General features: G+C 35.7%; 2 protein-coding genes, 1 long non-coding RNA gene and 1 pseudogene across 3 annotated transcripts; 3 read left to right on the forward strand and 1 right to left on the reverse strand.

The window, feature by feature from the left end:
* Positions 1–10,018: 10,018 nt before the first annotated feature.
* LOC148941790 (uncharacterized) lies at positions 10,019–13,731 on the reverse strand. The gene is made up of 3 exons (XM_089103614.1): positions 12,746–13,731; positions 11,785–12,610; positions 10,019–10,126 (listed from the first exon to the last, which is right to left on the reverse strand). Exons 1-3 carry the CDS (start codon positions 13,729–13,731, stop codon positions 10,019–10,021), a joined length of 1,920 nt encoding a protein of 639 aa, XP_088959740.1.
* Positions 13,732–22,793: 9,062 nt separating this feature from the next.
* Positions 22,794–23,312, forward strand: LOC148941791 (uncharacterized). The gene has a single exon (XM_089103615.1). It carries the CDS (start codon positions 22,794–22,796, stop codon positions 23,310–23,312), a length of 519 nt encoding a protein of 172 aa, XP_088959741.1.
* Positions 23,313–26,667: 3,355 nt separating this feature from the next.
* LOC148941792 (uncharacterized) lies at positions 26,668–39,040 on the forward strand. The gene is made up of 4 exons (XR_016143206.1): positions 26,668–26,868; positions 31,169–31,350; positions 34,891–35,061; positions 38,979–39,040. It is a non-coding gene; the product is annotated as an uncharacterized LOC148941792 (long non-coding RNA).
* A 6,016-nt stretch (positions 39,041–45,056) lies between these two features.
* On the forward strand, positions 45,057–46,491 carry LOC148941793 (uncharacterized; annotated as a pseudogene).
* Positions 46,492–72,089: the final 25,598 nt, after the last annotated feature.

Here is a 72,089-nt window from a genome sequence, read left to right on the forward strand (position 1 = left end):
TAACACGGCTTCTTAAAAAGCAACCAAATAAACTCAATTTTATTTACTTTTTGGTCGAGATTTTAGAATCCCGTATGATGAGATTATTGAATCTCGGAAGTATTATAACGACTCAGAAGATTATAAACAAGAATTCATAAATAGAATGAGGAAAACTTATAAAATAGTTAGGCAAGAGTTGGAAAAATGTAAAATAAACCAAGAACTAAGAAACCAACCCAAAGTTAAGGGGAATATAGATTTCAAAGTAGGAGACTTCGTTTACCTAAAGAACAAGGCAAAAACGGAAGGAAAAAACTTTCCAACAAATATTCCAGACAGTACAGAATAGTCAAAAAGTAAGATAATGAATATACCTTTAAAATGGAAAACTCCGATAGCGGAAGAACTTACAAGGCGCATGTTAGCCGAATAAAAAGAGCAAAATTTCCAGAGAGATGGATGTCACACCCCTCTTCTACTGATTCATCAGATTTAGAAAATGAGCCCCCTAGGTCAAGATTGGCAGAGCTAAAACCTTTCAATTTTAAACAAGATTATTTTGAAAATGACAGTGATGAACAAAACTTTGAAGAATTTTTAGCAATGAAAAATCTAGTTGTTCCTGAGAAAAAATCCCTAATACCAGTAAGAATAAAAACGCCAAAAAATCCAAAAAGTTATTCGTCGGCGAACGCAGGAGATTTAGATTATACAATAACTCCAAAAACCCAAGTCTTCTCCGATAGAATTTCTACACCATGTCCCCCCAAAAGATTTCCTGACGATATAGTTCCCCCTGCAACACCGATAGAAAGGCCCCTGCTAATGCAGGAAGAACTAAAGAGAGCTGTAGAAACCCCCGGTATTACTATAAAGAAAACTCCTCTCAATGATTTAACTAAAACAAACCTGCGAGAGGCTACGGATTTAATAAATTTTCCCATTAAACCAAGTCAAAGTACATTACCCGGGAATAAAACTCCCAAGGATGACCAGCAAGGTCAATATCATGATATAACTGAGTCCAAAGTCAAACCTGAAAAGTGGACTTCATGGAAGGAAGCCTTCGTGCAAAGAATGTCCCACCCCCGTAAGGAAATGACCTTCAAACAATTGATGAACCTCAAAAAAACTATTAATTTCTCCAAAAGCTCTGAAGAATCTTTCAAATTCCCCGGGTTGAGGACTCAAAAAGTAGACTTTGGGAATTAACCTTCCACGTCCAGAGGAGCAGAAATTTACGAGACACTGGCATACGATACCATAAACAGTGCCATCTCTAAATTCTCTAATCCAGATTCATCGGAAACTAGGTCCGCAGAGTCTGACGGTGAATCAGACCTTATAGTAGCTAAGGAAATAGGGAAATCAAGGCCAATCTCAGCAGCCGAACACGGTAAAAAAACTAAATTAAACGGCAAATAATTTTTTAAAAAAAAAAAAAAAAATTTTTACATTATTTTGATAGGAAACCCGAAAAAGAAAAAACCGAAAGAAACCTCGGAAAAAATAACGACACAGTCAGGTAGAACGGTTAAAAAACCTGACAGATGGAAATATCCCTAACTAATGTAAAGACAAATTTCAAAGATAACAAATTTAACACCATAATAAATTTAACATTGTGAAAGTAAAGTTAACCAAGTCAATATTAATGAAAAAAAAAATACAAGTGATGTCAAAACATTTGTGATCAGAGAGTAAGGCCCAAAGTAGGAAGCTCGTGGTCAACTGAGAACGACAAATGGTGTTGGGCCACGTCTTGTGGGAAGCCCGGGGAGGAACTCACGCCCATTTTTTGTTTTTTTTTTTTTCTTTTTATAAACAGCCGTAGGAAGGGATATTTCTCAGTCCTTTAAGTATAAGAAATTATTATTTTTATGCCAATCAGGGCCAGTCAAAACAATACTTAAAGGTTGAATAGAAACTTCTGTTAGCTAAGTTTTCGTTTTTGGATCTGAATGCTTTGAAAGAGAAACAGAGATTTTACTTTCTTATAGCTCCGAAAAAAAAAGAAGAGAAAAGCTTTTTAATTTCATTATATTATATCAATGACGTATGTTATCCTACAGCTCTGTGTTAAACATTAATTCCAAAGAGAAGCAGAGACATTAATGTATTTAGCTCCTTGGCGAAAAAAACTTAATTTCATTAGTTTATATCTATGACGTATACAATAACAGAGAGATCACCGTTCTATAGTTTTGTGACAAAAATGTTCTTTAGTTTCATTGGTTTATCCATGACATATATTGTGCTCTAATTTTTTTGACATATTTTCGCAAGTCATTCACTTTATATATTACCTATACTGATTCAGGTATCCCTGGGATTTTCCATTAAAAATCGACCCATGTCCTAACCAAGATGGATATTATCAAAAAAAAAAAAGAAATTATCATTACAGAAGCGTCTAATTATAAGAAATATTTTATATTAGTGCCTAGTATAAGTCTTTTAGGACTAACAGTGTAATTAAGTGCTGCACGCTCGATTATTCGCGTATTTCTTACTCGAGGAATATAATGTTTCTTACTCGATCATTTTAAGTACCTGGAGCAAAAATTGTTTAACTATAACCAAACAAAAGATTGGTCCGTGTTTTGATAGAATTTCTAGGTAAATGAGGTATTACATCTCTAATATAGTACGGAGAATAAGTATAAACTTTGATCATTTAAGATACACTGATTGAAACACTGTGAATGACCAAAGGCGACTAAGTAAAAACCACAAGGAATTCCCTATTAATGTGAAGGTATTTCTCGCTTAACGGATTCTAATAAGACTTTAATATATCATATTTATTCATTTAGTTCTGAAGGATTTGCTCAAACAATAGCCTTCTAAAAAGATATTGATGTCAGTTGTTCATTATACTTATATTCTTTGCCAAGCATTAACTGGAATCTACGAAGGCAAGCATTGAAATCCTGCATCTAATGATCATATTCAAAAAGCGAATATGAGGCACCAATGTTGACTTGTAACTACGAAAAATCCAAGAAAAGAACACGGGGAAGCCAAGAAGAACACCTTGAAATTTCAGCCGTTAAACCTGGAATAACATGATAGCGTCTAAGCATAGCAATAGTTTAAACATTAAAAGACTAGCGGGTATAGAGGTGCTCACTCGTTCTTATTATCTCCTGTTCCCCCAGTGCAGTACTGTTTGCATAAAACCATGTGATTATGACGCTGAAACAAGCGTTTCTTAAACAGCATGAACGTGCGTGAACAATGCAGGCATGAAAAATATCGTAAAAGTAGACCTCAAACTTAATAATGTAGGGTAAATTATGCTTATTTAATATCGATATTTTCGTTATCAAAACAAATTTGAAGACATTTCTGTTTTAGATTTTCATTGTGAGTACTAATATTAGTGTATTTATTTAATTCTGTCTCATAGCCTAGAAATTAATATACCCAATTAATACGTGACTTATTTGTACTATGAGTGTTTACTTCAAAGAACATGTGATTCTGCCGCGTGGTTTTTATTGCAGGAAAGTAAATGGACACTTTGGTCATTGAGTATTACAATAAGCTCCCCAGTACAGATACGACCCAGTAGCACCTAGTATTAGCATATCTCAACGAACGAAGAGTACTCACCATAACTCCAGGCACATTCATCCCAGCTTCGTCTACGAAAACAACAGTTACCTTCGATCATAGTTCCTTAGACTGTGAACCATATTGCATATAAGTTAACGCTAAATTTGAATCTTAATATCAAGTGCTTTAACGAACTATGTAATCGCATAAATGCTGAGAAACCCATTGGTCAGTACAAGATACAATTACACAGATATTGCTGTTGATTCCCACTATAGACCCCAGAATAATTTTACAGTAGATTGATGATATTTGAATCTAAAAGGTATCAGACAATATTTAAATTTAAATTATACTTACAGAAATCTGAAGATATTTTAAGAAGACAACAAATACAATTTGAAGTTTAATTCTGATAACTCAGTCGATAAGCACACGATATTAGAGTATATTTAAAGTTAAAATCCACTTGAAGACATTCGAAGATATTTGAAGAAGAAATTAAAGACAATTTGAACTTTAACTGTGATAAAACCATCGAGCATCACAAGACAAACGATACTTAACGATATTAGAAGTCAAACCATAGTTGAAGATATTTGAAGCTGAATTCAAAGACAATATATTAAGAGAGTCACTATAGTATTACGACAACCCATTTCAAAAGTCACAAATGAACAATTTTACGCGAGAACACTTTCTCTAAGTGCCTCAAAAATCATAAAAATAACATGCTGAGAAGAAAAACACCAACACCTGTAGTGGGAAGAATCATTTCCCAGTTGACTATTAGAACGATATTCAACGGTCATTTCTCAGTTAACTATTAGGGAAAACTTACCGTGTGAAGACAACTAGACTCAAACTGTTCCATGAAGAAAACATAACGTAAGTGCTTCGAAATTTTTGCCAGGACAAAAGGAGTGAAAGACAGTAAGTTACAACAGAAGGGTGTAGTACACTAAGGACACGAAAGGTGATGAATAGATGTGAAGCTACATGTATTACTTCCTAATAACTTTGACAATGCAAAAATCTCAATAGTGAACGTGTTTTAATGTCATCAGTGAATGTGATGAACCAAATATTGTATGTTATAAATCATTCATACATGTACCACAAGTATAATTAGATGTAATATCATGTTATTCATTTAACGTTGTTTATATAGTATGTAGTACGTCATATAGACAGCAAAATAAAAAAAAACTAATGTAAAAGTAGAATAGCCCCAACCTTATTGGAAATGTAAAAGTAATCAGTGTTAGATATAGAAAAAAATCTTTAATATAGTAGCTAACCTAGAACCAAAATTAATCTTAGTCCGGTAGACGAATTTTAGATAGGGATGTAAAATAAAATAAGAAAAATAATTGAAAAATTTTAGGCACTTCTAATGAGCAGTTACTAATGACGGGACGTCATTATTTGATGAGTAGGGTGATGTGTACCAGCAGTAGAATACCATATATTTAAAATATAAGATTCTTTCCTTCTAAAGATGATTCGGGCAGAAATTAAACGTCCCCTAATTGAGTTCAAATACCGCTTCCAAGAGTCTAAATTCATAATCAGCAAAAAGAGAAATTGCATTTCTTCAGTCAGACAACGGCGCTAGTCGTTCGAATTTCGCTAAGATAATTAGTAGCAAAAACAAAATGCTAAGCACGATATTTCTAAGGAAGTTTAAATGGCAAAAAAACTGTGTGAACTCCTGAATCATCTGAAAAATCTTAAAGAGATTATTGGACGAAGATTTGCGTCCTTGGGTCACTTGGTCCAATGGCAGGCAGTCCCTACAGCGCAGGACGAAAGAACTGCGTTTGGGAGTGGGGTAAATGTGTTTTTTCATTTGAATATGAAGTCAGATTTAAAACTATTAGTACCGCAAATAATCTCGGTCACCATTATTGTCATCGAAGTGACCCGTTGCTGTACAACTAAGCATGTAAGTTCAATAACTCTATTGTCTTTTTATATGTGTTTATTTCATTTATAAGTCTGCGTCTAGTCCAATAATAGGTAATTAGTTCGCAAGTCTCCAAGGTAAATGCTCCCAAAGGAATCTGATCTCCAGATAGCTCAAGAAGGAAGAAGCCACATTTGTATGTCCACATGTTCAATTTTCTCTCATTAATTGAGAGCGGCGCTAGCCTAGTTGACATAATCTCCAGCGCTATAAGCGGCGCTATCGGAGAAATTTCTATCGCCACAAGTAGCAAACCTTTTACCACTACATTTGGGCTTTCGACTGAAGAAGACCTAAAAATCCTAAGGGAAAACGTAGGAAAACTAAATAACGCCATGAACGTGACCTTACATGTCCAAAAGATACAAGCCAGTATAGCCAATTATCAAAGAGATAAAATTGAGGCAATCTCAAAGAAGATATCTAAGACTGTAAACATAATGAATTATTTGAAAAATGAAGCAGATCGCGTGATTACCGATTTGAGCCTCACCATGGTATCACTAGACATAGTGACAATGTCATTACTTAACCTGACAACTGACGTTAGCAAATTTGAATTTGCATTATTTGCCCATACCGGAGGAACCTTGTCATATGACCTAGTGGATCTTTCGAACCTAAAAAGTATCTTGGATGAAATAAAAACGCATTTAACGTTCGGACAACATCTACCAACAGAACCGGAAGTAGCAAACTTATTCCACTATTACACCAAGCTGAAGGTTCACATCACAGAGATAAACGAACAATTATTTGCAGTAGTAACAATCCCGTTAATAAATCAACAATCAATATATGACTTGTATAAGATTTCTACGTTCTCTGCCAATATAGGTAGAAGTAATTTATTCATGACTATCAACCCCGAAGCAGAATACTTAATAGTCGATCAAGAAAGAGGAAATGAGCCTTAGCAAATCCACAAGACCTTAAGGAATGTTTAGCATTCAAAAACCTAGTATCCCAACTCATGTAAAGCACTAGTAGGCAGTACTAATCGAGAAATATTTATTCACCTTAGAAATGATCTGTGGCTATTTTCTGTTCCAAAAGAAGCAGTTGGGACTATCTCTTGTTATAATAACACAGAAAGAATCGATCCAAGCTACAGAACTGAACTACTATTACAAGACGTGGGAACAATAACAATTAAACAAGGATGCCGACTGGTAACCAAGGAAGCCACGGTACAAACACCACTGATAACAACAAGCACGAATATAATAAGTCCCAAAGTGTACAATTTCAAACCAGTCAATCTATCGTATACAATTCCCAATATTGAAAATGAAGAAGTAAAGGCCACAATATGGTCAAAGATAGAGAATATCAAGGGAGCCTTAACACTAACAAAAATAAGAGAAGCCTTAGACTCTCAAATTCCCCTATTCACTAATGAAGATCAAAGATTGACGTATGTAGAAAGTAGATACGGACTATTTTCAACAAATTTTTGGTGGAATATCCTCCTGACGGTAGGATTCGTGTTCATGATCTCTCTGGCTATAAGAATGCTATTAACCCTAAATTACGGAAGAGTGTTGAGAATAACACGTAGAAAAAGAGCAAAGACAGATCATATCGGGTCAAGTGAGATGCAAAACCTAAACCCAGAACGCCCTAATAACCCTTAAGGAAAAAAGTAAGGGAGGTCATGATCGAGCGAATGGGAGTAGAGGTCCTCATTCGTGCCATGTCCAGTCCCAAATTTATACTTATTGTTTGTGTAAACCCATGCAGCTGCAGGAATGTATTTCTTAAGCGGCATGGACGCGCATAAACAGTAAAGATTTGAAAATTTATAGTAAATCGAGACCTCTCATAAAAACCACGTAACCTACCTCGCATATAGTCCTATAATAGAAAATTAAATGAGTGTCGAATAACATTTAAAAGCGTGTTGAATATTAATATGTGCCAAATACACAAATATACATGTATATATATATATATAATCACCAAATTTTGGAAATCTTAAAAGTGTTATATTATCGCAGACATAATAATTTTTTTTTAGTTTTACCTAGTTTATCTCGTAGTAATTTTGTGATTGCTGCAATATGCATGTAAAAACATGAAAATTGCTCCCATTTGTTTTATCTTTGATTTAACCGTAACTGTATTGAAATTGATATTATTCATATGACTAATCACGACTATTATTTCAAACAATAGTCCCCACATGGTATCATATAAATTGTATATTATTGCTGTATGTGTCGTAACTTGTGTAATTATAAAGAGCATATGATTCTGCCCAGACATTTATATTCTAGGAAACAGAGTAACCAGTGCAAATTAATTATTGGTGTACCTGCAGGCAACACGGATACAACCCAGTAGCATCTACTTTTATCATTCGTCAACCACCGATAAGTACTCACCTAGGAAATCCCTGAAGATAATATTCTGATGACAATACAAGTCACCCAAGCCTAGTACAAGGTAACACGATTCCAAATAATATCGACAAACCAAGAATAACCCTAGAGTCAATCCCTCAAAGATTATATATCTTAAGCCCCAAATCAGAGACAATATACTGAACCAACATAAAAAGCTAAAGTTTTGACTCTATCCAATCATTATTAGATGTCACAAAACCAATCCATCCACCATGAGAAGAACCAAACATGATCAATTTAATGGGAAATATAAACTATACGTGCTAAAATTCTTTTTCCCAAAATGAAGTGCTCAGAGAAGAAAAACAAACCAGTTATTAATGTTTTAATCTCCATAATCAAGCCCTCAATGATTGTACATCATTTAACGGGGAATCAAAGAAAATGCGTCGAGTCAAGGCTCTAAGATCCAGTTTTGATCCTGCCATAGTTAACGTTAAATGTAGTAACACAGCCCATAGTCCAAATAAAATAAGAACTGAGCATGAACAATTTACGGAAAAAACAGACTGTGCGAGTATTAGATTTTCCCAAAAACAAGTGTCCAAGAAGAGATACCCAGCCCAGCGATAAAGGTACCCATTTCATGCAACCCTATCCCCAAGAGTTATATACCTAGTAAACAATAAAAGAAGAACAAAACGTGAACAATTTACGGAAAACACAGACTGTACGAGTATTAGATTTTCCAAGGATAAAAGTGTCCAAGAAGAACTACCCAGCCAACGATCAAGGTACCAATTTCTTTTAATCATTTCCCCAAGGGTTATGTACCTAATAGACATTTCAACATCCCTGTGACATCAACCCCAGGTATTTCACATGAAAAACCAAGCATGGACGATTTTATGCAATAGTCGTAATTATGGACAGCTTACTATAACTTTCATGTGATCTAGAAACTGTCTTATCGAACATTATTTGTATTGCTACAGTTAACAATTCATTTTGCTGCCTTTACGGCAAGTGTATTGATATAACCTAAGCTCTGTGACAATTATGTGAGTAATAATAAATACATTACTTTCTTATTTTATTCTCTCTATGTTAACATTTCTTGAGACAGTCAGTCCTTGTGGCTCCACTTGCTCTTAAGGGAACCTGAACTTTTTAATCTGATTTCGATCTAGTATGACCATTATTGCAAGCTCCCCATTGGAACCGCTAATTTAAGCTCCCCGCACGCGAAGTTCCGCCTCCACTCAGGTATACCATTCGCAAACCGCCAACTAAGAGTTTAACCGTAGATCACCCATAGAAACAGTCAACTGAAAAATTCATTTACAAAGTGACAATTCAGAGTATAAAAAGAACAGGAAAAAATTCTTTTATTGAGAACCAAATTCTTTTATTAAACCCCCCCCCCATCAGAATGCTTTATTGAAAACCCAAACTAGAATTCTTTTAAACAAAACCCCCCCCCCCCATTAGAGTATCATTAATGTCAACAGCAAACATATGTCTTCAGTGGATCCCAGCCCACGTTAAAATTTTGGGGAATGAGAGTGCCGACACAGCTGCTAAAATGGCATGCCAAACAATAAATGTATTTACTAGTGGTTCAACTCCTAGATCTGCAATGCAATTAGATCAATTGATACAGTCAGTAAGAACGTATGATTTTGAGGACAGCAGAAATCAATCCGGAAATTGGTTCGTTACCCGAAAAGTAGCAAGAAAGTTTGAGAGACATGTGTACCAAGGATTAAGTAGGAAAGAGGGAAGATTTGCATTTCGTCTTAGATCAGGCCATGCAGATACAAAATTATACAGGGCAAAGTTTTATGGAGAGTCAAGTAACTGTGAGTTTTGTGACAAAGAAGAAAGTCTGGTACATCTTCTTATGGATTGTGATAAGTACACTCTCCAAAGACAGCATATCAAGGCCTTTTTCATGAAAGAAGAAAACAGTTGAGTGTAAATTTGATTTTGGGAGGATTTGCAAATGATACTGACAATATACAAATCCTAAAGCTGGTTGTACAGTTTATAACTGCCATTGGGAGAGATAGGATGATGTGATGGGAAGAATAATTATGATTAATTAATGTGACATAGCAGATTATTGATGATTGACTAACTAAAGTGGGATCCAGATTTATTGAAAGAAGACCCAAGTGACCGAGCAGTCAAGAGGGGTCTTTAATTCGTTCATCATAATCATTTTTAGAGAGCAGACTGACTTGCTTGATTCTTTTATATCTAACTAGAATTCAGACATTTGGGTTTATTTTTAGGTGTAGGCATTAAAAGTAAGTTTCGTTAGGCATTCGTAAAGACCATACATAGGCCTAGGCTACTTCTTAGAAAGAAGCACTGAATAGCCTAATTAGAGTGGCTGGCCTACAATTGAATCCTCTGTTTGGTACTTAAAAACTGTTTGTTCCTAACCTTTACAGGTTAATATATACCACATCCTATTATTGAGTTAGGACTAAAGTGAATACACCATTCGATGCCTTTTTTTATGCTGATTACAAATATAATAAGCATTTATAACATAATTTAGTTACCGCCCCCCCCCTATCTAGACAAAGTCAGGGTTAGGTTAGGGGGGTTTGGGAGAGGTTTAGCCTATAGAGGGGGGGGGGGGCTGAAATTAAGTTATAAAAGAAAATCTTATCAAATTCGTAATAAGAATAAAAAAAGGTAAAGAATGGTTAATTAACTTTATTTGAAACTCAATAATATGATTTGGTATATATTGACCCCTTTACAGTTATGCCCTCTCCCCTAATTTATCTAGCCTAGGTGTAGCCCATTAGGGACATCCACCTTAGGCTATGGCTAATTACCTTAAAATTACCTTAAATCTCACTAGCCAGCGATAAGGACGAATCCTGTAGACGCCGGTCAGTGATGATGGTGGCTCAGCTCATCGGGCGCATCCCAAACTGTGCGCCATGGCTTGCTGCACCAATCTCTGTCAACAGCTGACTTGAAGGCTTCAGTATTAGGGGACATGACTGCATTCTGGCTAAGGGAATTCCATAGGCCAACCACACGGTTGGAGAAAAATTTGTTTCGCAGCCTGGTATTAGCGCATGTCCGGTAGAGCTTTAGGGGGTGCCCTCTTGTTCTTGACGAACTATCTAACTGGAATAAGTCAGGGATGATATCGTGGTTGCAGATCAATTTGAATGTCATCAATACATCTCCTCGCTTACGTCGGTATGTGAGAGATGGTATTTTGAGCCTCTGAAGTCTGGTAGAATATGGCAAATTTTGAAAACTCCTTATGCATTTCGTTGCTCGCCGCTGCACCGATTCCATAATCAATTGGTCAAGCTTGTTAACTGGCGTGGCAATGGACATCCCAAATTCTAATTTTGGTCGGATCAGGCCCATTAGGAGCTTAGTAATCACTGCTGGAGATCTACTGCAGAACGTTCTCTTTATTATACCGAGAGTTTGGTTGGCTTTGGCTACTGCAGACTGCGTGTGCAAGTTGAATTTGAGCTTGTTATCAACCAAGACTCCCAGATCTTTTTCGCAGTGACTGGTTGTAAGTGGCTGTTTAAAACCACAATTGGATTCCATAAAATACTGGCTGAGAGGGTTGTTTGCTCCAAAGTGTTTGACCTTGCATTTCTCGATATTAAATTCTAGTCGCCAGGTTTTTGCCCACGTTGAGAGTGCGTCGAGATCTGCTTGGATGTCTTTGGTACTTTGGGGGTCATAAATCGGACCGATTATTTTGGAATCATCAGCATATAAGCAAATCTTATTCTTTATGATTGAAGATGCATCATTAATATAGATGTTGAATAGAGTTGGGCCCAAAACCGTGCCTTGGGGTACTCCGCTTTCTACATCTGCTGATTCTGAGAAGAAAATTGATCCACCATCCCCAAATACTCTTACCATCTGCTTCCTGTTGGTAAGAAATTGCATCGTCCAATTTATGACTTCATCGTGGAGGCCTATTGCGTGGAGTTTAGAATTTAGCCTCCTATGACATACTTTATCAAATGCTTTCGCTAAGTCTAATAATATCATATCAACTGGGGATCCCGCGTCCATAAGTTCTGTGACATGCTCGTAAGCATCAATGAGGTTAGTATCAACTGATCGACTGGGGCGGAAGCCATGCTGGCTAGGAGATAGTAGCTTGTTCGCATTTAGGTGTTCAATAATGGCTGAATTAACTATGCCTTCATGAAGTTTTCCCACTCCCGAGGTGAGACTAATTGGTCGATAGTTGCTGGCTTCATCTCTGCTGCTTCCTTTATGAACAGGTGTAATGTAAGCTTCCTTCCAGTCTTGTGGAATAGATTTAGTATTTAGGGACTTTTGGAATAGTAGGGTGAGAGGATGTGATAGTACTGCATACGTCTCCTTTAAGAGCCGAGGGGGCACTCCGTCAGGTCCTGTTGATTTATTTGGGTTAATCTTCTTTAGTCGAGTCTCTACATCTACCTTAGTAATATTAATGGGCGGCATACTTTTTTGAATTTCGTACTGCGGGGGGTCTGGAAGTGGGGCATTATCTGCAACTGTAAATACTGAAATAAACTGCTTATTTAATGCATTAGCTATCTTCCTTGGGTCGCAGATTTTAGATCCATCTTGTACAAGCTGAGTGACAGAATGCCTTCCAGGCTTACCCGATGACACATACCTCCAAAATTTCTTAGGGTTAGTTTTTGTTGCAGCTGCCACTGATTCCTCATACTTCTCGGTGATATTTCTGGAGAGACTTCTAGGCTTGTTACGCGCCTGCTTATATTTTGTGTAATAGTCAGCCTAGTTTTGATTCTTTGTGTACAGCTTCCAGTATTTCTTTTTTCTGTTCCTAGCCATTTTTATTTCTTTTGTAATATACGGGAGGGTTATTGGTTTCCTTTTCCATTTCGTAGAAGAGTGATTTTCAATAGCCTTCAGTAATATTCTTTTTGTAGTTGTCCATGACTCTTCCACATCTGTATTCTCAATGAAAGACCAATCACATTGAGTCAGTTCCTGACAAATTAGACTGTAATCAGTGTACACGTGTTTTGTAAATTCTAGTCTTTGGGGATACAGTCTAAAACTGCAACTTATGACAATGTGGTCACTAGCTCCAAATGGTGGTAGGGGCTTGATGCTTATTATAGACTCTTGGTCTTTTGCTAGTAGCAGATCAAGTAGCGAAGGGTTCTGGCTATTTCTATATCTTGTCGGGAAGTTAACTGCCTGGTACAAAGAATGATTAAATAGGCACTCCAGGAATGGTCTTATTAAACTATTTTCAGAAAAACCAAATCCGTTGACCCATTGAATATTTGGGAGATTGAAATCACCAACAATAATTATGTTTCCTCGTAGCTTCATTTTAATATCAATTGAAGTACTCATAGCAAGTAAAGAGGATTCAAGGCTAGGGGAACTGGGGCTTCTATACATGCAACCAATGTAAAATGGCCCAGAAGGCAGGAGGACAGATATCCACACTTGTTCAATATATGGTTCATAATCTGAATTAATATCTATGCTTCCTACCTTCAGAGAGCTTCGGATGTACACGGCTATTCCTCTTCCTCCTTCTCTAGATAAGTTGGTGACCAAGGAATAGTCGGGTATCTGGATCTGGGTATCTCCAAGAGGAGTGTTAGTCCATTTAGGTTTAATCTCGCAGAAAGCGTAAACGTCTGCTTTTTCCGTCGAAACGGCATATTTTATCTCATGGAGCTTTGACGTTAAACAATCTACGTTACTGAAGACAACTTTCAGACCATTGTTCATCCAATGCGTGCAACTTTTATTCGGGCTATTATCTAGATCATTACATTCCCCAGACTCTATGCTGCTGTGGTTTGAAACGTCACTCATGAAAACAGTCTGCTCGGAAAGGATACAGCTTACTGATCTCGCACTGTAAAAAGATTCACTTGATTCATCAATAGCACTTATTTCAACATTAGAAGACACAGGGCTATTTACACTACTATCTATATTTCTTTGAGAATTATCTAGATCGTGTCCATTGCAGCTGGTGCTGCAATGGAGGTGGGCACGTTTTTTGGAACAATTCTGTTGCCTTGAATGACTAGGTTTTCTTCACCATTAGCTTGTCGCGCATGAAGTACTTCATACAGCTTTGTCCTCTTTATACGGTCGGCTTTTGAAACATCATTTCTAAACTGAATTTGGCTTGTTCCTTTTCTCTCATATGACTTTTGCAGGATCACTTTCTTAATTTTTAATTCATCAACCGAAAAAATAATGGGGCTCGCCTTACGCGAATCATTTTCATTCCTGGAGTTATTGGGACTGACGAGGCGCCGAACATTTTTTTACAGCTATCCGTTGTAGTCCGTATTCGTTACATAAGAAGTCACGAATGAATGTCTCATCATTGGGTTGCGGCAATACTCCGAATGCTAGGATATTTAATTTGCGTCTTTGTTTGTCTCTATCTTCAGCGATCAATTTTTTCACGTGGCTCTCGAGTTGCTGGTTCATTTCATCTTTAAGAGATTCTACTTGAGATTTGATTAGCTTTTGTAACAGATCAGGATTACTAGCAGCCCCCGGGGCTTCTTCAAGCAAAGTAATACGAGTCTCCACATCCTTGAACTTGGCATCAATGTCTTTCTTGAACTCTTCTTTAAATTCACTAAATGACTGTTTAACTGCATTCTTGATTTTAATATCTAGGTCCTGTACAGCAGTTATTACAGGTTCAAGTGGTTCAAGCGTTTTGTTAACTATGGCTTGTATTTCGGCTGCACTAGCGCCACTATGGGCGTTACCTTTACAAACAGGACACTTCCATTCGCAGCCTAATATCCTTGTCATTTTTGTCAGAAGATTATACTCGGGTTTGCTAATTTCAAGGCAATCGATGCAAAGCCATTGTTTACAAATGTCGCAGTTCATTGCACTAGATTCTTCATCCAGACTCTCATCACAAGCAGCGCAAATGTCTTTCCCTTTTCTTGGCCTTTCTCGAAGCCTTTTTGGTGGCATTCTGCAACTTTGCAACTTTCAGGCACTGATATCAAGGCGACACCAAATAAAACGCAACTCAGGTAACAGGTAATAGAACGCAACTTGGATAACAGAATGCAACCAGGAACACGAGAATTCAGCGCCGCTAGGTAGCGTTAGTGTAAAGTCCAAACTTTAGGATAAATTATTGACAAAAATCGAAATAAACTTGACACAATTTGCTGCAAATGATTTGCTCTTGGACAAATAACTCTCGGCAGATACCACTAGAGCACTTGCCACAGTTACTTTCAACTCTTCTGCTAGCTTTTCCTCTTCTGGCGCTCAAATGAAAGTATTATATCTCGTCGATGCTCAGAACGCTAAATTTATTGCCTTGACAATTTTCGAGGTAGACAGAATGTGGGAAGTGCAATACTCAAATCAACTATTCCCAGCAGTTTAAGGATTAAAATCCCGCTGGTACCAATTCGGCCTCTTGTTTGTTTGCTATTGCTCCCTTCTGCACAAATTATCCACTAAAAATACGCGAACGGACGAGCCAACGTAATCAATGGTGGTTTTAGTATTTAGCGTTTGGCAACTGCGCTTTATTGCTGGCTGCAAATTCGGAAGAAGGAGAAGAACACTGAATTCAGCCTGGACTTATTTGACAACTGGAAGCCGAAGAAGAAGAAATTCTTCTAGAAAATAAATAAGAAAGAAGAAAGGAAGAAACGAAACCTAAGAAGAAAGGAAGAAGAATATTAAAAATAATTGTGTTAGAGAATTCGAAAATTTTGTGAAAACAGGACTATCAAGTGAAGTTTTCTTGATTATTTTTATTTATATAAAGTGGGGAATTTATCTCAACCATGATCCCAATGAAATTACACCCTGAGAAGTGAGATACTAATAACCAAATGCTAGGCACCATCTCCCCATTACCAAGTGACCTTTCTGAGGACTCAGACTCCAATGAAACCATGGTCACTGTCCACTCTGAGGACTCAATTCTCCATTATGATGGCTTCAAAACAGTCACTCCTAAAAGATCCAAGAGAAAACGGTACACCAGTTTCTCCCCATTAAAGACAGTTTCTACTACACCCCCATCTTTTTTGGAAGAAGAGCACCTCATCCACATTCTGCCTACCTCTCCTGAAACCATGTTCCAAATAAAAAACATCCAAACAATTTGACTTGAGCTCTTCAAAATCCTGAAAATTAATTTCAACTTCAACATCAACAGAGATGGTTTAATCTTAATATCTATTCAAGCAGGCTTTGAAAATGCAAAAATAACTCTTTTGTCACTTAACTCCCTTGGAGGCATTAAGGTCCATTCAAAGCAATGGATTCGCCCTCCCCCTGCCCAAACAAAAATTTTTATATACAATATCCCTAATGGTATTCCTGAAACTGACTTAAAGGATGGCCTTATGAACTGCAAAGGCCAAAAAATATCAGTATCAAAAGTCACCAGACTTGGAAAACCCAACAATGATGGCATATACACGTCTAAATCCTAACTTTTCGCCCTGGACTCCACCCTAGAGAACTTCAGTGAACCTATATCCCTATTTGGCCAGATAAAACCCTACAAAGAGTACAAGGCTAAGCCAATACAGTGTGAAATTTGTCTGACAATGGGTCACACAAAACAACACTGCAAAACAAACCTGAAGAGGTGCAACCTATGCCAAAACATCCATCCTCCAAACACAGCAAACTGTGCAAACAAGAAATTATCATGCATTAATTGCAAAGGTCCCCATTCTTCTGACAACTGATCTGTATGCACAAAATACAAGGCAAGATCAATGGCTCTCAGGTTGTCCGAAAAAGAAAATATCCCATTTCAGTTTGCAAAAATTAAACTCATGGTGCACAATGCAGATACACCTGAATTCTCTGAACCAAACACACAATCTCATCAAAAAACTACCGCAAACAGCTACACGGACAAAACCACAAAAAAAATTTCATGGAATTAAGACCTGAGAATTTCCCCCCCGTCCAGCTAAAGACCAAAACCCTGATTCTTCTATAAGTAAACCTGCAAAATGAACCTCATCAAAATTGCCAAAGGAAATATCAGAAGAAAATCCAAATCTACTTCCAAACTTATGCCTTTACATATTCAACTACAACTCACTCTCCAGAACATCCCTCACAGAAGATCAAAAATCCTCAATTCTAGAAGAGATGGCTAATACATACTTCCCAAAAAATCTTAAGGACACAGCCAACACAAATTTCAGCACTATACTCAATAAACTAAATCTATCTATCAATGGCTAACCCTCAGTTACCTCTATCCTCCTCAATTTTGCAATGGAATGTGAGATCGTTAAATGACTATAAAATCACTGACCTTCTTAAGTATACTTCTTCACACAACATAGACATACTATGCCTCCAAGAAACCCATTTAAACTCATCAGTTAATCTAAAAATTCCTGGTTATGATGTCCTAAGAAAAGACAGATCTTCCAATAGAATTGGTGGTGGAGTTGCCATCCTTGTACGATCTCACCTCAAATTCTGTGGTATAAGCCTGCCTGATTTCGGTCATGACATTGATGCAATTGGTGTAAAGTTGTGGCTGGCAAACATGGAGGTCACTGTTATTAATTTATATAATCCAAATGGTAATAACAATGGACATGATTTTTTCAATTTTATTTCTAATAATTTCTCAAATTCAAATCTAGTGGTTGTTGGGGACTTCAATGCCCATAGTTATATCTGGGGTTATTCACCTCAAAATAATGCTGGAAAATAAATAGAGGAATTCCTCACAAATTTTACCAATATATTACTAGTGACTCCTAGACACCTAAATACCTACTTCAGCAAAAGAAGTGGGAGTTATTCAACTATTGATCTTCAATTAGTTTCATCAAGTTTAACAAATAAAACTACTGTCAACAGAATAGACAACCTCCTAAGTGACCATTTCGCCATATGCACAAAAATTGGTGACCCAGCCATCATTGACCATTTCATTTCCCACTATGTGTGGCAAAAAGCAGACTGGTCAAACTTCTCCCACATTCTTTCAAACCACGACTGCTCTTCACTGTCCACTGGCCCAAACCAACTCTCCAATAATCTGACATCATTACTTCTCGATGCTTCAAACCTTACCATACCCTAGTCCCAACGCCCTAAAACTCTGAAGATTAACAAACCCCCTAAGCCATGGTGGACATCCTCTTGCCAAGAGGCTTGGCACAATAAAAGGAATGCCATCAGATCCTTCAAGAGAAATCCATCCACTGGAAAATATATTGCAAAGCTACAAGCAAAGGCAAAACTTAAGAGAACAATCAAACTTGCAAAAGAAGAGGCTTGCAAAAACTTTCTCTTATCAGTTTCCCACAAAACGCAAGAGTCAAAGATTCCTAGACAAGATGTGTGGCAAATTCTCCACACAGAACCCCTTCCATTACCAGCTAACTCTAAATGGTCAGCAGCTGGAAACCAACGAAGAAAAAGCTAAATTTTTAGCAGATTTTTATGAGAAGAAATTCAAAAACACCTCTCATAATCTACCTCAGATCAGCCTAACGCCCCATTTTGACTTGCCTGGGTCCCAGTATCTACTCCAAGATTTTACAATGATTGAACTGAATAAAGCAATCAATTCAATCAAACCCAAAACAACTTGCAGCCACAACCAGATCTATCCATCTTTACTCCAACACCTTCCAATAGAGTTTAAAAAAGTACTCTTATCTCTCTTCAACAATGCCTGGAGCAATTCCTCCTTCCCATCTGCTTGGAAAACATCACTCATCATCCCCATATTAAAACAAAATAAACCCAAAGAGGACCCCAACTCCTTCAGACCCATTATGATTACCCCAGTTCTGGGAAAATTATATGAGAAGATAATCCACTCCCGATTGTATTGGTCGGCTGAGTCTAACCACCTCATCCCACATACCCAAACAGCATTTAGGAAATATCATTCTTCCATTGATGCATTTGTTCGCCTAACCAATGCCATATCTGAGTGTCTGAAAGGCAACCAAATCCTGGTTGCAGCCTTCTTGGACTTCCAAAACGCATATGATAATATCCAACATCCAGTCCTACTCCAAAAATTATCAAAAATGGGTTTTCCAATACCTGTAGTGAATTTCTTTAAAAGTTACCTATCCGAACGCTCTTTTGTTCTCCAAGTAAATTCCTACATCACTTCTAAAAAGTCTGTCTCCAAAGGCCTTCCCCAAGGTGTTGTCCTCAGCTGTCTCCTGTTTTCACTATATTTATGGGATCTCAACCTACCCCAAACAAATATTCAGTTTGCAGATGATATAGTCCTATGGTCTACCTCAAATGATTTTGAACTAGCCCAATCCAAGTTACAAAAGTCGCTTTATGCCTTTGAATGTTTCTCCAACAATTCATGCATACCCACCGCCCCATCAAAATCAGCTATAGTACAGTTTCATAACAGGAAAAATCCCCAATCTGCCCTACTAACCCTAAATGGTGTTGTCATCCAAGAGCAACAACACATCAAATATCTTGGCCTCACTCTAGACCAAAAACTAACCTTCAGGCTCCACATGGAAAATGTGAGAATAAAATGCCTCAGAAAAATGCGTATCTTACAAAAGCTACTCAATACGCCTTTGGGTTGCCATGAAAAAAATCTAACAAATGTCTATAAGACTTATATCAGATCTCACATTGATTATTGACTAATTGTCTATTGATCTCGCTTAAAAGCGCTACTCTACAATCTGGAGACCGTTCATAATACTATGAACCGTGATGTTCGTGGCCTCAGGACTCACACCAAAACCAACTTCCTCCTCAGTGAAAGTGTTCTCACCTCTATTGCCATGCGTAGAAACACTCTACTTGCCCGCTACTTTACAAAAATTGAAGGTAACAGTTCCCATAGATTACATGACTGGCTAAGAAACCCTGGAGCTTTTAGGGGCCTTGCACGGGAATTTGCAACCACCCAAATGACCTACCCCATACCTTCATCTTCTTTATTTCAAATTTACCCCCCGGATACCTTCCTGGGCTAACCTCTACCCAGAAGTGAACCTTTTGTTTGCGCCAGCTATTAAAACAGACCTTTCCCTCGCCTATGTAAAATCATTATTTCATGAATTTGAGTCTCAGAGATATATCCACCACCTCCCAATCTTTGTGGATGGCTCAAAAACAGATTCCAGGACTGCTTGTGGAGTCCACTTCCCATCTTTAGGTATAGCAGCTGCTGAAAGGCTCCAAAATGATGTGAGGATCATGACAGCTGAAATAGCTGCCATCAACATTGCATTGGAAACCATTATAAAGATGCCAAACCCCCCAAGAAACACCCCGCTTATAATTTATTCAGACTCAAAATCAGCCCTTGCCTCAATATCACCAGAACATTCAGACTACCCAGACAATGATACCTCCACCACTCTTGTACTATTGAACCAACTACTTAAACAAGGTATATCCACAAAATTCCAGTACATCCCAAGTCACATGGGTATAAAAGGGAACCACAAGGCAGATGAAATAGCTAAATCTGCCCTTCAGCTTGAAATAATTTCTGGAAGACCTATCCCAGTAAGAGATGCAAACTATTGGCGCCTAAAAATTTATCTAGCAAACCAATGTCCACCAAACCTTTCTCCATTTACATCCCGGAAAGACTCAAAGATGTACCACAGAATACGATCAAATGCTACTGGCCTTAACAGCCAAACTTATCTCTATCAAAACCCAACCATTCCAACAGTAATCAGCCCTCTTTGCCGCCTATGTCAAACCTATGATGAGACCATCAACCATGTTCTTTTTGGTTGCCCTGTGGCAACTCTCAACCATAAAAAAGAATGGCTAACTTTATCTGCTATATTCAAGCGCCTCAAGCTAACCCCTTATATTGACCAACTAACACAAAGGAGACACTCTTCAACTGATGATACTGAATTGTTCAAAGCTGTCTTTAACTGCCTAAATATAGGTGGTTTCATCAATGATGTATAAAGTCTATTATTGAATAATAATAGTCTAATCTCTATATTTGATTTCCCAGGACACCCCTGACATAATCATACAATACGAAAAAGGTTAAATGGATTCATCCGAAGCCTATAATTGAAGAAGAAGAAGAAGAAGAAATAATACAAAAATTATCCTTTTTACTACAAGTTTGAAGAGGTTTACAATTATTATCCTTTTTTTGGTAAAGTTTCTTAGCTGATCTATTTATTGTATTGATTTACCTGTTATTAATATTTTTGCCATTTTCCTTGACTGAATGTCAAAACCAGATCCACCTGGTCCCCACTTGGAAGGGGGCCAGTCTTGGGGAGATGCAATACTCTCCCCTAATCAAGTCCCCAATCCTTCATTGGAAATTGAAACTGAAAGATCTGATGATAGCCAAATCAACACTATGATCACAGTTCAGGAAAGACCAGAAACCATCACAGTAGAAACTGAGTTCATCACTGTAAAGAGAAAATCAAAAAGGACGAAGCCATCTAATAGTCCTCTACAGGCTACAAACCATAGAGGCCATTACCAAACCACCCAACTATTCCTAATTCATAACCCAACCCAACAAACTACAGAGAAATACATCCATGATGGAACAGTTATAAGACTGATTCCAAAATCTCAGGAGACACTATTCTTACCTAAGAACATACAGCAGATAAGATTAATGCTCTTCAAGGCCCTAAGATGCAATTTCAGCATCAACATAGCTAGAGATGGCTCATTAGAAGTCCCGTTCCCAGAAGCTAACCATGCCAACACAGCTCAGCAGCTAACAACTGTTGGAAGCATCCAAGTGACAACTGAAAAGTGGAAACCTCAGCCAAAAGAAGAAACAACTGTAGTATACAACATACCACGTGAGATCCCTGAAGCTGAACTAAAAGAGGGTTTAATGACAGCCGATGGGGAAGACATTCCAGTTAAGGCTATCCACCGCCTAGGTAAACCAGGAATAAACACTCCACAAACATATAGGACTGTACTTTTCATATTGGATGGACACCCCCAGATCACCCAACAAATATTTCTATTTGGGCAGCCAAAGGCACATAAAGCATACAAGGACAAACCAATTCAGTGTAAAAAGTGCCATAGACTAGGCCATACCTACAAGCGTTGCAAAACCACAATAAACAAATGCATAGTGTGCCAAGAAGAACATGAAAGCAATGACTGTAAAGCCCAACCTAAATGCATATATTGCAATGGCCCCCATAATTCTAATAATAGAAGTCTATGTCCTAAATACAGAGAGCGTCTAAACATTATTAGAATGGCAGAAATAAAAAATATACCAATCCCATTTGCTGCCCAACAAGTAAGTAAATACAACAAGCCAGCTATCCCATCAGAAACAGTTCCCAACACACCCCTCTCCCCAACATGCAGCATGCTTGAGACACCATGGACACCAAGAACATCTAGCACACCACAAAAAACTCCAATACCTGCCAGATTCTCTTCCCTGTTCCCTGCCCCAGCAAGCACCAGCTCCAGCAACAGCAATAGGCAAGTAAGACCGACAGGCCTACCAGGTTTCAAGCAAAACCCCAAGCCATTAGCTCCAGTAGCATCAGCCACAAACCAGGCCACAAAATCAATGCTCACCAACACAGTCAAGGCAATCACCAACCTCATAGGCTACACCTTGGTAAGTACTATCCTTTCCCAAGCTAAAATGCCCCAAGGACTTAAGGCAGTCATCATGAGAGAACTAGCCACAAAAAACTTCTCTAAAAGCTTAGTACAGACTGCAGAGCTAGATCTAATCACCATCCAAAATAACCATCAAGCTTACCACTATATGGCCAATGCATAAAGACCAAATCAACAACCAACCATTACAAAACCAGAGCAAAACAACACTAAAGATCCTCCAATGGAACACACGCTCACTATCAAAAGAGAAGCTAGACCAGCTGCTCATGTATATTAAAGTAAAAGATACACATGTTATATGTCTCCAGCAAACCCACCTTAACCAAGAAAGTACACTATGGGTTGAAGAATATGAGCTCTACAGGAAAGAAAGATCCTCAGGCGGGAAAGGAGGGGGTGTAGCTATCCTTGTAAGGAAAGATGTTAAACACAACTTCATAATACCAAAGGAATACCCTAATGAGGTTGATGTAGTTGGAGTAAAAATAAGTCTTAAAGATAGAGAAACACTAACAATATACTCCTTATGCAATCTCAATGGTAACCGTGAAGCTAAGGAATTCCTAGCAGAAATTGCACCTAAGATGATTCATCAGAAAATAATAATAGCAGGAAACTTCATTGCTCATAGCCCTACTTGGGGAGGAAAGAAAACCAACAAGGCAGGCCAATTTTTAGAAAACCTACTAAATAAATTCCCAGAAATGTCAATAGCCACACCATATGGTATGAATACCTATTACAACAGCAAAACTAACTTTTCTCCACCATTGACCTACAACTAATGCCAAATAAACTATCTAAATACTCAAAAGTGAGTACATTCCATAACCTAATAACAGACCATTATGCCATACTGGTAGAAATTGGTAGAACTGTTTATGAAGAAGAAGAGTACACACCAAAATTTAACAATAACAGGGCAAACTGGACTAAATTTAAAGAAATTCTCAAAAATATTGATTACATGCCAATTCAAGAAAGCCAAGACACAGAATTCTGTACAAAAAAACTAACTACTCATCTCAAAGAAGCTGCAGTATCATCAATACCTAGAACTACCAACAAACAATGCATAAACAAATCATCAAGGAAGACTTCATAACCATGGTGGAATGACCAGTGTCAAGCCTCATTTACCGCAAAAAGAGATGCAGAAAAGAATTTTAGAAAAAACCCAAACCCCAAAACATACATCGAATTTAAACAAGCCTGCGCAGGACTCAGAAGAGACACAAGAAAGGCAAAAGCCCTGACATGGGCTTCCTACTTGGAAAAGATTGACAGATACACACCTGAATCAAAAATACACCAATTTTTAGACAGAATCATGAGAGCAGGAAAAAAGAAGAATAACATTAAGCATCCCTTATAGTATCTGGCATCTAATTTAAAGATGATATAAAAAAATCTGAAGCACGTGCTGGCATCTACAGACAGAAAATTGCAAATAAAGAATAGTTAAATAATAAAAGTAATAATGACAGATTAAATACAGCTTATTAGCTAACACAATCCTTTAGAACTAATGAAGTCCTGCAAGCAGTTAATAAAGTGAATAAAAAAGCAAGCCCAGGTGAAGATGTAACCCATATCTCTGGGATATCAAATGCCTCAAGAAACTTCCAGAAGCTCTTATACATACATTTAACCTCTGCTACACACAAGGAGTATTCCCTCAGCAATGAAAACAAGCAATTATAACAACAGTGACCAAACAAGGGAAACCCAAAGATGACCCACATTCATACAGACCAATTGTATGTTTACCAACCCTTGGTAAGTTGTTTGAGAGAATGCTGTACAACCGTGTCCAGTGGTATACAGAGACAAATAACATCCTCCCAAAATAGCAAGCTGGATTCAGAGCTTACCATTCAACTATAGACATCATTTTGAAACTTGTGACAGATGCACAGAAAACTATGAACGATGGATTAATACTGGGTTTTGTACTGATTGATTTAGAAGGAGCATATGATAATGCAGAAAAAGAAATACTAGGAGAAAGACTCCGTGCATTAGGCTTCCATCAACCAATCAGAAAACTGATTGATAGCTTTCTAGATAATAGAACTTTTAAAGTTAAAGTAAATGGGAAACTATCATCCTCAAGACCCATTGAAAAGGGACTCCCACAGGGAGCTGTACTCAGCTGCTTATTATTCATATTGTATATGACAGCATTAAAAATTGACTCACTAAATAAAATTTTTGCAGATGACATTGGAACATGGGCAAAAGGGAAAACGTTTGCTGAAGTTGCAAATAAACTCCAAACTATTTCTAATAACCTCCAGGACTTTTCTACCAGCATGAAACTACCCATATCAGTCCCCAAATCAGTGATCATATATTTCCATAATAGACGAAAACTAGAATTACAACCAGTTACCCTAGGAAATTCTACAATCCCAACTACCAGTGCAACTAAATACCTTGGAATAATTCTGGACTACAGGCTTACCTTCAAACCTCACATTGACCATATCATACAATCATGCATGAAAAAGATGAGAATTATTCAAAGACTATGTGGTACAACCTAGGGAAGCATGGATAGATCCCTCCTCAAACTCTCACACACAGTACATCAGACCAGTAATTGAGTATGGCCTGATTATCTATGAATGTTTCTCAAAACAGTTATTCAACAAATTAGAAGATGTGCAAAATACAGCACTTCGCATTGCCAAAGGATGTCGGAAAACAACAAAGATTCAATACATTCTCCAACAAGCAGGGCTTCCACAAACTGAAAATAGATACAAACTTTTAATCGTAAGTTACCTGACAAAATTGGAAACAACCCCTCATCATTTCTTATTTCCAGAAGCTAGAGCTAGCCAAGTAGAGCCAAAAAATCACCCACTGATGTCAGCAATTATGGCCAGGACACAATACCCCATCAAACTAGAGCATGTTAAAACTAAAATAGCAAAAGATCCACCATGGATATCAATCACCCCAGAGGTTAAACTAGAATTCCTCCCCCAAAAAAAGGAACAAATTGAATCCCAAACTGCAATCCAACATTTTGGACAGCTCCTAAAAAAAGGAATATGATGGATATAACCAACTATATGTTGATGGATCATTAAGTGAAGATGGATGTGGAAGTGGGTATTTTCTAAGTGAGCACAGCCTATGCATTATGGAAAAACATAAGGCAGGGACCAGCATACTAACAGCTGAAGTAGCTGCAATCAATTTGGGCTTAGAGACGCTAATTAAACTGAAACAGAGCAATAAACATATAGTAGTATTCTCTGACTCCAAATCTGCTCTCAATATCCTAAACAAACCCTAACTTTGATACACTGGACATAGACTTACATCAAACTAACGAAAACCTTACCAGCCTTGGAAGATTAGGCCGTGATATTAAATTTCAATGTATACCTAGTCATCTTGGTATGAAAGAAATGAAAAAGCAGACAATATAGCAAAGCAAGGAGCAAAAAGTCAAATGGAACCTGTGGAACCTCTAACTATAAGGGACATAACTAGATTGTGACTGAAAACACTACCCAAATTAAAGCCATCAAATCTATCCCCCTTTCCAAACCAGGATGCAATCAGTCTGGTTTCATCGCCTGAGTACAAATACAGCTAACCTCAACCACCATTCTTTCTCATATAAAATTAAGCAGCCAAATGGAGAAGTTGCCAGTAGCCCATTTTGCAGGTACTGTAAGATCAAAGAAGAAACCCCTGAGCACATACTACTGAAATGTATAATGCTTGAAAGAAAACAATTGAATCTCCTCAATTTGAAAGTTCAACTAGGACTGAATTCAAACCCTCTGACAGATGTAAAAACTTTGACCCAATCTTCAAAAAGAGATTTTTTCATACATGCTTTCAAACTGTTAAAGGATCTAAACCTACAACACCATATATATCAGTCAATTTATGCTGACTTGGGTAAACCCTACTATAATTATATCACATTTGTTTTTACCTAATTAGCAAATCTACATGTTTACATGTACATCCATATTTCGAATATTTATAAGCAGTGTTTACAATTATGCCATTTACTATAATAGTAACGTAATTTTTGCAACTAGGGAATTTACATTCTGTTCAGCCGCAAGTGAAATGTCCCAAGAAGAAGGATATGAATTTATCCTGAGAAAAGAAGAAATATTCAAAGATTGGGATACATTGTCAACCCAACCCAGAAAGAAGAGGGGCAAATGATCTGATATTCAGGACGCACGCCTCGATTCACTACAGTTCATTGATTATTTACAAACACAAACAGCTGTTTATTAGCAGACAAAGGACAAGTCCCTTGGGAATAGAAAATAAAAATTTTCTAACATCAAAAATCAGGTAAATAAAGTGAAACACCAGGGAAAACCTCTTAAAATGAAACTTAATATCAAATATAAGCAGGTATGGTAATATATGGGTAGAAATAAATGTTCTTTCTCACAGATTTGGTCAATAATCCTTTATTCACTTTCACACCTCCCAGTTGCTGTTGACTTGATTATTTGCATTTCCAATATAGGGGTAAAGTTCATTTTTGATGCAAATTAATGTTATGTAGTTTCAGGATGCAATTCTGTGTAGGGGGGGGGGGGTATATACTCTGTAAATATATAGGTTCTAAAAAATTCATGAATTTCTTAGAAAAACTGCTAAAATAAGGATTAAATCCCCCCTCCCCCTTAAAAAATGTTTAAGCTATGATTATTCTGCACATTATGGAGTAAGAATTGTTTTCTTAACATGTTTCCTTATGTCCAGCTTGGCTTCTAGGCGTATAATAGGGCTACTGGTTGGATAATTTAAAGCTTTGTAGGTAAATTTCTAGGTTGCACCCTATAATTTAGCTTAGACAAAAGTGAAAATATCATTTGATGTCTCTCTTTATGCTCTTTAATAATTCAATAATTGACTTCTTTTGCCAATTGCATCTTGAGCTCTTAAAGGGGCCCCAAAGGTATTTCATTTTGGTAACCATGCAAAGAAGTTATAACCTAACCTGCAAATTGCTTGATTTTTCAATTCAAACTGTTTCCCTATTGTTTCAAGTTTTTCAAATGCCATCAACAAAAATAGCACTGAATTTGCCAATTCAAAACTTTCCTGTTGACAATTCAGGGTATATATTTGCACATTAGGGGGGGGGGTAAAGTTTATGGTAAAGTTGCAGGGGGACATATAATTTAGCTAGGATGAATGGGAAAATTTAATTTGAAGCTTTTTTATGCTTTTTAAGAAGTAATGTGAAATACCTTCAGGCCCAGTGCGGGTCTCAAGATTCAATTTTCAAAAGAAGCATGTATTGAATTATTAAAGAGCATAAAAAAGGCATCAAATGATGTTTTTACTTTCATCCTAGCTAAATTATAAGGCCACCTAGAAATTTACTGATTTGTATATATAATACCAGCCCATGGGTTTCACACATACCAACAATATTTTTTTTCATTTTCACTAGGAACCCATGTGAAAATAAAAAAATATTGTTGGTATGTGTGTAGTTCATGGTTATTGCTAGGGTAATGGTCTACCTATTCATGGCTTTAGGCATCTGTGAATAAGCTCTAAGGCAAGAGAGGAATTTGGGAGCAGTTTTTTGAGGCACCCACCAGTGTCTCTGGCAAGTGACCCAAAAATTCAAAAAACTTGTATTTGTCCAATAAGAGAGTTGTACTTACTCCTGCCATTTAAACATTTGCCTCTCAATGACTCAGACTATCTGTCTTGGCTTTTTCTACAATTAGCCATGTCTTGATGCCTATTGCAAAATACTTGATTTTCAATTCAAAACCATATAGAAGGGATACCAATAGAAGGGAGAACCCTTCTATTGGCATCATCCATATTTTAAAATAAAATTTAGGTAAAAATTTATATTAATTAGACACCCTAATTAATATACATGGGCTTGTATTTTTTGGGTCAATGTATTTAAGATTCCATAACTGACATGTTTTGCAACAAGGCAAACATAGGCTTGACCTACTACCAATAGAGGAATAGAATTGAACTTTTTCAGGAGATTCTAGACAATAAAGAGACATTTTTTTAGATTGCTAGTTTTATGCTGATGTTTATTGTTTAGTTTGCATTTTCTGTTGGTCATCATCAACACCTTCTAGCCTAATTGTCTCACATAGCCCTTGGGTGTAAAAAGAAACTAACCAAACAATGAAAAAATATTACTTTATAATATTTAGAATATTCCTATTAGTCCAATTATTATGCTCTCTTCTATTTGGTATTATCCATCTTTTAAAATTAAATTTGGGTAAATATTGAGGTGTAAATTTATGACCTTTCCACCTCATAAGTAGATGTGTTACAAAATAATTCTTACTTTATTATGTGCAAAATAATCCTAGTTAACATATTTTCCAACAGGAGAACCTTTATCTTCACAACTTTCCTCATTTTTCCAGATTTTTAAAGAAATTCATAATTTTTCACAGTAACATATTGTAAAATTTTGAAAAATCTGCTAAATGCCCTGTCATCTTAAAAAGTGATTTATATGTGTTGGTATTGAAAACACAGTGGCAGAAGTATGCAAATATACATGCTATGGCAGATTGTTACTAAAAAAACTGGTACTTGTCTGGAATGAAGTAAACATGTGATAAGTGAGGTTTTGTTAATGCTAATGAAAGAAAACAAAATAGGATGAAAATATAATAGTTTAGAAATAAATTTAGGCTAAATATTTGCAAATTAGGGGGGCAGGGGTAAGGCATAGCACATACATAACCTAGCTTAGGTACCTTTTTTGCCTCTTCAACCCCAAAAAACTAAAGTTTAAATCTTTGTCACAGAGTGAGCAATACCTCACTAGCCAGCAGAAACCTGTTTTTCATATGGCATCTTTGAAATTCTACATGCAGTCTTTCCTGCGTTTTTACTGGATTCTAGACAAGTTCCAAAAAACTTCTAGAAACTTTGTGCAGAAAGTATTCTGCCATCTATAAATAAATTTGTAGGACAGCATATCTTTCAGCACAAATTTGAAAACCAGCAAAATGCTAATCAAAAGCTTGGCTTTTTTCAAAAATTTTATTGCAAAACTGAAAAAAAGTGAAGATAAAGGTTCTCCTGCTGGAACATATGTTATCTATAATTTTTTTGGCACAATATGAAGTAAAAATTGTTTTTTAACATGTCTTCTTATGAGGTGGAATGGTCATGCATTTACAAAAATAATGAAAACAGTTTCAGATAAAACTGGTTGCTTCAAATCATTAGCCTACAGAAACACCTTTTCAATATAAAACCAATTGCTTATGATAACATTCAATAACAAGGAAATATATTACTAGGTCTATGTATAAAACTATTGGGAGGGGGGGGGGGAGAATGCATGGTTTTTGTCAGAGTAATGAAATTTATATTGAAAAAGAATATAAAATAGGGAGTAAAATAGTCATGTATGTTTTATTAAGTTGTTTCCTTCAGAATAGCTCTAACTCTAGTCTGCTACCAAACATTCTAAATTGTTTCTTTATGTTATTGATGGAGATGGCCTTTCTTCTTTTTCACCATGTCCCCTCGTGAAAAAATGTATAGCCCAAATTGTAAGTATTTTTCTACTGTCCAAACAAAAACTGGGTTTAAAATTAGGGATGGTTCCGCCTCTCTTACATTGAGAACAGGTGAAGACACAGCTCATTGCCCTTTTTATTTTCTTTTCAAATATCAAAATAATTTTACTTGCAAATCTTGATTAAAGCTTTTGAGTGGACCCTACAATGACATCTGATTTCAACATTTCTATCAAAATTGTGTAGTTAGACTTATACAAAGTGGTTTTTACAAGTCATCTAAAAATAATTCAGCCAACTGTTACCAAGAAATACATGATATATAACAAGATGGTAGACAAAATAATATGCAACTAGTTGTATATTATTTACAACTATAGGTAAGACAATTCTCCACCCAGAAAATTATCCCTGCAGGCAATTCATCTTTTGCAGAAAATTCCCCCTCCTCACCCTATGTAAAATACCAACCCTTCTGAAGTTTTCTACCTATAAAATTTAATACACATGTAAAATAAAAATATTACTATTTGCAGCAAAAACAGTGAACATCTTCCTTGGTCCTAGTTTAGATTTTGAATAAGACTGAGAAGGTGTCACTTCTCCAAGTTAATAAAAGCCTATATTCTTCTGCAATTTTTTTGTGGAAATATTTTGAAATTAAGCAAAAGATATGCTGTTTTTGAGCTTTCATTGCCTCCTATCATAGAAAAGAAAGATGGGAAAAGATCCAATTCTTAAGCATCTTTACTGAGGAAGCTGCTGAACTAGCTGCAAAATATGTAATTGCGCTCTTGTTCAGTCTTCAAATGAGAATATATCCTTAGCCATGTGGTAAATTTTTGAAAGTAAAAAGGTAAATTCTGCTTTTTTTACTTTGAAACTTGGATTGGGTTTAAATTCTAAATTTAAACTTTTTTTACAGTTATAATTTGAGACAGGTTTTAAGTTATAGCATGCTCTTTATTAAAAAAAAAAAAAAAAAAATAATAATATTTCAAATGATATTTACTACTGAAGAAGTTTAAATTATGATTTGAACTAAGTCAAGACACAATCAGCTTTGTGGTTATTTGAAGGAGTCACTATAGCTTGTGTATTTTCAGGGACTTTGTGCTTCTACTCACCCCTTGTAAAATGGGAGTAGCCTAGTGTATCCAAGTGTTATTGCCAGTAGTAAACATTGGATAAGTGGTATTTGCTCAATTTGGAGGTTCTGTTATGGACTTGCCTCAAATTCCAATGGCTGAAGATGTTTCCCTTTCTGAAATTTGTGCTGTTAAGAATGGTAGGTTTTTTAATTTAATTTCCAGTAACAGAATAATAATAAAGTTTTATTTGCTCTAGTAAACCATTTTTTTCTTTTCTTTTTATCTTGCTTAGGCTATTGAGTACTGTTCAGGGAAAAAAAAACACAAAAAAGTATGTAACTGTATATACCCTTGTATCAAACCCTTAAGATCTAAGGTAGATTAAAGTGTTTCGCTATAGAAAACACATAAAAGGTTAATATATTAACTGTAATTTTGTCTGTTTGAGGAGAATTTTTTCCTTCTTGAATGCAGGCATGATAAAAAAAAAACATTACAAACAAAAGTGAAGGTTATTATGTGGAAGCCATAATATTTATCTGAAGGATCAGCTTCCTTTACTCGTCTTTTTTCTTTTATACTATTTTAGAAATTTTTTATCTAGCTATTTTTTAACTTGCTCAACCATAGATAGAAAAAAAAACAATATAAGTATATAGTAGCTACAAATCAAAGATACAGAATCTTGCTAAAATGCATTAAAGGATGCCTTGTTAGAATTAAACAGCAATATTTTAATGCAATTCTATTAACATTTCATAAATTAAATGCAAAGTTTTCAAGCTTAATATCCCTTGGAATTGGCTCTTACCTTTTGAAAGTTTGCATTTTTGCCTTCTTTTCAATTTGTGTGAAATGTTTTTTTATTATATTCTTATATGAAATGTGGTTTGTTCATTTTCTATTGACTTCTGCTTCAATCAGAGGTGTTTTTAGAGGGCTAAAATAAATTTCAGTGACACAAAATTTTAAATAAATAAAGTAGCATTCATAATTGTCTTGTAATTTTGAAATTTTATTTTCATCAAAATAAAGTAGAGGACACAGTTGCCAGTAATTATAAGTAAATTGAATCCAATTTTTTTTACCCATATCTGTTTGTATATAAAGTAAGAAAAGTTCAGATTTTAATAAATAAAATATTTTGGTGTTAAATAAAATTCTGTTGAAATTTGGCATTAAATTTTTTGGGAGACTAATCAGGGGGGGGGGGGGCTAGTCAACATTTCATATGTGCTCAAAAAGCTTAGAACCACCACTTGCTTCAATTGCTCTTTGTTACCAAGTTATATTCAAGATTGCAACAGAAGTGATCATATTTTTTTTGTTGTTTGTGGTCTGTATAGATTTAAAAATCCATTAAATTTATTAAAATGAATTTATAAACTATAAAAATATATAAAAAAATGACAGTCTCAGCCCTATCTAGAAAAACAAAAGTCTTTGGCCATAACTCTTTAGCCCAAGATAATTTCTAACCCCTTTCAAAATCAATTCCCACATACAAAAAATACCCATCTTTTCCATTAAAGTTTTAAGAAATAAGCAACTGGTTCACATACCTTATTCACAAAATATTCAACTAAAAAATAAAACAAACAACTTTAATCCACTCCATAAGATATTTTTTAATATTTTTGTGGACCGAACTTAGCGAAATTGGTTTCGTTATATAGTTGGGCAACAGATTTCACACCTCTACTCCAACATGTCGTAATGAAAGTGCACGTCTATTGCTGTGGCACATTTCTGTTATGAGTAAATTAATTTCAGATGAAGTTTTTGGGTATGAATCATATTCTGCAGGAATTTGAAACATACTAAGTTGTCTTTGTCCAAGTGGTTCTAAATAATCAATGCACAATTTAACTTGCAAATTGGAGCATAGATATTTTAGAAACATTTTAGAACTTTTGCCAGTCAGAATGAATCACTTGTAGAGTATTTATATGAAAATAGAGTTTTTACTGTGTAATCATTAAGTAAAATAGTGTGTAATCATTTCATCAACAATTATTCCCTAATACTTCAAATTAGTTACACTTTCAATCACTACATTTCCAAATGAAAGTATCTCATTCGTTTCAAAATGTTGTATATTTTAAAAAATCATGGATTTTTTCTCTAGAAGACCCACATGTCCTTAGCCCTTTTCCTCTTTGTGGTAGTTTCTCCTCGTTTTCAGTTTGACTTGGTTATCCCTTGTAATTTCAGTTCTTTTTGGATTTCATTTATTTATGTTGGTAGTTCTGGTTCTAGGCGTTTACCCCCCCCCCCCCGGAAAACACAACCCCCTTCTGGAAAATACTCCCCCGTGGAAAGTAATACTCCCGCCCCCCTCACCAAGGAAAATATCCCACCCCCGCGGAAAATGCCTACGGAAATACCCCCCCCTCCGCGGAAAGTGCCTCCAGTAAATACTCCGGTCTCAATGATTAAAATTTGGTTGAGAGTTGTCCAGTTACCAAATGACAGGCTGCTTAAGGCAGCTTATGAAGATTGACTCTCGCAGGGGAAAAAAGATCATGACCACTAAAAAAAACACATTTTAGACAAAACAGGGTTTTCTTTTCTTTGGAATGAAGGTAGAGGACCAATGGATATAAATGCAAAATAGGAAAATGAGATTAAGATAGTACTAGCGAATCAAATGATCCAAAAATAGAATGAGGAGATAGAAAAAGCAGAATCACTATTTAAAGATATTAATGTGGTTTATGGGCAGGAGTTCTACCTTAAGCTGAATTGACCAGCTAGATATTTGACGTTGTGGATGCGGTTCAGAGCTATTTGCCTGGCAAATAGTGCAAGATTTAAAAGATATTCTAAAGAAAAATGTTCCAATGAAGACAGATATACTTACCCGCTTTTCAGAGTTAAAGAAGATTATTTGGTGCATTGCTTGAGCTGGTGCCAGGGGCTCTCTACTGATAAGGGAAGGGATATTTGGAAAAAATTAGTTGATGCTTACAGGTGTCTTAAATAGTACGTAAAAAATAACCCAGTATAAAGTAAATGTAATGTTTCATTTAAATGTTTTTTCCAAGTGTTAAGTGTTTTTTCCAAGTATTAAGTGTTTATTATTTTCAATGACCTTATTTCCAAGTATTAAGTACTATTATAAGGTTAATGTAGTGTTTTACGATGATCGCTGATCAAAGTTTGTTATTTGTGGCTTCCATTTATGTTATTTTACTGTGTTCATGGCCGTATATTTGGCTTTAAATTATACTTATATATAAATCAATCTAATAGGCTATGCATAATAATTGCAACTAACACATTTTGCTTGCAGACGCGTGCTATTTTACCCCCCCCCCTTATCTGCAAAAATATAGCCCAAATCTTTTTCTAAATTAAAAACACAGATGGTTTGTTCTTGAGTATTACACATTGTAAAATTGAGTGAGTGGTGCATAATACATAAGTACCTAAATTCCGTCCCCCTCCGGACATTAAAAAAACACAACTCAAATAAAATTCTCAAATTTGGAAAGCCTTATTTTCTACGGGGGTATTTTCCGGAGGTGGAGGGGGAGGGGGTAAGCGCTGACCGCCAGTAGCTCTATGCTTCAAAAATTATTTGACTTTGTTTCTGCTCATCTTTGGATTAATGTAACCATTTATTTTTCATTAAGACAGTGTTTAAAATTAATTATAAAATGAAAAACAGTTGGATTTGTTCAGAAAGCTTCGCTCTTGTGTTTTATGTCCCTTTTATTCATGTTTCGTTTTAGAAGTTGAAGACGCTTTACCTAGTGAGAGTGAGGAGCTCTTTGATATTTCAAACATTTGTTGGTCTCCCAAGCTTGAAGCTGTTCCTTTGAATACTTTTTCTAGCATTGCAGGACCATATAAATTGGAAGCTGACACCCAAGAATTCGAACACACAAGTTTTGACCATGAAGGTATCTTTCAAACATTTTGTTTTGTGGATTAATGAATATTTAATTAAAAAAAAACTAGGGTACATTGAATAAATTTTAGTAATTTAACAAAATCTTTTTATGAATTTTTTTTATCTCATTACAGTTAGAAGGCGTTTGCTAAACCGGTTTGGAAGTTTAGGAGCAACTTTCAAAGTGTTAATTGAAAGGCCTTTTGTGAAATCCGTACATCGGGATGGCCAAGAATAAAGTTCTGAACTATAGTGTCTATTTTTCTTTCTGAATTAAGATATAAATCTGTTAATTCTTTTCCTGATTTAGCATGACAGATTAAGCTTTTAAAACAAGCAGAATATGGACTGGTATTGTGAGAATTGTGGATCTGAAATTTTTATTTTTAAACATTAATTTATTAAAGATGCTAGATTTTGACAAAATTCAGGATTCATTTTGGGCCAGTGAATTAAAAAGCTTTTTGTTTGTTTGTAGAACGATTTGTTATGCAAAATAAAACTAGAGATGCATAACAAGTCCTATTAGGTTTTAATAATAGAGACAAAAGTCAGGTTTTGTGTTTGATATAAAATTCTATTGAGATCCAGGGGGTATAAACTCTCCTATTATTAAAAAATAATTCTTTTGGGGCATTTGAAAACCGGATTTTTCTAGTACTTTTTATTGACAAAAAATAGAAAAAGACAAAAAAACGAAAGAGCTGAGGCCATTCTAGTGCGAACATAATTCAAACCGAAGTTTAAACTAAATCAATCATTTTCAAGTCCCCATGCCCGTTCTTGATCTTCTGAAAATATACAATTATGGAGATACGTCCTTTTGATACCCATCTGATGATATGTTATATGTGGTACTTTGCCAAAAAAATTTGCTCTATCGTTCAAATATTTGGTGAGTAACGGAAAGCTAGTGTAATGTGTTTACATATTCCCTTGATAATGTATATACAGATAACATTTAGTTCCTTTGTTCTATAATTTTTTTCATGCATCTTTTTTCCATATTAAAAAAATCATTTGAAATAAAAATGAAAACATGTGACAAGAAGTAGTATTTTGATAAGCAATAACAATTGAAAATAATAAATATGTTTAATACGATTTTTTTCTTTTTTTTCAAATTTGATTTGTATTATTTTTTCTTTATAAAGCGCAAATAACTCTTGTATTTTGGGAGTTTCGAGCCCCTAGTCATAGGCAGCGCAATAGTGCTGCCTAAGTAAAGAACGATGTTGGCACAATGTATTATTTATTTATTTTTTTGGTTCTTGGTCTTAGACCAGGGCGCTTCGTATCGAAGAAGTTTTCTTAGAAACTTAATAGCCGAAAGTGATTGGAAGGCAACTAACACCCCTTCCACGCCAACCATTTCCCCAAAAACATCCAATCAAAATTTTAAGATAGCCATTTTGTTCAGCGTATTTGATTTCCAGATAGAAAACATGTTTTTGAGGAGGAAACTCCCCCACAGCCCTCAGGGCATGGGTTGTAAGTTTTGTTCTGGGGGCATATAAGGTTTTTTTTTATAGAAAGTGTTGTTATAGAGACTTCAAAAAGGGCTCATTTGATTGGAAATTGAAATGCCCAGTGCCCTTTGTAAAAGACGAAAGTGATTGGAAGGCAACTAACACCCTTTCCACTCCCACCATTTATCCAAACACATTCAATCAAAATTTTGAGATAGCCATGTTGTTCAACGTAGTTGAAAGTTCTGGACATTAGGTCTTTAAGGATGACACTCCCCCCACAGTCCTTAGGGAAAGGGTTGTAAGTTATACCCTGTGGGCATATAAGTTTTTTATTGAAAGCTTTGCCGTAGAAACTTGAAAAAGGGTTCATTCGTATGGAAATTCAAATGGCTAGTGCCCTTTTTAATAGTCGAAAGTGATTGGAGGGCAGCTGACCCCCCTCTCAGGCCCACCATTTCCCCAAACTCATACAATCAAAATTTTGAAATAGCCATTTTGTTCAACGTAGTTATAAGTTTTAGAAATTAGGTCTTTTAGGATGATAACCCACTCAAAATCCTCGGGGCAAGGGTTGTAAGTTATGCCCCGGGGGCATATACGGATTTTTTTATAAATAGTGATATTGTAGAAACTTCAAAAAGGGCTCATTCGATTGGAAATAAGCAGGGTTTGTGCCCTTTTTAATAGTCGAAAGTGATTGGAGGATAACCTAACCACCCCTCTCTCACCCACCATGTCCCAAAACATATCCAGTCAATATTTTGAAACAGCCATTTTGTTCGACGTAGTTAAAAGTCTGGAAATTATGTTTTTAGGATGTCACTCCCCCCACAGCCCTCAGGGCAAGGGTTGTAAGTTATGCCCTGGGGGCATATAAGGTTTTTTTTATAGAAAGCGTTGTCGTAGAAACTTCAAAAAGGAATAATTGCATAGGGAAATTGAAATTGCTAGTGCCCTTTTTAATAGTCGAAAGGGATTGGATGGCAAGTAACCCCCCTCTCACGCCCACCATTTCCCCAAACACATTCAATAAAAATTTGAGATAGCTATTTTGTTCCACGTAGTTGAAAGGTCCGGAAATTATGTTTTTGAGGATGAAAACCCCCTCACAGCCCTCAGGGCAAGGGTTGTAATTTATGCCCTGGGGGCATATAAGGTGTTATAGAAAGTGTTGTTGTAGAAACTCAAAGAGGGCTCATTCGATTGGAAATTGAAAGGGCTAGTGCCCTTTTTAATGGTCGAAAGTGATGGGAAGGCTTGAAATTTTTATAGTCAAGATCGATGTGGGTTCAATGGTATTATTATTTTTATCTTTTTTTTTTGTTTTGACCAGGGCACTTCGTATTGAAGGAGTTGTCTTAGAAACTTCGAAAAGGGCTCATTCGATTTAAAATAGTAAGGGCTAATGCCCTTACTAATAGTCGAAAGTGATTGGAGGGCAACTAATCCCCCTCCCACGCCCACCCTCCCATTTTCCCATTATGTTTAAAAACTAAACGTTGCCTTAAGATTAAATCAAAATACACTGTGTTAATACTAATTCCCAATAAAGCATCTCAGCAGTATCCCAAGAACGACTGAGGGTATTATATTCAAACTTTCGGGGCTACTTCTGCTCTTAAAATTTAACAAATGAAAATAGCGTAAGTGTGTACAAGCTAACAAAGAAAGTAAACAGATTTTTTGCGAATGGTATCAAGTTTTCTATTTCAGGTCAACTAGAGGAGGTATGAAACTAAATTAAACACTACTATTTGTGTCCAGATTTTTAAAAGGGTGTATATTGTTAAAAATTGCTGAAAAATTTTCTCCAGCATACAAATAGCTGGCCAAACTATAAAGTCTTAAAAAAACGAAAAGACTTAAAGTATTATTTTCTTTTTCCCCGAAAAGACAATGTCAATATAAAACGAACAGAAATTAATTAAAAGAAATTTTCCACAAAATAAGTTTTTCAAAGAAAAGTAAAGAACTCCATTAAACCAAAAATGAGCAAAAATAAAATAAAATAATCTACCAACCATGAAACTACCACAAATCAACGTCGATAAATAAATGAAACCCAAAACGAAGAGAAATTACAATTAATAAACGAGTCAAACTCAAAATGAGCAGAAATTTACATGAGTAGGGCGCAAAACCCCAATGCCTTCCCAAGGCCAGAACATAATTTACACATTAATGAAAAAAATACAAATGAATGATCATTGTCAGTTTAATATACATATACTGGTATTTAGTAATTAAATGTTTTCAACACTAGCACCAGTTCCCACTCGTATACGTTACCCCTGCACATAATTTACCTTTTGTTCATTTGAACTAAAGTTTGATTAATTGCAAATTCAAATGTTCCTGTTTTCTTTTTCTTAACAGAGGAACGCTTTTTAAATTATTTCAAAAATTTGTTTTTTGTTTGGTATTGTTTGGTATTGTTTTTTGTTTGGTATTGTAGGTGTTGAAGGTTCTTCAACAAGTGTTGCCGAACCCCTAATCGAAACTTCTACGTCACTCTAATCGATTTCTACGTCACTTCGAGAATTTGACTCCATGGAAGTGGATCGTGATGACGATTATTGAATAATAATTCTAGAATTCTAGAATTATACTAGAATAATATGTCCGTATTCTAGAATAATACGTATAATTAACCGAATATTGTCCTTGAATAAATTTTTACTGAAAAAAAAAAAAAAAAATCCGCGGAATTTTTTTTTTGCTAAAATAAAGCAGAAACTATTACACATTGCTTCAAAAACAGTTACTGAAAGTTTTTACTTGCCTTGAAAGTGTTACTACCGTTAAACACAAAACGATTATGAGATTTAATATTGTACACCCTTTTTTATGTAGGCTAAAAGTTGTGCTATGTTTACAAAGTGTCAATTAATTTGCCACTCTTGTCTTGATTGAGTAGAAATCTGTTTCTATTCATAAACATTAACTACTAACTACTGGATCTAGAAATCTGTGAATAAAACTCTAAATTTGTGAAATCAGTTTCATAACAATCAAATTTATCACTCTTGAATTTATTCCAACCTCTTGTTATATCTAATTTTCCAAATTTGTAGACTGGTATTTGTTTACTCTGTGGGTTTTATTCTTCCTGGGTAAATTATTCAAACGATGTTATTGTAGATTGACTTTCTATCTGTTAATATGTTTTTATCACAGGCAGCGCAATAGCGCTGCCAAAGTAAAGAACGATGTCGACACAATGTATTATTTGTTTATTATTATTTTTTTTTTTTTGTTTTTTTTTTTTTTAGACCGGGGCGTTTCTTATAGAAGAAGTTGTCTTAGAAACTAGTCATTCGATTTGAAATTGAAAGGGCTAGTGCCCTTTTTGATAGTCAAAAGTGATTGGAAGGCAACTAGCCCCCAACGTCCAAAATTTTTCTTAACATATTCAATTTTAATTTTGAGATAGCCATTTTGTTAAGCTTATTTGAAAGTTCCTAAAATTTTATTTTAAGGGCGCCACCCCCCCCCCCCCCCGCCCAGAGGCCTAAGGGCATGAGTTTTAAGTTTTGCCCTGGGGACATATAAGGTTTCGATAGAAAGGGTGTCGTATAATTTTTGGAGGTGGCTCATTGGATTGGTAATCAGAAGTTCCAGTGCCCTTTTTAAGAGTAACAGTTTACGGAGGGCGTCTCCCCCCCCCTCCAAACGCACACCGGGCTTAATGTCCCAAGGGGCGTCCCATTGAAATTTTGAGATAGCAATTTTATTTAAATTAGCTCAAAGATCATATAACAAGGCTATTGGGGTTGAAACAAACCGCGAAAGTCTGGGGGAAAGGGTTTTAAGTTATGCCCTGGGGTAATTTAAGATTTTAATGGAAGGGATGGTTGTATAAACTTTATAGGAGTCTCATTTGGTTGAAAGTTGGAAGTTATAGTTCCCTTTTAAGTGTCAAAAGTGAAGAAGCGCAGCTAGCCCCCTCCCCCCGACTACCCCTCTTTTAAAAAAATACATCTGAGTGAATTTGTGAAATAGCCATTTTGTTTAAACAGTCTAAACAACATTAAGAGACAAAAGAGATTTGAGAGCAACAAGCCCCCCCCCCCCCTCCTCCACGCCCATCATTTCCCCCAACACATCAAATCAAAATTTTAAGATAGCAATTTTTTGTTCAGCATAGTTGAAGGGACCGGACATTCCTTCTTTGAGGATGAACCACCCCACAGCCCTCAGTGCAAGAGTTGTAAATTTTGTCCTAGGGGCACATAAGGTTTTTTTTTTATAGAAAAGGTGGTCGTATATAATTCAGATGGATCTTATTGGATAGGTAATCAGAAGTTTCAGTGCCCTTTTTAAGAGGCAAACTGATCAGAGCGCAGCTATTCCCCCTCCACACGTATGGTGTTTTCCCGACATGCTGACAATAGAAATTTTGAGACAGTTATTTATTCAAAATAGTCCACAGATCATATACTAAGGCTTTTGACGGCGTTACAAATCCCGAAAGTTCGGGACAAGGGTTGCAATGTATGCCCTGGGAGCATTTAAGGTTTATACGCTAGTAATCGTTGTATAAAATATAGTGGTGGCTAATTTTTTTTGAATCTTGACTTTATATTTATCATTTGATAGCGCACATTGATGAAGGTATACTAGCCCCCCCCCCTCCTAACTACACTTGTTTCTTGCCTCGCATCTAATTGAAATCGTGAGACATCCATTTTCAAACAAATTAATCTAGATAACATATAACAATACCTTAAGGGAGATGATCAATTGACAAAAAGGGCAATATTTGCACGCTACTATTGCTATCACTAATACTACTACTTCTGTAGCGGGTACTGCTAAGGCTAAGGATATTGAAATAAACAACTGAGTAAACATTGAACTAAATCTAAGCATATTATGTTCATGCGGATTGCTGATACGGGCGTATCAGCAATATTTAAGAACGCATTATCTTATCAAGAGGAAATTCCAGAGTTATCATGAGTGGGATATTCAGTTGACCAAAAGGCAAAATGTACCTGCTACTACTGCTATTAATACTGCTGCTACTACTACTAATAATAATACATTATTAATGCTGCTCCTGTTCCTACTACTGATAGTGTTGGGTGATAATTCGAATAAACGTTAATCGATATTTGATAATCGATTTCGATATTTCTGATTAGTTTTTTGCTCAGATTGACTAAGTTTTGCCAAAATTCAATAACAAAAATTGCATTTTTTTTTTTTTTTGCTATATTTTTATTTTTGGTTATTTATGGCTATTAAAAATCAGCCGCATGTTAATAAATTCCCCTGAGAGTTGATGTCCATATGTCCCCGATGTCCATATTTCTGATCAGTTTTTTGCTCAGATTTACTTTTAAGTTTTGCCAAAATTCAATTTGGAATTTTTTTTTTTTTTTTTTTTTTTTTTTTTGGTTATTTTTGATTCTGCCTTTCAGTAATTAAATGATTTTTTTTTCTTTCCACTGAAAGTATGGAGCTACATTAAAACTCAGAAGAACAGAAATTGTTCCGTGCATGAGGGGGATAACCTCTCCTTAATACCTCGCTTTTCACACCAAAATTTCTTTTCGTATTTTAAAAATCTCCTTACTCTAATTAAACGGCTTTTTTTTCTGGTGTTGTCCTTAAATAATTGGGGGAAAAAGTTACAAATAACATAAAAAATGAGGTATTGAAGAGAGGGGCCCAATCCTCATACATGAGACAATTTTGGTTCGTTTTAACTTCGGATGCTGCTCCTTACTTTTAGTTGAAAAAAACTTTATTTATTTAACTGTTTTTCATATCATGCCGGAAGTCCTCCCTCCATGGAAAATGTTTCCTGGAAATTCTCTCCTCTCAGTGTCTCGATGGAAATTTTCTCCACGTAAAATGCCCCCATAGAGAATCTCTTCCGTAAAAACATTTCCCTCTCCATGGAAAATCTCCTCTTGGAAAATCCCCACTGCAGAAAATTCCCCCCAAAGAAAATACATCCTCCCAAAAATGTCTGTTTACTTCCCAAAAACAAATACTAAATGTAGACATTAGACATAATTCATAACTTACAACCTGTCCCCTGGGATTTGTAGGGCCTGGTCATCCCCAAAGGCATGAATACTGGACTTTACAACTATGTTGATCATTATGTCTGTCTCAAAATTTTGATCGGATGACTTTGGGAAAAAAAGGGGCGTGGTAGGGGGATCTAGCCGCCCCGTAATCGTTTTGGTCACAAAATGGTGAACTACAACTGCAATTTCCGTTTGAGCAAGCCATCTCTCGATTTTATATGAACATTGGTTCGATACGATCACCCTGACAAAAAAAAACAAAAAAAAAAAAAACACATACATGATCTTTCTTCTGGTAAGAAATACAAAATTTCATATTTTTTCAGATGGAAGCTAGAGACCCTTACAGTAAGATTCTCTAATATTCCCAATCTGATAGGGCGATTTTTATTAAGATTCTTTGTCTTTTTAGGTGCGTTGATAGGGGCGTTTGTCGTTTTTAGGGGCGTTTATATCCCTTTATCAAAAGTTAACAAATTTTCTCAGACTTCCATGACTGGTGATGGGTACATGATACTAGATAAACATTATATATCTGGAGCCGGTGTAAAATCCAATTAACTTGATGTACCTATTGTTATCAAAATTCCGTGCTTTAGAGTATTGGTTTTTATTCGGCCGAGCTGCATCTTACGTACAGTTTGTTGTAACTGTGAATATTCTGTTTGTTGTGAATTCCATAAATAATTTTCACATGTTGGAAATGTAAATAAATTGTTGTTGTAAAAAAATAATTTAAAATATATAGCCTGTTGCCTATGCTATAAACAAAACTTTGCAGATCATTAATGCCTGTAACATTTTTGTACTAAGCAACATTTGAGAGCCCTATCTAAGCAGTTTGCGAACAGGCTATGTGAAATTCTGGATTTAGCTGTGCATGCTGTGTATCAGCATAGATGAGTCAATGGATTGAATACATTATTCTTCTTCTCGACCATTTACGAAACAATTTTCTCTGTTGGATCTTTTCTTCTGGATTCACCGTTAGATACAAAAAAACAAAAGAATATCGGTTTTCATATTTGATATTTACGTTTCAATATTAGATATCGATATTTAGTGATATCGATATCGATATTTAATATCGCCCAACACTAACTACTACCACTACTACTATGATACTAGTTCAATTAAGGCTAAGCATATGAAGTTGAAAATTTGACAGAATATTGAGGGGGAGTTTGAACTAAATCAAATCACACTATGTGCATGTAGATTGTGAAAAGGGCGTATCTCAAGAATGGATTTTTGTATTAAGTTGGAACTTTCAGAGAACACTTAAAGGGAAGATCAATTGACAAAAGGTGATATAGGCATGTCACTACTTGCAATACTATCACTGCTACTATTACTAATACTACTGCTGCTACTAAACTACTCCAACCAATACTTCAATTCTAACAAATTGTAGGGCTTAGAGTATTAAGATGAAAAGGGGGTCAAAAGCGCAAATCAGCAATATTTTTGGAACGGCTTTTCGTGCCAAGGTGAAATTTCCGGGGCTTTATGAAAGGGGTGTTCAACTGATCAAAAGGCAAGATGTACATGCTACTACCGTAATTAATCCTGCTGCTACTACTGTTACTACTTATACAAATTTAACACTAACACTGGAACTACTTCTCCTGCTCCCGCCATAACTACTGTGATGCTAGTAGGCTACTATCAAGGATAAGCCTATGAAGGTAAAATTTGAGAAAATCTTGATGGCAAATTCTAACTTACCAAAGACACTATGTGCATTTAGACTGTCAATAGAGCGTATTTCAAAAATTAATTAGTGTACTAAGTTTGAACATCGGGTGTTGAAGGGGATGTTAAAAAAAACAAAGATGGTATGTGCATACTGCCACTAATGCTGCTACTGCCACTACAACTATTGCTACTATACAAGCTAAGGGTGTTAAGGTGAAGCTACAAGGAATGTATAGGCATATGTTGAACTAAATCAAAACGAACTATGATCATGTAGGTTGTCAAAAGGGTGACAAAGCAATATTACAATAATGGCTTACATGATTAAGTTAGACCTTGGTTTTAATTGATTGCCTTGGATCTTTCACCCATGCATTCATTAAACAGAAATGTATGGCTTATTTTATTATATTTAGTTTTTTTTAGTAGAAGTTTTACATTTTTAAACTCACCATTCATTTTGAAAATTGCTACATCCAGTGTATATTGACAACAAATATACTTTGACTTCATTTGACTCACTTCTTCTGCTCTCTCCACCACAGTCAGACCTAGCTGGTCGCTCTTTCCTCAAGGACTGGACAAGCAAAAATTACCTGAGGTAGTTTGGCCTGATATCCAATATTTATTTCCCGATATCTGATAAAGACACTGACCCCTTTATTAGTCAGGGAATATTGGCCGGTCGATATATCGATCGAGCCTTAATTGTTATAATGCCAATTTCTTTGGTTTTCTTATTTTATTAATTTCAGAAAAGAAATTGAATTCAATTCTTTTTCTATAGGAATGATGCATTCTACTTTATGCAGGTTTGATAGTGTGAGTCAGCAAATACTCTTAGACCCAAAACCGATCGTTATGGTGGAAAAACTGACAGAGAAGTCTATTGAAGAATTAACAGTTGGAATCTGGCGTTGCGGATCCTGTGGAGAAGCAGAGAAATCCCTTGTGATTTTAGATCTTCACATTGACACTGGATGTGAAGAGCTTTCACCAATAGAGTGTGATGTCTGCCCTGCAGTAGTTCATAATTACAGTAATTTTGTTGTTCATTTCATGGAACACCAAATGGGAGCGACAAGGAAGTGTGTCATTTGTTTTAGAGAATCTATTGGTGATAGGAGACAACATTTAGTGTTACAAGATCACTTTTTGCCAACCATTTCTGAACTAGACCTGCAGGAAAATGAATTACTAGTTTCACAAAATCCATCTGCTAGCGGCTATGCAAATTCATTAAAATTGGAATATGATGAAAAAGGTTTAGACGATCATACCTGCACAGGTTTAGACAAAAACATACCTGCACAGTAAAAAGCACAGAAAATTAGAAAAACATAAAAGTATACACACAGGAAAAAATATATATGAAGGTAATCTGTGTAAGAAAGGCTTTGCTTCACAAAGCAATTTGAAAAAGCACCAAACAGTGCATACAGGTGAGAGGCCATTTGAATGTGATGTTTGTAAGAAATGTTTTTCTATATCAGGCAATTTGAAAAAGCATCAAATAGTGCATACAGGTGAGAGGCCACTTGAATGTGAGACATGTAAGAAATGCTTTTTTCAATCAAGCCATATGAATACGCACAAAAAGGTGCATTCATGTAAAAGCTTATTTAAATGTAAGACGTCTAAGAAATGCTTTTTCACAACAATCCATTTAAAAAGGCACCAAACTATTCATACAGGCGAGAGGCCATTTGAATGTGAAGTATGTAGGACAGGTTTTTTTTATCAAACAGTTTGAAAAAGCACCCAATAGTGCATACATGTTGGAGCCCACTTAAGTGTGATATTTGTAAGAAATGTTTTTCTACATCAAGCAATTTGAAATTTCATCAAATAGTGCATGCAGGTGAGAAGCCATTTGAATGTAATCTATGTAACAAATGCTTTCCTTCACCAAGCCATTTGAAAAAGCATCAAATTGTGCATACAGGTGAGAAGCCATTTGAATGTGATGTTTGTAAGAAATGTTTTTCTACATCAGACAGCTTGAAAAAGCATCAAATAGTGCACACAGGCTAGAAGCCAATTGAATGTGATGTTTGTAAGAAATGTTTTTCTACATCAGGCAATTTGAAAAAGCACCAAACAGTGCATACAGGTGAGAGGCCTCTTGAGTGTAAGATATGTAAGAAATACTTTTCTTCTTCAAGCCATTTAAAACGGCACCAAATAATGCATACAGTTGATAGGCAGAAGTATGAATGTGTATAGAAGTTTGAATGTAAGAAGTCTGTTGAAGGAAGAAGAAGTCTTATAGTTAATAGTTTATGATAAAAACTGTGGACGAAATAGTAATACTCGTAGACTGGAGTTGATATAGACGTTGAATAATTAAAGCTTTTCCATGCAAGCTAATTCTCAGATCCGAATCAACGCTTTGTTATATGCATCAATGAAAATTCTTTGGTTTTTCTGATTCTCTGACAAGTAAGGCTGGATCTTTATCTGAGAATTTGATTTGTACAAGTACAGAAGCAGAGCAATTGCCTCTTTTCTTTCTTGCCTAGGGCCTATTTTCCCTCCTTGTTTCTAGTGCCTGGTAAAATGTCTTATTAAATGGGTAATTTGAACTCAAATAGAATTCTTTAATATCCAAAATGCATGATTAAAAAATTTATCAATTACATCTGGCGTTTGGCAACATAACATTTTTTTTCTGTGTATTAATAAGAATAATTAATTGAATTACTGTAATTACTAAAATTAGTGTTGTAATAAGTGCATGATCTCAGGTCCTGACAAAAAGACGATTAAAGAGCTTGAAAAATTACCAAAGATTGCTAATTGACATTAATAATCTTTTATTGAAACTAGTGCCATTTTTCACTTTTATACGTTGCTCGTACTCTTGGCCTGTTGCCTTGGTCATGTTTGAGACAACTGGAAAAACAAGAAAACAGACATGTCTTTCTTGTATTTATTTATTTTTTTTTTATTTCTTCACTTATAATCCATCCTACCCATTCACTCCTTTTTTTTGGCATGGAAGGCTCAATCTTGTCTATAAAAAACTACTGTGATAAGATGAGCTCTTGCTATATTCAGATCTTCAGTAAATTTAATCTTTATTCTCTTTAGTAAATCCAATCTCATTGTTTGAAAAATACATTCAAAGGAACGAATTTACAAAAAACTGGAAAACCTATTTTTTCGTCAAAATGTGTGCCCTTACGGCATAAAGATGGGTTTTGAAATAAAACCAACATTCATTTTGATTTGTATTGGCTGAGGAACACCAATATTTCCAGTGTTCAATTATTACTGTCAGACCATACATCCACAAATTTCTTTTGCATGGGAATCTCTAGTGCTCAGGAAAGAAATTCTCTCAAAATGTATAATATAATTGACCTTTGGGTTAGGGGCGGATCCAGGATTTCTTTAAAGGAGGGGGGGCGCAAAATAGGTTGATCCGATAAACTTGCGTTATGAGCAAGTTTAATTAACGCAAACTTGAGTTAATTAAGTAATTTACACTACTTTAGACTACGCTGGGGGGAGGGGGTTGCCCCCTTGCCTCCCGTGATCCACCACTGCTTTGGGTCCATGGTTGACCCGAAAGCCGTGGGAAAAGCATACAAAATTTTTCTGAACGACTTAATGTTTACACAATAAGTTTCTTTTCTAAGCAGGTCGTAAAATTCCCTCCGAGAAAAATTCCCAACTGAGGACAAAAACCTCACTCTCAAGAAACTGGGGCTAATTTTAGTTCTGTGATCAGTTTGAAAGGATTGACCTGACTTTTGTTTTTGCGTTGCTTTTGATTGTTTGTCCATTGCTTGCAAGTCCTGTGCCAAAGAGACCACAATGGTGGAGGGTGTTCATTTGGGAATAACTCATAAGATTCAAAGTGTATTTATTTTTGAGCTTGGGATGGCTTGTATTTACTCATGACAGTGTTGTATGTCTATGGATATCCTTCTTTTTGGCTGATTAATTTAAAAAATAACTTTCTACATAACAAGCTTTTCAAAGAAAAGTAAAGAGGTACATTAAAAAAAAGACAAGCAGTAATAAAGTCAAACTATCATTAATCACAATAAATAAATGAAATCCAAAATGAACAGGATTTAAATAAATAACTGAGTTAAACTCAGAAAGAGCCAAAACTAAGAGAAGTGGGGCTGATCCCCCCTCGCTCCCTCGTCAATCCTTCTAAAGACTAGAATATGATTTGCGCTTTACTGAAAATAATCTCTATTTCCAGCTATATTTTTTAATTAATGTAATATAAAAACGAAGTCACCGTGATAACCAACATTACTGAATGTGGATGAACCATTAATACATATGCTTATTTTCATTCTGAAAGTCTTAATAATTTTCAATTTATCAAATTAAAAAGGTAATATTTAACATGTGTTTTGTTTTCAGTAAAGTGCAAATTATATTCTGGTCAGTTAGATTTCCTTCTGAAAATCCAAGAGCTTTTGGTCACTTGAAATTCCTCATCATGTCAGGAAAATTTCAACTTGTTGGCTCTAAGTTGTTCCTAAGGTATTGCTAATACATCCTTTTGACAAACTGTTTGCAAATAGTGTTTTTTGATTTATTCTCCCTTGATATGCCTAAAATTTTCACCCTAATACTTTTAGATTTAGTAGCAGCCCCAGTAGAAGTAGTAGTTGTAGTAGCAGTGTGCACATATTGAATTTGAGTCATTTGATAATCCCCCTGATCTTTTCCTGAATGCTACGACTTAATACTCTAAGCCACTTGTGAGATAAGCCCTTTGGATAATGTGCATGAACATCTTGTGTTTTGATTTAGCTCAACACGCCCCTCAGCATTCCCTGAAAGCTTCACCTGACTGCCGTTGACCTTTCTGACACCAAAGGTCAAGTCTGCCCCCATTTCGATAACAAATACTATCTGTAAACAACGGGTGAATCGCATAACTTACAGCCCTTGCCTTGTGAGCTGTGGTTGGATCTTTCAACTATTCTGAATAAAATGGTTGCCTTGAAATTTTAATTCAGTGAACTTGGGGGAAAAGGTGCGTGGGAAAGGGGCTGGTTCCCCTTCAATCCTTTTTACTCTTAAAAAGGGCATTAGTACTTTGAATTTTCAATCAAATTTGGCCTTTCTGAAGTATATGATTGTATTTGACTGTATTTTTTGTCCTAGGTGATTTGGTGGGTGAATAGGATTGAGGCCTTGTCTTCTTATCTGTCTAAACTACTAAAGCAGGAAAACACTTTTTTTTCTTACCGAATAGTTACCTTGAAAGCATTATAAATTAGGGTTATATCCAGACCTTTGGGGATGGTGGAGGGGCAAAGGTACAGTTTAATTGGAAGCAATTTCATGGGAATCCTACAAATAGAAACTCTTGGGACCTAGTGGAGTACTTTAATCGGAGGAGGATATAAACATGAAAAGGTTCAGAATTCGTTTTTAAACTGTGTTAGTTTGCATTGATTCAAACTACTATCATATGACAGTATCAAAAATACTTTCATACTGAAATACTTGCATTTCAGTATGAAATGCACTACTTCTAATTAGTTATCGGTAGAAGTAACTACTTTAGACAAGATAAGATTTATTGCTGAAAAACGGCTATCACAAGCTCAAAAGGGCCGAATTTGCACTTTAGCGTCAAATAAAGCGAAAAAAGAACAACAAAAACAAACAATCAAACAACAACAGAAAACTATAAAAGGGTAAATGTCAAATACCTAAAAATTTTAAAAACAGAATAAACTCATAAAATTAAAAGTCAATTGTAAATTCAGAAAAAACGCCAAAAAAAAACGAAAACTCGTAAAATTAACAAGGGGATAAAGTAAAATTAAAACAAAAGCATAAGTTAGTTGGTGACTAAAAACAAAAATATAAAACCTCCGAATTTGCAAAATGGGCATTAAAATTAATAACTATAAGGTAAAGAGTGAGTGAGTGGGGGGGGCAGCGGAGAGGGACGGGGTGAAAATGTGAACTATGTAAGGTATAACAGTTAGTCTACATCTTTCAGTGCAAACTCTTATTCGGGCAAGAAGGGGGATTTTTGTTGACACAGAATGCGGGAGGCGGGGTCGAAGGGGTGAATATTGACCAGGGAAAAGGGGTGTTGTTCGAGGGTTATGAAGGGCATTGTTAGCAAAACGCAAGGTAATTTTTGCTCTCCTATCCTTATGGGTGACAAGATTAGCTCTCCTAAGAAGGGAAATATAAGGTACTTTACCCTCATTGAAGATAATTCTTAGGCACCTTTTTGAACTGTCTTTATTCTATCTGACAATTCAATGGAAATGCCAGGATGCCAAACAGGACAGGCGTACTCAAGGGTTGGGTGTACAAATGACAGGAAAATCCTCAAACAGTGCAATTTAGGGAATTTAAATTTCTTAAGGCGTTTAAGGAGGGAAAATTCGGCATTTGCACGTTTTAAAATGTTATTAATATGACAATCGCATTTTAAGTCACTTGAGATGGTAACGCCCAGTAATTTTATAGTGGTAACGGACATTTCAGGGGGGATTGGACAGGAGAAAGAAGGAGGATTTTTAAGGAAATTAATAGTGAGAACAGTTGACTTTAAAGGGTTGACTTTCATATCATCAGTAAGAGTATCGATTCCAAGATGCCCATTGGGCTGCTTTTTGAATTTTTGGAACATGTCTCTAAGACTTCTAAGTAGTTATTGCATTATACACTGAAATAGTATATGATATAAAAATTGAATATAAGTAAAATATGTATCAAATTCTTATTTTACAAGACCTTTTTGACGTGAAAAGTTATGAGGGAAACTGTTAAAATGTTGCTGATTTTCATTTAAAATGGTGCAAATTTGATTGAAAATGGGGTAAATTTAATTGATTTGATGATTGGTCCAGAACATACATCATTTACTATACTACTTGTTTACATTGATTTAAACTGTCTAAAGATATAAAATCACTAGTTCTTATTGTTTTAAAAAGTAGAGTTGTGAGAAAGAGTCAAACTTTAGCGTAAAGAGTGGGGCATTGAGGAGGGGACAGCCCCTTTCATATAAGGAATAATTTTTGTTCGTCTTAAGTTTTAATGTTGCTCCTTACTTTCTGTTGAAAAAACTCCTTTTTTTTTATTTGATTTATGTACAATGTCGAATGTCTTAGTGTTTGTAGAATAATATCTTAATGTAACCAGATCTGCTTAACAGATAGGATGCACCACTAGACTTGTCCAAAGTAGATGTCACTTGTTCAAACTGCTGTTGCTGATCTCTGGCTGATTGCTGATTCTATGACCGGCAGTACTGATCATCTGAACAGATGAAAGCCAGTACCTCAAGTGTGTCCGCTTGCCGTTTGATCCTCTGTTCTTTTAGTTTTTGCTGGGTTTTAAGAAAAATTTCGTTGCGTAGAACTTCATTTATCTTTGAATCATCTTTTTGATATCGGATTGTTTTCAAATGGCTTACGAATCTGATATACTATTTTATTTACCCTGACTCTATGTCTCTCTATCTTCGTTCTGCCCTAAGATAAATGATAGACTAAGAGGGATGGATAGATGGACTCATTTATATACAACTTTAAAAAAGTTATGCCAGCTTTGGTTCTCACAGTGACTAAATGTCCATTACTCTAATTAGCCTCGAATTTCCCCTGTGAAATATTTAATTTTCCACGAAAGAGGGAATTGGATTTCCAGCCATTATTTGAAGAAATGATCAAGCATTAATCCAACAAAAGACAAGTTATATCAACTTAAAATAATGACAAATATTAAAACTTACAATAACAGAAATTATTCTGTATATGAGACAGTCTAATTCCTTCTCAATGCTTCGCTGTTTACGCTAAAGTTTGACCTTCTGTCCCAGTTCCTTAAGAACGACTCATGAAACATAAGGGTCCTTCGATTAGAATCAGAAGGTTTTTTTTTAAAAGTCCTGAGAACTTTAACGTGAAGAGCGAGGGATTGAGACTGAGGCAAACCCCTTCATATATAGAAAAAAAAAATCGTTTTAATTTTTAATGTTGCCTTTTACTTTGACTTGAAAAAAGTTTTCTGCTTATTTAAGTCAATGAAGGATAGGCATATTCCAAAAAAAAACACAAACGCAAGGATGAGAAGGGCTGAAAATAAGACCGGGGGAACTCCCTATGTCCCATAGTAATTTATGTGCCTGAGATGCAATTAAGGGTCAGCACTCTTCCCCAAAATCTACTGGCCATAGTAATTGCTGGATTGCTCGCAAGCGTAGATGACTTTTTATTCTCATTAATTTAATTAAGTATTTTGATGGATGATATTGAACAAATTCAAAAATTTCTGATTAAATTTTACGTTGCTTTTTATAAGCTGAATCAAGTCCATAAATGTGTACTAGTAATGGAGACGGTGAAAAAAAAATATTGGCAGCTGACGTAAACAGTGCCGTTGTGTCACGTTGTTAGTTCTCGTGAATATGTTGTTAGTTTTCCGTCGAATAAATTCATTCAAAGTTTCCCCAAGATGGGGAAACCAAACCAAATTCTACAAGTTTTCTTGTTGTTCTAGAATCCTGTATATTACACTTCTGCTTCATTATGGTTTAATACTCCTCCCTCACCCCCATTGGTTTCGTGTTAAAAAATGCATCCTGAATATTACAGAAAATTTTTATTATTTTGCCAAAATTAATTTTGAAAAATTAAGAATTTCTTGATTTTCCAATTCCTAATCTGTTATTCCTTATAAATAAAATTAATATTTGAATACTTAGTATATTCTGGACAGTAAAAAAATATGGAGATATATACAAAAAAAAGCAGAAAATATGTTGAATTCAATCATAGAAATATATTAACCTTTAAACCTAAAAAACCTTTGAGTTTTTTATTATAGAAAAAAAAACATAAGATTTCTCACTTTAAATGTTATCGATTTCAAGTCATTTCCTTTTGTTTGCCTTTCAAATAAGTACATTAAATACATCTTTTGTTCCTACAATTTGTAGGAACTGATCCTGAGCTGATCAAAGCGCCGAATGGGAAAATGCACACGCACACCCATATCCCGTATTTAAATGTATTTAGATTATTGTCATGCATAAGAAATGTACAGGAAATCGCATTTTATATGTCTTCATTAAATTTAGCAGGAGTTACACATGATAAATAATACTAAAATTAAAGGTGCTACACTCGGTGTAGCACATGCTACACATAATGAAATAGTGATAAAATAGCATTTTCCTGCTACAGGTGGCAAAGCTGCTGCACAAACTGGTAGATTTATTTACCAAGGCTTTTCCGTTTTGTGATAAATAAGGCAAGATTCCTGTACCACAAAATTCTGGAAAATCGGTTTATATGACGTTCGACATTCTTTTTGTAAATATAAAATAATTAAAGTTTATGTTGTGGTAGGTTGAGATGAACTTACACACAAGATCCAAGGTATTTTTTTTTAACTTAATTCTGCATACTATAAATCTGTTCGTCTATTAGAAGGATGAAATCAATTAATCTTAATTAATAAGATCCCTGAGCATGAGTCTGGTGCAAGCACGGATTCGAGGGGCGATCGCCCTCCTCCCCCCCCCCCCAAAAAAAAAAAAATTTCAAGACTCCTTACTAAATTATAAAATTGAGTAATAAGAATTTATTTTCAAGAAAGAAGAACTGAGAAATATCCATCGTTTTAAAATTTCATCATACAAAGTAACATTATTCATAAACAGTCTGTGTTATGAACGCAAGACTGAAACGTTTCTGTGAAGTGAGAAAAAACTTACTGGAGGGTAAACCAGATGCAAATAGGTTAGACGGTGACAATGACAGTGTTGTGGCCAGGGTTGCCATCCCTAGTGATTTTTCACTATTTCTTGTGATTCTTTATTTTGCCTTGACAAAAAAACACTAAATAAGGACACAAATCGCTAGATTATTGAAAAACAATTTAAATTAACCAAAAAATCAATAAAATCAAGTGATTTTTTGTTCGCTGGCAGGCAACCCTGGTTGTGGCTTGTTATGAGAATTGAAAGGTTGGTATCACTTATCAGTGCTATCTGGATACGGAAAAAACTTCAAATTGTTTATTGGTGGATAATTGTTTGTACATCTTGTTGTATTTTATAGCTGGCTTGAGAAAGCTTACCATAGTAAGTCACATTTTATTTACTATTAAAGAATGAAGCGTAGTTGTCTATATGTTTACCACTTGATTCAGAAGAAGCAATAGCAAATGGGACGAATGAGTTTTGGTATTTTTTAAGTTGCATCTCTACTTTGTACAGCAAGTAGTTACTATTTTTCTATTGTTTATTTCTCTTATTTGACAGTTTATAATTTCTAAAACGATTTTTAAATTACACTAAATTTAAGTGTGTTACCGAGTTGTGGGTTGGGTTGACATCTGCAGAGTGAGTTACATTGCAACAGCCTCTACCTGCTATTTCTCGAAACTTGTCATAAAGAGTGTTTCAGGAACTAGACTGGCCAAACTTAATCTGACCTTACAAGGTCTCTAACACTTTGGGGTCATTCTTCTGACCTATAAACTATTTGTTGTGAACCTGAGAAAGACAAAACTGAAAAATTTTCTTTTCAGCTTGGCCAAGGGGAGGACCTAGATTTCAAATAACAATATTGAATTCAGCCATTTGATTGCAGAAAATAAGGAACCAGAGTAGTAAAAAATTTTGTTTTGTGTAAGGACCACATTTTAAAAGTAACAGTAGAAAACTTAAGCTGCTGGAGCTCAGGCGGGCCAACCTGACGCATCTCAGCATGTCCCTTCTATTATCTCTTTCTCTTTCCCCTTCATTTTCCTAATTGTTTTAAACTCCAGTTGTTAGCATCATTTAGCTGATTCTTGTCGGCTTAAAAAACAAACTGGGCTCCTTGAGTATTAAGAGAGTCTTAAAAGATTGTTTCAAATAAAAACTGCACGCTTTATTCAACTGATTCATTTTGACATAAACAAGTTTGATCCACTTTTACTAATAAATAACGAAGTTGAGATATTTTTTCTCCTTTAGCCCCATAGCTCAAAACATAGATTTTGGCCTAATAAAAATATTCTTTGTCTCTCAACCCAATTTTTTTTCACCCTGGATTTTAAAAATGGCTATCAAAAACGTGTCTAAACATATATTTTAGGCATATCTCTTAAACATTTTAATAAATTCAAATGGATGGTGTATCCTTGTAATAAGAGAGCAATAGCGAATTTTCTGCTTTTGAAAAAGTCCTTTCTATTTTTACCACCTTAGTCCAGTTTTGGTCATTAATGAACTCGATAAATATTTTCTTCCTTTAGATTTTTAAGAATTTTAGTAAAATCCGCACAAAATAGCACCACTATTGTGTTCATAAGAAGTTGGAATCTATTTGTGTAATATATTGTATATATAAGCTTTGGAATTTAAGATGGCTTTTAGTTGCAGGAACAAGAGGTGAAAAGAATTCATACATTTTTTTTCTCTAAATTTGAACCATAATATATAATTCAATTGTTATTATTTCTTTAAGTTATATCTGAAAACAAACAATAAAATCATTACTTCTGTGCAATAAGGTGTTTTGAAACTATGTTGTATATTGATCGAAAACAGGGTATTACACCTTTTTAACTTACTTGTAGATTTATGAAGGTGATGTCGTGATATAAAAAAATGTCAAAGATAATTACTGGACTATATAATCACTATTGATATAATTAATATTTTTTTATTATATCGTGCCTTGATTATTTTTTTAATTGATTTTACATTGCGTAAAATATTAATAATAGGGGAAAGATACGGAAAAAAATGGTTAAACCAGGAAACAATTTGTACAAAAATAATTTTTGCACCACTGTTTTCAAAAAAATATGTTGGACAACAGCTTAAAAACCTAAATCTTCCTGCTAGTTTAAAATTTACTTTTTTTTCACGTTTTTGCACCAATTTTTTAGGTATTTAAAGACTCCAAAACTCAGAAACCGTGAAAAGAAAAGTAGTTTATTTATGGTTTTCCTTTTAAGAAACGACTGTTTTTGTGATCTTTTATTAGACAGAAACATCAAGTTTAATAATTTAATTCTTTTTTTTGTTTTGTTTTTTTTTTTGTTTGAATTAAAAAAACAAAAAAAAAAAAAAAAATTAAGCGACACACGATCACAGGGTATTTTTCGAAGAGGAGCACGAATTTTCGGTTCATTTTTCCCCATCTGAACAAATAGCCTACCGGCGTTCCGAATCCATTTCTTTTCCTACCAAGCTTTATTGGTGACGACATTTTCAACCAGCTGGAAAGTCCCTTCTGATTTTCTGTTACACCATGCCTTGATCTTACGCTCTTTTCAAAGTTGCTTCAGTCTGCTGAGCCTTGTAGAGCCACCTATCTGCAAAAAAACTCCTCAGATGGAAAGTATTTTGGAGTCCGATCAGAGATTTAACACAGGTGCGTTTTTGTTTGTTTTTCTTGCCGATGCTTTTGTAACGTAACTACTAGGAAGCGGAGAGGAATTAGAGGAAGGAAATATAGAAAGGAAAGAAGACTCTACGCTCGTCCTACCTCTCTTTTCTGACACATATTTTATCAGCACCATCTGTCTGAAGAAAATTTAAGTACAGCAAACAAGTCGCTAGAGTGCAGCACGGTCGACGCCGCTAGGCGGAACGAAAAAGCTATTTCTCTAGTGGAAGCGACAGTACTATCGCCGGTCCCTTTCGCGGATGTGACTGTCAGATTTCCCTGGTCAAGAATCCTTAAAGCACCCATGATACTCGACGCCGGCCCTCAATAAGGTTGACAGTTCATTTATTTTAGTAACCTATCTGAATTGGGGAGGGTTTAGCTACAGATTTTTTGGTTCAGAATCAGGGTTTTCGTTGTAACATTCACTGACAGCTCTACTTATTCCCATACTTATATTCACTTATTACTTATACTACTTATACTTATGCTACTTATACTCACTTATTCCCAGTTCTCTTTTTTAGATGGCGGAGACCGCAGTTTTATGTCCCCTTTGTGAACGTTCAAGAGACACCTCAGTATCGTCGGTACTGGCAGAAAAAGGAGCTATGGCAATCAATGAAGCTAGCAAAATAAGAGGTACCAGCATCTCTGTCGAGGCAGGGAAACAAGCCCATGTTACTTGCAGAAAAACTTTCACAAACAAAATATACCTGTCGAAAATTGAGAATGAGAGACGACGAACCTTGCAAGAAAAAAAGGAAGCAGAAAAAGTGGTACTCCGATCACGGACTCCAAGTTTCAACTTCCAACAGTGTTGCTTTTTCTGCACTACAAGGATAAATCTCAGCACTACCCACAGAAAAGGACACGAGTGGTACAAGGTTCGGACTAAAGACTTTGAAGAGAGTATAATGGCAGTGTGCAAAAGCCGTGATGATGATTGGTCAAATAACGTTTTTCGCCGAATATGTGCAGTGTCAGAGGTGCACGCAGTTGACGCAATTTATCACAAAGCCTGTTCTTCTATGTTTCAATTAAATAAGAGCCTTCCAGCCAGATTTGCGACGCAAGAACTTTTTGGATTACTCGAAGATACTGAGCCAGATAAAAAAAACGTCCAAAAAGGGGGAAGCCAGGTCACGATGAAAGATATCAGGTGTTTTTGAAGCTGGCTACTTTTTTTGAAGAAAATGACGAAGAACAGTATACAGTCAGTGAACTTGTTGTTAAAATGGGAGAGCTTTTGAATGGGACAGACCTTGAACCGTACTCTAACAAGTACTTGAAGAGCAAGCTTCTGGAATATTTCAGTGACCAGCTAGTATTTGCAACTATTGACGGTAAGGCTGACGTGGTGACATTCAAAGAAAAAGCATCAGCGATACTCCAGAATTTTTATTACTTGGACAAAACCGATAACGAAGAGAGTGAGAAAATCAAGCTTATTAGAGTAGCAGCAAAGATTATCAAAAGTGATATCAAAGGACTGCCAGCACAGAAGGAATCATAAATGACCGCAAAGCAGATTTCTTCTGGAGAACAGCTGAAAGGCTCTCTACCTAATAGCCTAATGGTGTTCTTAGATGAAATATTCGTTGGAACCGATATTTGCTTCAAAGTGCTTGCCATTGGCAATTCTATTGTTCAATCTGCTCACCCTCGTACCCTCATTTGTCCACCGCAACTAGGCTTAGCGGTGCAACAGGATTCCCATTTCAAGTCCATATTTCTTACTGAGACTTTACACAGCCATGAATTCTGCTCCTCCTATGATGAAGTCTAGAAATTTCAGCGCTGTGCATCAGTTCATAATGAATCTAGCCTTGCTGGAGTTACCTCCGCACATGCTGTGCAGCATGTAGCTGATAATGAAGATCACGATGTTTGCACGATGGACGGAAGAAACATTTTCCATGGGATGGCTCTGCTAGCAACAGTCACGCCTCCTCTCATTAACAGCCGATCACCCATTCCGAGAGTTGAAGTTTCATTAGATGAAGTAGCCGAAAAAGGAAAAATTCCCATCTACCCTTACCGCTTAAGTGAGACAGTGCTTTCAAAGGTGCAATATGAGAAGATTCCTGGCAAAAATGTCAACGACCCGTATGCCTCCCTCGATCAGCTCTGGTTAGCTACCGGGTTCCTGAATGTCCCAAGACCGAGCTGGAATGGATTCATGCAGTCAGTTTTCTCTAACCAAATACATCATAAAACGGGAAACCTTCGCAGCAAGGCAAGCGTCTTGTTTTTGCCGATGATTGACCTCCCGTCTAGCAACGAATCCTGCCTTTACTCAACCTTGCGCTTTGTAGCTTCGCAAGGCAGAACCTACGGATTCACACCCGTTCTCACATTTGACCAGCCGCTCTGGTGGAAGTCTATGAAGATCCTCAAGTCCGACACGACGAATGAGCTGAGTAGTATTGTTCTCAAGTTAGGCGGTTTTCATTTGATGATGAGTTTCGTCGGATGCATAGGACCCCTCATGCAAGGTTCTGGTCTGAAAGAGGTTCTGGAATTGGTATACGTGACTGGTGCAGTGCCGCACATTCTTTCTGGAAAAGTGATTTCTAGAGCTGTTCGATCTCACATTCTCGTGAGCTCGGTCATATATGCTCATCTCCTCGAAGAAGAGCAAGCGACATTGACGTCTCTAGACATGTCTACTGTCTTCGCTAACGTACTGGATGGATACCTCCCACCCGAAGATCTCAGTCATGATCCCCAGCTCAAGCAACTTGAAAACTTTCTCAAGCAGAGACGCCAAGACCTGCTGACTCAGAGAACTACGAAGCTCTGGTTTCAGTACCTTGACATAGTTGGGATACTGCTTAAGTTCATACTTGTCGAGAGACTAGGTCTGTGGGATATGCACCTGAAATCTGCTGGAGAGATACTTCCGTTTCTAGCAGTATCTGGACATAACCTATATGTCAAGTCGGTCTGGATATACCAGCAAGAGATGGCTAAGCTTCAAACTAGTCACCCACCAATCTTCGAAGCATTTGAACAGGGAGGTCACACCATTAGAAGATCAGAGCGACGCTGGGCTGGACTCTCGGCAGATCTTGTCATCGAGCAGGAGTATATGAGAAGTCTGAAAACATTGGGCGGTCTTACAACTGGAGGTGGGATGACAGAACAGCAGAAAGCCATTTGGGTTCTGTCAAGACCAGCATGCCTGGAGATCAACCTCTTGATGCAAAATTTGACAAAAATTGGTTACTCGACAAGTAAGCAGCACCGCGACATGAGTTCCAGTAGAAAGGAGCGTGACTTCGACGATACCCAGAAGCTCGTCGGATACTTCGGAGAATCTTCTCCGTTCAGAGGTGACAATCAGCTTAGAAACATTGCCAACGGAATAACTTCTTCCCAAGATATTAATGTTGACGAGGCCGATGTGGCTGGAAAGTTGATTCTAAGTAAGATGACGGGAAAAACCTTGAAGGAGCAAGTCTTCAAGAAAAAAGACCAAGTGACCCTAATGAATGCAAAAAAGGCGGGGTCCTCTGTGGTAGCGTACATAGATCCGGCGCTCCTTTTCCAGCGGTTTATAATAGTAGCCCAACGAACTGACCTCCGAGAAGAATACTTCAAGTACGAACTTTGTACGATTCCTCCTTCTCTTTTCGAAAGCGATGGCCTTATGAGAAAAGCAAATATGCCAGAGCTTGCAAAAGCGATCTTTCAGGCTTGCGGGATCGAGACTCAGTCACCCTCAATACCTGCTTCTGCGTGTAACATCGTCTTGGATGGAGCTTCTCTTGCACTTCGATTTCCGTGGAAGGTAGGGGCAACCTTCAAGATCATTTTTGCTTTATACGTCCAGTGCGTAAAAGCAAGGCACCCTATTGTAATCGTTATTTTCAAAGGATATTAGGATAGCCCAAAACTAGAACATGGTCCTCATATACGTAAAGCAAGGATTGTTGATCATCCAGTTTTTTTCACCAACGAGATGACTTTCTGCATGAAGAAAGAAGAGTCTCTTTCATTTAAGACAAATAAAGAACGTTTCCTGAAGCTGCTCGGCAACCATTTGGAAGCCGTAGGTTTCTGAATTTTCTACTCGGAAGGAGACGCCGACATTCTGATTGTAGAAAAAGCCGTAAAATCTGCTAGTCTTTCAGACATAATCGTGGTTGCTGATGATACTGACATCTTGGTTCTTCTGATCAGTCGATCAGATTCGCGTTCCGGGCGTTTATATTTATAACCTTCAGCGAAGTTTTGCGGTACAAGTACAGCGTGGGATATTAGTGAGATGAAGCAGAAGCTAGGAACAGATGTCAGCAATCTGATACCATTCTGTCATGCCGTGCTGGGTTTGACACAACCTCTCACCTTTCCGGAATAGGAAAGGGCAAAGCCGTTCAGCTGCTACTTTCCAACAAGAGTTTCAGGGACAGCGCTGCTATATTCGGCGACAAGCTCGCATCGCTTGACGATATTGTGGCAGCAGGAGAGCGAGCATTGTTGATACTGTACGGTTGCCCTGATGTTTCGAACCTGGACACTGCCAGAAAGCTAATCGTTCACAGAAAAGTGAGCACTGCCACCACTTTCTTGCATCCACAAGAGCTGCCACCGACTCAGGCAGCAGCGAAGTACCACTCGCTACGTGTCTACTGCCAAGTTCAAATCTGGCTCGGGAACCCAGTAGACCCTTTACGCCTGGGATGGAAACTGCAGGATAACGAAGTTTTTGCGCCAATAAAAACAGATCTCCCTGCCGCTCCGTCTCAGCTGCTGAAAATTATCAAATGCTCGTGTCGTATTGACGGCTGTGATAGTGAAAAGTGTACCTGTAAGAAAAACGGACTTGAGTTTACTATAGCCTGCCGTACCTGTAAGGGAAGCTCGTGCAACAATTCGAAGTTTCAAGAAGAAGAACTTAGTGAAGAAGAATAACAGTTAACTGTGATGATGAAAAATCTAGTTCCTACATTTTGATGATGTGCAATTTCTATATATTTGAAAAATAAGATAAAAGCTTTTCTCTGAACACATTAAGTTAAAACCTACCTTGTCTCATGGTGTTTGGCGCTGAGGTGTTTCGTCATTCCTGTTTATTGTTGTTTAGTCTTTTTTTTTCTAAGCCTTTCGTTTACATGGCCTAATAGACTACAGTAACAACAAACTTATTCCGTATTAGAACTTGTTAAACGCTGTTGAGTGTTTTTTTTCCCCAAAGACCCAGTTTTTTCCCCAATGTTTTTTTGGTGTTAATAAACATTTTTCTTTTGGTAAGGGAACGAAATGAGTATACGAAACAAATTCAGAGCAAAAAGTTTATATTAAAAGATGTGTAAAAAAATATATTTTACGTTTTTAATTTTTTTTCCCGGTTTTTTAGAAAATAAATAAAAAAACATTAAAAAAAAAATTTCGCATCGAGCTGGAGATTTAGATTTTTGATATGTTGTTAAGCATTTTTTTTCCGGTCCGGATGGTGAAGAAACCATTTCTATACCAATTTTTTCCTGGTCAAAACTTATTTTTCTCCTACTATAAGGTTTGAAAAATTTTCGAACATGAAAAAACATTAGCGTCCCATCATTTGCAAAAATTTACCACACCTATTACACGACTAGTTTTAGCTTCTCCTTGTGTTAAGTTACATCGATAGTGAAACCGGCTTTAACGCACCTATTTTAAACAAAATTCTAGATGGAGGGCTGATATCCCACTTTTCCCTCCTAACACGACTGCTCCTCCCAAATCAAGGCTTTCGATCCATGTCTTCTTTGGTGAGTATACACTTAAACTCATGTATATATAACTTATTATCAAAGTAATTCAAGCTGCCAACAAAAATTTTAGCGGTTTTTAGTAAACGTAGCCTGAAATTATGTTGCCTATAATCCACCCAAAAATAGATGGCGGAATATCCAGAATAGCTATTTTTAGTTTGGGAACTAAAAATATTTACAAATTCTGACTGTTCTTTAACTTTACAGTTGTACCCAGGGTTGCCACCGTCCGGGATTAATCTGGGTTTTCCGGGATTTTTTTTTGCGGTCCGGGATTTTTTTTTTTGTCCGGGATTTTCAGGATTTTTTTAAGGAAACTGGGATTTTTTGCTAAAAAACCGCGAGTTTATTGATTAAAAAGAGATTTTCAACAATTTCGGCTGATAGTCTACTATTTTTTTTCTGTACGGTATCACGAATATTCTCGGTTTTTGTTTGTTCCCTCTGGATTTGCACTATTACACTGGGACAACGATTTTTTCGCTTGGGATTTGACTTTTGAAAATTCGACTCCAATGTAATGACGAGCAGCGAATTCAAAACAAAATCATTCGCTTGAGTTCTTGACATCATTTTATGAATCTAGAATGTATTCCGAAATCTAGAGCAGCGGAAGCGATAAATACCATCGGAAAACTTGTTATGCTCAGTAGAGCTCAGTTCCAGTGTCTTTTTACTTCGGTGTTTTGCTCATGAAACTTCGACGAAAAATTAGTTTTATAAAGTCATGACCAAATGATCTGCCAGCATTTTATGATTTCATTAGGTTGTAATAAGTTTAAATAGTTTAGGTTCAATATATGTAGTCGTACGTTTTTGGTGTTTAAAGAACGTACTCAATTGGTTCAGAAGATCGCTATCAGCGTATTCCCCAGATTTTTCTAATATTTTTAGACACTTTCATTTGCATAATATTCCACTCAGTATTTAAGTTCCAAACTTTGAAGATCGCAGATGAGTATACAGATGAACGAAGAAAATTTGAAAATATTTATCTGGATTACTTTCTTTAAGAAGACTTAGTGTTTATACTTGTTCTAACCGAGCTTAGTTTGATTTACTGAAGCTCATTTGTCCAGTTTCTTTGTGTTGTCATTTGAGCTGTGATTACCGAAATGATTAATGAACCGTACTAAAAAATATCTGAAAAACTAGTTATTTTTTTAGTTGGTTGCTTTACTTAGTGCTTTTTACTAATAACTCGGTAGTAACAGTTTTTCTGACTGTTGCTTTACAGTTTTATCTTCAATTACCCAGTTTAATACTAAGAAAGTTGGATTCTAAATACCCAGATTCAGGAAAAAGGGGTCTGTTTTTCTTCCGGATTCTTTCGTGTGAAAGCAGCTGATTCCTTTTTTTTTATACCTTTAAGTATCCGTGGACTGAGTGTTTGAATGATATCGTATGGATTTTTCTCTGATTTTTGGACGTTCGGATTCCAGGTTTTCTGGGTTTTGAAGTCGGGCCTTGAGATTTCTAAAGGATGCTTTTGTAATATGAATGATAGTTCCGCTGTCCGCTTTTTGATTGGCGAGACGTTCACTAAACAGAAAATCAGGTATGGTAAAAGGGAAAGGGACGTGTGAAGACGTGACAAAAGGCAACTTTTACCACTTGCCAAGCCATATTGAATATTAGCGCGTCCAGACTATATATTTTCTGGAAAATGGGACGGAAATCTGGAAATGTAGACAGGTCTTCCGGAAAAAATACCAGAAGAAGGAGCCAATTAGACACGATAAGTGATAAACAAAAATAGTTGTCTAGGATGGTTTTGAATAAAAAAAACGTAAATTGTCTAACTGAGGCTCTAAATATGTTCACGATAGGTTTTGACTCAGAAAAACAGATTTGATGAAGATGGCTGATAAATTTGTACGGATATTTTTTGAAAAAAACACTCCAAGTTTTTGAAAAAAACCGCCTAGTCTGGTCGACTATTCCTTTTCCATATTTTCGTCCCATTTTTCTAGAGAACGGATAATCCTGACGCGCTATATGACGGCGAATCGTAACGGCAATTCTTTGGCGGGAAATTGAAACAACGATGAAACGTGGGTGCGTCGACCCGTTTTTGACAGGTCATCCTCAGCCCCTTCTGATTATCTTTTATATTAAAATTCTAGTTTAGTTACTTTTTGCTATTTTGAAAAGTTGTTAGGTTAGGAAAAAAAACTTTTAGGGATAGGTCTACAGATTAAAGTATGGGTAAATTTTTGGCAGTTCAAATTATTGACTTACGAATAAGTGAACATACTACTCAATGCCTTTTTTATGCTATATAATAATCATTTTTGTCAGAAATGTATTTTACCCCCACCTGGCCACCCCTATATATAACGGTTCAGGGTATATATTTGCACGTTAGGGGGGGGGGGTTTAAAGTTCAAACTTACCTCTCATTTGCATCAGAAATAAACTTGACCCCACCGCCCGAATATGCAAATAATTTTTGTTCGTTTTAAGTTTCAACTTAGGTATTTAAGTCCCTCGGAAAAACTTATGTTTTTTTTTAAATTAATTTTGAATTAAAATTAAGTATTTTGCAGTCGGCATCAAGACATGGCTAATTGTAGAAAAAGCCAAGACAGTCTGAGTAATTGAGAGGCAATCTGGGATAATCCCTCTTTTGGTTTCTATAAAAACGATGTCATTTCATGTCTATTAATTAAAAAAAAAACTTTCCGAAAAATAAGTTTTTCAAAGAAAAGTAAAGGTAATTTTAAACTTAAGCTCAGCATATAAAAATACATTTTAAAATTAAAACTAAACACTACAATAAACTACTATTAAAGAATAAATGAAACAAAAAACGAACAGAAATTAGATAAACAATCATAGCAAAAACATACTACAAGTAATAATATAAATGAATAAATAGATCTTAAAGCAAGTAATGCTTAGACTGAATATGAAAATCAAGCTTAAGACGAAAAAAAAATTTTCCTATTGAAGTATAAATGAAAATTAAAACGAACAGAAATTAAATAAACAATCAATGCGAACAAACGTGCAAGAGATGTTAATGTAAATTAATACATAAATCTTAAAACGAGTGAAACTTAAAATTGAATATACAAATCAAGCTTGAAAAGAACAAAAATCATCACAAACAAGAGTTTGGGTATGACCTCCTTCTCTCACTGTAAAAGTCTAAGACCTACAGCGTCATTGGCGCTTTACTGAAAACCAATTTTATGACAAATATTTTCTTTTGTACTTAATATTGAAAATAAACATTAAAATTATAGTAACATTTTGAACTGATGAGCTTTCAGCAATTAATATCATTATACATCAAATACTCAGTTTAATTTACTAGCTCTTTTTAAAGTTGTTAAAGACGAATTTAGTTTCACTACAAACAAGTGTTTGGATACTGCCTCCTTTCCTAACTGTAAATAAAAACCAAAAGCCTACTGCGTCATTGGCGCTTAACTGAAGATGGATTATATTACAAATATTTTCTTTTCCAGTTCTTACAGCATTAAGAATAAAAATACAATTACAATGAAATAAATTCTTGAACTGATGAATCTTTCAACAATTAATATCATTATACATCAAATATTCAATTTGAGTTTAACTCAAATTGCATATTCAATTTAAGTTTCACTCGTTTAAATACTTATTTATTAATTTACATTAATATCTATTGTATGTTTGTTTGCATTGATTGTTTATTTAATTTCTTTTCGTTTTAAGTTTCATTTGTACTTCAATAGGAAAATATTTTTTTCGTTTTAAGATTGATTTTCATATTCAATCTAAGCATTACTCGCTTTAAGATCTCTTTATTCGTTTATATTATTGCCTGTTGTATGTTTTTGCTATGATTGTTTAATTAATTTCTGTTCATTTTGGGTTTCATTTATTCTTTAATAGTAATTTCCGGTCGTTTTGAGTTTGAATTTTAAAAGGTATTTGTATCTGCTGAGCTTAAGTTTAAAATGGTCTCTACTTTTCTTTGAAAAACTTATTTTTGGAAAGTTTTTTAATTAATTTTTGGAAAGTTTTTTATTGCAAAAAATTTCAGGTTTTTAAAAATTCCTTATCTAAAAATCCAAACTTTGAGATTTTAAAGATATGCAAATGCATTTCCTAAATAAAAAAAAAAAACAAAAAAATATTGATCTAACTTAAAATTCTATTCAAATTACAGGATTTGGACTTTCAGAACTAACACCAGAAAAAAAGAAACTGGTACCTGAAAATTAAGGTAAAATGTTGTTTTGTCAATATTTCAATAGGTTAAGTTGGCAAATTTTTAAGACTTGGGAATCAGAAGATGGCTAAGATGGAAGCTTGGCAATACCTTCCCAGAGCATGTTTTTTGCCCTGAATTCACTACTGAAAGTTTCATTTCTCCAACCTAACCCCTTTTTAAGATAGCAAAAAGTAGCTAAACTAGAATTTTACCCTGAAATTCTCAAGGGTTTTGAAACATTCACTTATTTCAAAGTCCAGGTAAGTTGAATAAAACACTAAGGAAAACCACTTAAAATGACACTGAAGGTAAATATATAAGTAGATAATATCACACAATATGACCTATGTAGGAAAATCTCCGTTGATCATGGTTGCAGCGGCAGCTGCAGCCTAGTAAAGAGCGAACCACAGCCCATATTAATCAAAATTTTAAAAATGTGTTTTCAAAAAACCTGTCTAGTGAGGAACAATTGGCATCTAACACTGAATCAGGAATGGTAACTATTGTTCTGGTTAATTTTAGAAGTAAAAGTTTATTGCGAAAAGAAATTTATGGTGATTTCGAAAAAGAGCCTGAACCACCCTTGAAAATTGCGTCAAATCGAAATGAAAAGTGCACCATTGAAATAAGCATGGTCGAAAATATTTTGTAGGATAATTACAGGCCCCCCCCTAGAACACCAAGGAAAATTACTTTTTTGCATGGGTAGCACTGTTCTGTGTCTACCTTTTTTCTTTTTTTTCTAGCAGGGTTAAGGGGTGGCCAGAGCATCATAGAGAGGTGTGTAATAGCTCATTCGAAAGGGAATTAAATTTGTAAGTGCCCTTTTTAAGTGACTAAAAATATTGGAGGGCAAATAGCCCCCCTCCCCCACAACTAGTCCTATAAAAACTTTGAGATAGCCATTTTGTTTAACATAGTTCAAAGGTCTAATATATATGGTTTTGATGATGATATGACCCTCCATAGTCCCTGGGAAAGGGCTGTATGTGGTATCGCGGCGTATCTATATCGTACGTATCGATATCGCACGTATCGTAACGGAAATATCGGTATCCGCTGTTGTTTTTTTTCAGTCATTTTCTATGCTCATTTTTTAGAGCATGTCCCTGCAAGGTATCATGGTTGCAGCGGCAGCTGCAACCTAGTAAAGAGCGAACCACAGCCCATAGTAACCAAAAATTTTGAGATAGCAATTTTGTTAAAAACAGTTAAAACATCAGATAATGAAAACTCCGAGGTTGACACAAACCCATTTTTTCACTTTGATATTGTTAGTTCGATATCAGGTTTGATATTTTGATTAATATTTGATTTTTTTTTAAGTTTGATTTTTAAATAAGGAATTTTTAAGAACTTGAGTTTTTTGAAATAAAAAGCTAACAAAAATTAATTGAAAAACTTTTCGAAAAATAATTTTTTAAAATAAAAGTAAAGGCGATTTCAAACTTAAGCTCAGGAGATACAAATACCTATTAAAATTCAAAATCAAAACGACCAGAAATTACTATTAAAGAATAAATGAAACCCAAAACGAACAGAAATTAAATAAACAATCATAGCAAAAACACAAAAAGTAATAACATAAATGAATAAATAGATCTTAAAGCGAGTAATGCTTAGATTGAATATGATAATCAAGCTTAAGACGAAAAAAGTATTATTATAAAACTTAATACGAACAGAAATTAAATAAACAATCAATGCAAACAAACATACAATAGATATTAATGTAAATTAATAAATAAATTTTTAAACGAGTGAAACTTAAATTGAATATGCAAATCAAGCTTGAAACGAACAAAAATCACCATAAACAAGAGTTTAGGTATGACTTCCTTCTCTCACTGTAAAAGTCCTACACCTACACCTACAGCGTCATTGGCGCTTTACTGAAAACCAATTTTATGACAAATATTTTCTTTTGTACTTAATATTGAAAATAAACATTAAAATTATAGTAACATTTTGAACTGATGAGCTTTCAGCAATTAATATCATTATACATCAAATATTCAGTTTAATTTACTGTTTATTTAATTTCTGTTCGTTTTAAGTTTCATTTGTACTTCAATAAGTAAATATTTTTTTGTCTTAAGCTTGATTTTCATATTCAATCGAAGCATTACTCACTTTAAGATCTATTTATTCATTTATATTATTAACTTTTCTATGTTTTTGCTATGATTGTTTGTTTAGTTTCTGTTCGTTTTGGGTTTCATTTATTGTTTAATAAGTAATTTCTGGTCGTCTTGAGTTTTAATTTTAAAATCTATTTGTATATCCGGATCTTAATTTTTAAATTACCTTTACTTTTATTTTAAAAAATTATTTTTTGGAAAGTTTTTTAATTAATTTTTGTTATTTTTTTATTTCAAAAAACTAAAGTTCCTAAAAATTCCTTATTTAGATATCGAACTTAAAAAAAATCAAATATTCATCAAAATATCAAACCTGATATCAAACTAACAATATCAAAGTGAAAAAATGGGTTTGTGTCGACCTCGGAGTTTTCATTATCGGATGTTTTAACAAAATTGCTATCTCAAAATTTTCATCGGATGGGTTTGGGGAAAAAGGGCGTAGGGGGACTAGATTAAGGTTCGGTCTCTTTTGACACATTAAAAGTGTACCAGAACTTTCTATTTTCAATCAAATGAGCCCTCTCTGAAGTTTATACGAGTATCCCTTCTATAAGAACCATATATATCCTCAGAGTATAACTTATAATGCCTGTCCCTGGGCCCTGGGGATTGTGTCCACCCTGGAGTTTTAATATCTGACGGTTGAACTATTTTTAACAAAATGGTCACCTGAAATTTTCATCGGTTGGGTTTATCCATCCGATACACCCAAAGGCGTGGAGGGCGGGAAGGGCTAGGCGCCTTCTGATCTCTTTTCACCCTGAGAAAATGAACTACAACTTATAATTTCCATTCAAATGAACCCTCTCTGAAGTTTATACGAGTATGCCTTCCATAAGAACCATATATGCCCCCAGAGCAATACTTACAACGCCTGCCCCAGCCCTGGGGGGTTGTGTCGACACAGGAGTTTTTCTTATCTGACCTTTGAACTATTTTTAACTAAATGACCATACTTAAAGGAGTTTTTGTTATATGATCTTTGAACTATTTCTAACAAAATGGCTACCTCAAATTTTTCATCAGATGTATTTGGGGAAAAAGGGCTTTGGGGGCCAGTTGACCTCTTATCACTTTTGACTCTTAAAAAGGGTACTAGAACTCTCGATTTCCAATCGAATGAGCCCCCTTTGAAGTTTATACGACGACGCCTTCTATATGAAGTGCCTCTGGGAAAAAAATAAATAGAGTGTGGGGGGAGGCTAGCTGCCCTCCAATCACTTTTAAAAAGTGAATTACAACTTTCAATTTCCAATCAAATGAGCCCTCTAGGAAGTTTATACGAGCACCCCTTCCATAACACCAAAAATTCCCCCAGGGCATATCTTACAACGCCTACTCCCTGGCCCTGTGGGGCTGTGTCGACACTGGAGGTTTATGTTATCAAAACTTTGAACTATCTCTAACAAAATTTCTATCTCAAAATGTTTATCTGATGCATTTAGGGTGTGAATGAGGAGGGGGCTAGTTGCCCTCCGATCTCTTTTGACTCAAAAGTGAACAAAAACTTTCAATATCCAATCAAATGAGCCCTCTCCGAAGTTTATAATATCTTCCATTAGAACTATATATGCCCCTAGAGCATTACTCATAACGCCTGCCTCCGGGCCCTGGTGGGTTCCGTCGACACAGAAATTTTTCTTATTTGACCTTTGAACTGTTTTTAATCAAATGGCTATTATGAAAAATTTATCGGATAGGCTTGGGGAAAATAGGGTGCGGAGGGCTAGTTGCCCTCGGATATATTTTGACTCTTAAAAATTGAACTAGAACTTTCAATTTCCATTCAAATGATCCCCCTCTGAAGTTTATACAAATATCCCTTTCATAAGAACCATATACGCCCCCAGGACAACACTTACATTGCCTATCCCCCTGGCTCTTACTAATTTTTGAAAAATTTCCAAAACACTGGCTATCTAAAAATTTATAGCAGACGGGTTTTGGTGGAAAAAAGAGCGTGGGGGGGGGCTAGTTTAACTCTCTTGACTCTTAAAAAGTGAACTAGAGCTTTCCATTTCCAATCAAATGCGTCCTCTATGAAGTTTATACGAGCATCCCTTTCATAAGAACCATACTTGCCCTTAGGGCATAACTTGGAACGCCTTCCCCTGTGCCCTGGGGGGTTCTATTGACACCGAATTTTTTCTTATCCAACCTTTGAACTATTTTTAACAAAATGTCTATCTCAAAATTTTCATCAGATGAGTTTTGAAAAAGAAGGCGTGGGGGGGGGGGGCTAGCTGCCCTCGGAGCTCTTTTTAATATTAAAAAGTGAGCTCGAACTTTCAATATCCAATCAAATGAGCCCTCTGAAGTTTATACGAGTATCCCTTTCATACGAACAATATATGAGTAGGAACCCTTCTCTAATTTTGAACTATACAAGATTCAGCCAATCAGAGGGCTACAAATACGAAATATACAAGATCACGTGTCTCTTTCTAGGCCAATCAGGAACTTAGAATACTGACGGGAAAATGCACATGCGCACTCCAACGAGCATGACAATATTATTGATCTACTAACGGGACAAGATCATTTACACCTGTTTCTAGGTCAATGGATTTACGTAAGGTTTCTTTTGCATCACAATTCCACCTTGAGATTTTGTTTATAATGATCACGCTTTGAGATTAAAGTAACATACCGTTTCAAGAAATTATGGAGCAAACAACGAATACTGTGGATTTAGAAGTTTTAGCTACACACATTTATAATGTGAGTTCTCTTTCGTAAATTTTCTTTAATTTTTCCAAATAAAATCATTTTTTGTAGTCCCCCACCCCCTCCAATATATTCAAATTCAGGATATAGCCCCCTCCCCCCCCCAAAAAAAAAATCTTTATGCTTTGTTTCAAAATATACTCTTTTTTTTACTACGTAACCCCCCACTCCTCCCACCATTTGTCACCATTTAATTCTTTCAATTGAAGATATCTTTTACTCAAAAAGTGCCATTTTCCAATAATGTGTTTAAAATTATCAAAATAGAATTGGCTCTCTTTGCGGTCTAGACAAAACCGTGTGTGATTAAGGCTGTAATCTCCAGCAAGAGGGGAGCTTCATAAACAACATTCGCGCGGAAAGAGATTGCTGTTAATTAAGCTTGTGAGGGTTCAATGCTTTGCATAAATCTATGTTGTCTGAAAGAGGGGAACAAATTGTCTGCAAATTAATGCCTAAAAGAGATATTTTTAGGACATGGAAATTATGTAAGAGGCGGGGGGATGCTAACCGCCCTTTAGGGTGCATATTTTTAGGTACATCTTGAAATGTCTTGCGGGAAAACGAGAGCCTTTATTCC

This window comes from Artemia sp. Qi Xiang Cuo, chromosome 17, assembly GCF_049724085.1.
Source record: "Artemia sp. Qi Xiang Cuo chromosome 17, ASM4972408v1, whole genome shotgun sequence".
Taxonomy (NCBI): Eukaryota; Metazoa; Arthropoda; class Branchiopoda; order Anostraca; family Artemiidae; genus Artemia; species Artemia sp. Qi Xiang Cuo.

What these genes read in the sequence shown, in the direction of transcription:
- LOC148941791 (XM_089103615.1), top strand. Translation starts at nt 22,794, where the DNA reads ATGTATATTAAAGTAAAAGATACACATGTTATATGTCTCCAGCAAACC.
- LOC148941790 (XM_089103614.1), bottom strand. Translation starts at nt 13,731, where the DNA reads ATGAGTGACGTTTCAAACCACAGCAGCATAGAGTCTGGGGAATGTAAT. An exon ending in AGGAAACCAATAACCCTCCC is followed by an intron (nt 12,611 to 12,745) that starts GTATATTACAAA and finishes AAGTCTCTCCAG; the next exon opens with AAATATCACCGAGAAGTATG. An exon ending in TTACCAACAGGAAGCAGATG is followed by an intron (nt 10,127 to 11,784) that starts GTAAGAGTATTT and finishes TCTGAATTCTAG; the next exon opens with TTAGATATAAAAGAATCAAG.